Raw genomic sequence first — 53,389 nt, forward strand, 5'->3', positions numbered from 1 at the left:
CGCCTCCCTACCTCCCCTCGCTGTTGTCGGAGGAAGCCGCCAGGCTAAGCCTGGGTTGTGGACGGCGGTGACCGGGCCTCTCTGCAGCGTCCCGGTCTCATGGCAGGGAAGGCACGCCTCCTTGCAGTCGGGCGCGGCGGCTACGGCGCGAAGATTCTCCGAAGTTGCATCTCCGGCGGGTGGCTGCTGCGGTGGCATGGTCGGCAAGCTCATGGGCTTCGGTCCAGCGACTCCTGCTCGGCGAGTATGGGCATGGTGGCGGCCCCCCTTTCCTTCCTTCAGTCGTTCGGTCGGCTGCTCTGGCCGGCCCTTGGTGGTTGTTGCAGTTGCTGAGGCAAGGGGGCGCCAGTTCCAGCGGTTCTTCGTTCGGATCCAGCTCGTCTCTCGTCTTCCTCAGGGTCAGTCATCCCGCTGGCCTTGCCTGCGACAGCGAGGGGGGTGTGCGTGCTCTATGGTGGGCTCTGTGAGGCGATGGCGCGGTCGTTGTGCAGGGGTGTGTGTGCCAGCTTGTGTTGGTTGTGTGAGGGTGTTGGTCGAGTCTGCTCGAAGCGCAAGCTTGCCCGGCTATGGCCGGCCGGTAGTGGCGGCGCCTACTGGCGTCGTTTCCCTTGTTGAAGGTGCCATTGTGGATGAAGAAAATATGCCCTAGAGGCAATAATAAAGTTATTATTTATTTTCTTATTTCATGATAAATGTTTATTATTCATGCTAGAATTGTATTAACCGGAAACATAATACATGTGTGAATACATAGACAAACATAGTGTCACTAGTATGCCTCTACTTGACTAGCTCGTGAATCAAAGATGGTTAAGTTTCCTAGCCATGGATAAAAGAGTTGTCATTTGATTAACGTGATCACGTCATTAGGAGAATGATGTGATTGACATGACCCATTCCGTTAGCCTAGCACTTGATCGTTTAGTATGTTGCTATTGCTTTCTTCATGACTTATACATGTTCCTGTAACTATGAGATTATGCAACTCCCGTTTACCGGAGGAACACTTTGGGTGCTACCAAACGTCACAGCGTAACTGGGTGATTATAAAGGAGTACTACAGGTGTCTCCAAAGGTACATGTTGAGTTGGCGTATTTCGAGATTAGGTTTTGTCACTCCGATTGTCGGAGAGGTATCTCTGGGCCCTCTCGGTAATGCACATCACTACAAGCCTTGCAAGCAATGTGACCAATGAGTTGGTTACGGGATGATGCATTACGTAACGAGTAAAGAGACTTGCCGGTAACGAGATTGAACTAGGTATTGGATACCGACGATCAAATCTCGGGCAAGTAACATACCGATGACAAAGGGAACAACGTATGTTGTTATGCGGTTTGACCGATAAAGATCTTCGTAGAATATGTAGGAACCAATATGGGCATCCAGGTTCCGCTATTGGTTATTGACCGAGAATAGTTCTAGGTCATGTCTACATTGTTCTCGAACCCGTAGGGTCCGCACGCTTAAGGTTTCGATGACAGTTATATTATGAGTTTATGAGTTTTGATATACCGAAGGAGTTCGGAGTCCCGGATGAGATCGGGGACATGACGAGGAGTCTCGAAATGGTCGAGACGTAAAGATCGATATATTGGACGACTATATTCGGAGTTCGGAAAGGTTCCGAGTGATTCGGGTATTTTTCGGAGTACCGGAGAGTTACAGGAATTCGCCGGGGAGTATATGGGCCTTATTGGGCTTTAGGGGAAAGAGAGAGGAGAGGTAGGGCGCCCCCCAAGGCCTAGTCCGAATTGGACTAGGGGGAGGGGCTGCGCCCCCTCCTTCCTTCTCTTCTCTTCCCCCTTTCCTTGACTCCTACTCCTACTAGTTGGAAGGGGGGGGGGGGAATCCTACTCCCGGTGGGAGTAGGACTCCTCCTTGGTGCGCCTCCTCCTAGGCCGGCCACCCCCTCCCTTGCTCCTTTATATACGGGGGCAGGGGGCACCCCAGAACACACAAGTTGATCTACGGATCGTTCCTTAGCCGTGTGCGGTGCCCCCCTCCACCATATTCCACCTCGGTCATATGGTCGCGGAGTTTAGGCGAAGCCCTGCGCCGGTAGAACATCATCATCGTCACCACGCCGTCGTGCTGACGGAACTCATCCCCGAAGCTTTGCTGGATCGGAGCCCGGGGATCGTCATCGAGCTGAACGTGTGAACTCGGAGGTGCCGTACGTTCGGTACTTGGATCGGTCGGATCGTGAAGACGTACGACTACATCAACCGCGTTGTCATAATGCTTCCGCTTACGGTCTACGAGGGTACGTGGACAACACTCTCCCCTCTCGTTGCTATGCCATCACCATGATCTTGCGTGTGCGTAGGAATTTTTTTGAAATTACTACGTTCCCCAACAGTGGCATCTGAGCCAGGATTTATGCGTAGATGTCATATGCACGAGTAGAACACAAGTGAGTTGTGGGCGATACAAGTCATACTGCTTACCAGCATGTCATACTTTGGTTCGGCGGTATTGTGAGATGAAGCGGCCCGGACCGACATTACGCGTACGCTTACGCGAGACTGGTTTCACCGTTACGAGCACTCGTGCTTAAAGGTGGCTGGCGGGTGTCTGTCTCTCTCACTTTAGCTGAATCAAGTGTGGCTACGCCCGATCCTTGCGAAGGTTAAAACAGCACTAACTTGACGAACTATCGTTGTGGTTTTGATGCGTAGGTAAGAACGGTTCTTGCTAAGCGCGTAGCAGCCACGTAAAACTTGCAACAACAAAGTAGAGGACGTCTAACTTGTTTTTGCAGGGCATGTTATGATGTGATATGGTCAAGACGTGATGCTATATTGTATGAGATGATCATGTTTTGTAACCGAAGTTATCGGCAACTGGCAGGAGCCATATGGTTGTCGCTTTATTGTATGAAATGCAAACGCCCTTAATTGCTTTACTTTATCACTAAGCGGTAGCGATAGTCGTAGAAGCAATAGATGGTGTAAACGACAATGATGCTACAATGGAGATCAAGGTGTCGCGCCGGTGACAATGGTGATCACGACGGTGCTTCGGAGATGGAGATCACAAGCACAAGATGATGATGGCTATATCATATCACTTATATTGATTGCATCTGATGTTTATCCTTTATGCATCTTATCTTGCTTTGATTGACGGTAGCATTTTAAGATGATCTCTCACTAATTATCAAGAAGTGTTCTCCCTGAGTATGCACCGTTGCGAAAGTTCTTCGTGCTGAGACACCACGTGATGATCGGGTGTGATAGGCTCTACGTTCAAATACAACGGGTGCAAAACAGTGCACACGCGGAATACTCAGGTTAAACTTGATGAGACTAGCATATACAGATATGGCCTCGGAACACAGAGACCGAAAGGTCGAACGTCAATCATATAGTAGATATGATCAACATAGTGATGTTCACCGTTGAAACTACTCCATCTCACGTGACGATCGGACATGGTGTAGTTGATATGGATCACGTAATCACTTAGAGGATTAGAGAGATATCTATCTAAGTGGGAGTTCTTAAGTAATATGATTAATTGAACTTAAATTTATCATGAACTTAGTCCTGGTAGTATTTTGCAAATTATGTTGTAGATCAATAGCTTGCGTTGTTGCTTTCATATGTTTATTTTGATATGTTCCTAGAGAAAATTATGTTGAAAAATGTTAGTAGCAATGATGCGGATTGGATCCATGATTTGAGGTTTATCCTCATTGCTGCACAGAAGAATTATGTCCTTGATGCACCGCTAGGTGACAAACCTATTGCAGGAGCAGATGCAGACGTTATGAACGTTTGGCTAGCTCAATATGATGACTACTTGATAGTTTAGTGCATCATGCTTAACGGCTTAGAATCGGGACTTCAAAGACGTTTTGAACGTCATGGATCATATGAGATGTTTCAGGAATTGAAGTTAATATTTCAAGCAAATACCCGAGTTGAGAGATATGAAGTCTCCAACAAGTTCTATAGCTAAAAGATGGAGGAGAATCGCTCAACTAGTGAGTATGTGCTCAGATTGTCTGGGTACTTCAATCGCTTGAATCAAGTGGGAGTTAATCTTCCAGATAAGATAGTGATTGACAGAATTCTCTAGTCACCATAACTAAGTTACTAAAACTTCGTGATGAACTATAGTATGCAAGGGATGACGAAAACGATTCCCGAGCTCTTCGTGATGTTGAAATCGACGAAGGTAGAAATCAAGAAAAAGCATCAAGTGTTGATAATTGACAAGACCACAAGTTTCAAGAGAAGGGCAAAGGGAAAGAAAGGGAACTTTAAGAAGAATGACAAGCAAATTGTCACTCCCACGAAGAAGCCCAAAGCTGAACCAAAGCCTGAAACTGAGTGCTTACACTGTAAAGGAAATGGTCACTGGAAGCGGAAATGCCCTGAATATTTGGTGGATAAGAAGGATGGCAAAGTGAACAAGGGTATATTTGATATACAGGTTATTGATGTGTGCCTTACTAGTGTTTATAGTAGCTCCTGAGTATTTGATACTTGTTCGGTTTCTAAGATTAGTAACTCGAAATAGGAGTTACAGAATAAACAGAGACTAGTTGAAGGGGAAGTGACGATGAGTGTTGGAAGTAGTTCCAAGATTAATATGATCATCATCGCACACTCCCTATACTTTTGGGATTAGTGTTAAACCTAAATAAATGTTATTTGGCGTTTGCGTTGAGCATGAATATGATTTGATCATGTTTATTGGAATATGGTTATTTATTTAAAATCAGAGAATAATTGTTGTTCTGTTTACATGAATAAAACCTTCAATGGTCATACACCCAATGAAAATAGTTTGTTGGATCTCGATCGTAGTGATACACATATTCATAATATTGATGTCAAAAGATGCAAAGTTAATAATGATAGTGCAACTTATTTGTGGCACTGCCGTTTGGGTCATATCGGTGTAAAGCGCATGAAGAAACTCCATAAAGATGGATTTTCGGAATCACTTAGTTATGAATCATTTGATGCTTGCGAACCATGCCTTTTGGGCAAGATGACTAAAACTCCGTTCTTCGGAACAATGGAACGAGCTACTGACTTGTTGGAAATAATACATACCGATGTTTGTGATCCAATGAGTGTTGATGCTCGTGGCAAGTATCGTTATTTTCTGACCTTCGCAAGATGATTTGAGCAGATATGGATATATCTACTTGATGAAACATAAGTCTGAAATAATTGAAAGGTTCAAAGAATTTCAGAGTGAAGTGGAAAAATCATCGTAACAAGAAAATAAAGTTTCTGCGATCTGATCACGGAGACGAATATTTGAGTTACGAGTTTGGTCTTCAATCAAAACAATATGGAATAGTTTAACAGCTCACACCACCTGAAACACCACAACGTTATGGTGTGTCCGAACGTCGTAACCGCACTTTATTGGATATGGTGCGATCTATGATGTCTCTTATTGATTTACCATTATCGTTTTGGAGTTATGCATTAGAGACAGCTGCATTCACGTTAAAAGGGCACCATCTAAATCCGTTGAGACGACACCGTATGAACTATGGTTTAGCAGTAAACCTAAGCTGTCATTTCTTAAAGTTTGGAGTTGCAATGCTTATATGAAAAAGGTTTTCAACCTGATAAGCTCGAACCCAAATCGGAGAAGTGCGTCTTCATAGGATACCCAAAAGAGACTGTTGGGTACACCTTCTATCATAGATCTGAGGGCAAGATTTTGTTGCTAAATTCGGATCCTTTCTAGAGAAGGAGTTTCTCTCGAAAGAAGTGAGTGGAAGGAAAATAGAACTTGATGAGGTAACTTTACCTTCTCCCGAATTGGAAAATAGTTCATCACTGAAATCAGTTCCAGTGATTCCTACACCAATTAGTGAGGAAGCTAATGATGATGATCATTAAACTTCTGATCAAGTTGCTACCAAACCTCGTAGGTCTTCCAGAGTAAGATCCGCACCAGAGTGGTACGGTAATCCTATTCTAGAGGTCATGTTACTTGACCATGACGAACCTACGAACTATGAGGAAGCGATGATGAGCCCAGATTCCGCAAAATGGCTAGAGGCCATGAAATCTGAGATGGGATCCATGTATGAGAACAAAGTGTGGACTTTAGTGGACTTGCCCGATGATCGGCAAGCCATAGAAAATAAATGGATCTTCAAGAGGAAGACGGACGTTGATAGTAGTGTTACTATCTACAAAGCTAGACTTGTCGAAAAAGGTTTTTGACAAAGTTCAAGATGTTGAATACAATGAGATTTTCTCACTCGTATCGATGCTTAAAAGTCTGTCCGAATCATGTTAGCAATTGCCACATTTTATGAAATTTGGCAAATGGATGTCAAAACTGCATTCCTTAATGGATTTATTAAAGAAGAGTTGTATATGATACAACCATAAGGTTTTGTCAATCCTAAAGATGCTAACAAAATGTGCAAGCTCCAGCGATCCATCTATGGACTGGTGCAAGCATCTCCGAGTCGGAATATACTATTTGATAAGTTGATCAAAGCATATAGTTTTATACAGAGTTACGGTGAAGCCTGTATTTACAAGAAAGTGAGTGGGAGCACTACAACATTTCTGATAAGTATATGTGAATGACATATTGTTGATCGGAAATAATATAGAATTATTCTGCAAAGCATAAAGGAGTGTTTGAAAGGAGTTTTTTCAAAGAAAGACCTCGACAAAGCTACTTACATATTGAGCATCAAGATCTATTGAGATAGATCAAGACACTTGATAAGTTTTTTAATGAGTACATACCTTGACAAGATTTTGAAGTAGTTCAAAATGGAACAGTCAAAGAAAGAGTTCTTGCCTGTGTTGCAAAGGTATGAAATTGAGTAAGACTCAAATCCCGACCACAGCAGAAAATAGAAAAGAAAATGAAAGTCATTCCCTATGCCTCAGTCATAGGTTCTATAAAGTATGCTATGCTATGTACCAGACCTATTGTATACCTTGTTCTGTATTTGGTAAGGAAATACAATAGTGATCTAGGAGTAGATCACTGGACATTGGTCAAGAATATCCTTAGTAAGGACTAAGGAAATATTTCTCGATTATGGAGGTGATAAAAGAGCCCATCATAAAGAGTTACATTGGTGCAATCTTTTACACCGATCCAGATGACTCTAAGTCTCAATCTGGATACATATTGAAAGTGGGAGCAATTAGCTAGAGTAGCTCCGTGCAGAACATTGTAAACATAGAATAATTGCAAAATACATACGGCTCTGAATGTGACAGACCCATTGACTAATCTTCTCTCACGAGCAAAACATGATCACACCTTAGTACTCTTTGGGTGTTAATCACATAGCGATGTGAACTAGATTATTGACTCTAGTAAACCATTTGGGTGTTGGTCACATGACGATGTGAACAATGGGTGTTAATCATATACAGATATGAATATTGGTGTTAAATCACATGACAATGTGAACTAGATTATTGACTCTAGTGCAAGTGGGAGACTGAAGGAAATATGCCCTAGAGGCAATAATAAAGTTATTATTTATTTCCTTATTTCATGATAAATGTTTATTATTCATGCTAGAATTGTATTAACCGGAAACATAATACATGTGTGAATACATAGACAAACATAGTATCACTAGTATGCCTCTACTTGACTAGCTCGTGAATCAAAGATGGTTAAGTTTCCTAGCCATGGATAAAAGAGTTGTCATTTGATTAACGGGATCACATCATTAGGAGAATGATGTGATTGACATGACCCATTCTGTTAGCCTAGCACTTGATCGTTTAGTATGTTGCTATTGCTTTCTTCATGACTTATACATGTTCCTGTAACTATGAGATTATGCAACTCCCGTTTATCGGAGGAACACTTTGGGTGCTACCAAACGTCACAACGTGACGGGGTGATTATAAAGGAGTACTACAGGTGTCTCCGAAGGTACATGTTGAGTTGGCGTATTTCGAGATTAGGTTTTGTCACTCCGATTGTCGGAGAGGTATCTCTGGGCCCTCTCGGTAATGCACATCACTACAAGCCTTGCAAGCAGTGTGATAAATGAGTTGGTTACGGGATGATGCATTACGTAACGAGTAAAGAGACTTGCCGGTAACGAGATTGAACTAGGTATTGCATACCGACGATCAAATCTCGGGCAAGTAACATACCGATGACAAAGGGAACAACGTATGTTGTTATGCGGTTTGACCGATAAAGATCTTCGTAGAATATGTAGGAACCAATATGGGCATCCAGGTTCCGCTATTGGTTATTGACCGAGAATAGTTCTAGGTCATGTCTACATTGTTCTCGAACCCGTAGGGTCTGCATGCTTAAGGTTTCGATGACAGTTATATTATGAGTTTATGAGTTTTGATGTATCGAAGGAGTTCGGAGTCCCGGATGAGATCGGGGACATGACGAGGAGTCTCGAAATGGTCGAGACGTAAAGATCGATATATTGGACGACTATATTCGGAGTTTGGAAAGGTTCCGAGTGATTCGGATATTTTTCGGAGTACCGGAGAGTTACGGGAATTCGTCGGGGAGTATATGGGCCTTATTGGGCTTTAGGGGAAAGAGAGAGGAGAGGTTGGGCGCCCCCCAAGGCCTAGTCCGAATTGGACTAGGGGGAGGGGCTGCGCCCCCTCCTTCCTTCTCTTCTCTTCCCTCTTTCCTTGACTCCTACTCCTACTACTTGGAAGGGGGGGGGGGAGCCTACTCCCGGTGGGAGTAGGACTCCTCCTTGGTGCGCCTCCTCCTAGGCCGGCCACCCCCTCCCTTGCTCCTTTATATACGGGGGCAGGGGGCACCCTAGAACACACAAGTTGATCTACGGATCGTTCCTTAGCCGTGTGCGGTGCCCCCCTCCACCATATTCCACCTCGGTCATATCGTCACGGAGTTTAGGCGAAGCCCTGCGCCGGTAGAACATCATCATCGTCACCACGCCGTCGTGCTGACGGAACTCATCCCCGAAGCTTTGCTGGATCGGAGCCCGGGGATCGTCATCGAGCTGAACGTGTGCTGAACTCGGAGGTGCCGTACGTTCGGTACTTGGATCGGTCGGATCGTGAAGACGTATGACTACATCAACCGCGTTATCATAACGCTTCCGCTTACGGTCTACGAGGGTACGTGGACAACACTCTCCCCTCTCGTTGCTATGCCATCACCATGATCTTGCGTGTGCGTAGGAAATTTTTTGAAATTACTACGTTCCCCAACAGTGGACTCCTTCAACCTACTACAATCTCGGATTTGGTTCTTCGGGAAAAAGCCTAGACCCATCTGGGTCGGGCAACGACGTCGTCCGTACGGCGTTTTTCCCCTTTGGGCCGTTGCTTTGGAGATCGACGATCCTTTCTCGTGCTACCTTTGGGTTGGCCGTGCACGGTGTCACGGTTGGCTGGTGCTCAGCCGGTGATGCGAGTGGTTGGCGTTGTGACTCGTGCAACGACGAAGATGGTGATGTGCGGAGCTGGGTCGTGGCATGTCCTTCTGATGTCGGCGGTTCGATTCGTCTTTGGGTGAGTCTATGCTTGTTTCTCACTGTGATAGAGAAGTTGAAGCTGCATGCGGCGTGGGACCTGCGGCAATGATGACTCCATGAGGGTGGTTTCGGCAGACGGTGCTCTCCGCAGGTTGCACTGGACTAGGTCGGTGCGAGGCTTGCAACTTTCTCCTGTGAAGCTCATCAACAAAATCGGAGCTGTCGGTCCTCGACGCCTGCGGCCGATCGTTTGGCTTGGCTGTCGAGGTCCTCAGGTGTCGTTCGTTCGGAGGGTCATTGATGGGTCGTCAGCGAGGAAATCGGAGTCGCCTACTCGTGGAGAGGCTACGACGATGACATTGCTTGTAGCCTCGACGGTGTCCTCTCGTCGGCGGTGTGTGTGGTCTTGTCAGTGCTAGGTCGGCCGGAGTGCCTTATTCAATGTGCATGTTGTAGCGGTTTTCGCCCGGTTTTCCGTTAATTAACTGGGCAACTATTTTCTTCTTAATCAATGAAAATGAGAAATCTTTTGTCTTGTTTCAAAAAAATGATGCCAAAAAAAACTAAATGCTTAAAAGATATCTTCTTTCTATGGGAATACTTAAAAATACTACTCCATCCATTCCAAAATATAGCGCGAACGCGCTTTCCGGGGTTCAACTTTGACCATAAATCTAACCAACGAGACCAACTACAGCACGAACGGAAATTATACCAGTGAATTCGTATTCAAAAGAAGTTTTCAATTATATAATCTTTGCTCCCACTGCAGTTGGTCTCGTTGTTTAAATTTATGGTTAAAATTGAAGCGTGGAAACCGAGGATGCACTATAATTTGGAACGGAGGGACTATAATTTTATGATTTCCTAGTAGAATACATTTCTACTGCCTGCAACCAAATTTATATTTTTGTTCAAAATAAAATTATACTCTGATAAATTATGTGATTTGAATATATCCATATGAGACCATAATTTAAATTTACATGCAAAAAATGAGTACTACTAGTGTACTGGTACTAGATAACTGAAAGTTGCCACCTAGGTACAACTTGTCTTGCTCCGGACCTACCTACACACCAAGGCCCATGCCTCGCTTCTCCTCCACCACGTCAATGTCGTCACTCCGCCTCCGCCTCCCCCTCCGCCTGCACGCCCGCCACTCCTCCTCCGCCTCTCAACCCTCACACAGCCAGGGCTGGGATCCCCACGCCGCCTTCGCCGCCGCCACGGAGCGTGCGCGCTCTGGCAGCCTCACCCCGGCGGACGCACACCACCTGTTCGACGAATTGCTGCGGCAGGCCAATCCTGTCCAGGAGCGCCCCCTCAACAACTTTCTCGCCGCCCTCGCCCGCGCGCCGGCCCTCACGGTCGCCCTCTTCAGCCTCATATCCAAAGGCGCCCGCCGACGGGTGGCGCAGCCAAATGTCTTCACCTATGGCGTCCTTATGGACTGCTGCTGCCGTGCACACCGCCCGGATCTGGCACTAGCGTTCTTCGGCCGTTTCCTCAGGACGGGCCTGGAGGCAGACCAAGTCGTCTTCAACACCCTCCTCAAGGGCCTTTGCCATGCAAAGCAGGCAGATGAGGCCGTGAACGTGCTTCTTCACAGGATGCCTGACCTGGGCTGCACTCCCAATGTGGTGGCGTACAACACCGTCATCCATGGCTTCTTTAGGGAAGGCCAAGTAGGCAAGGCATGCGATATGTTCCATGGAATGGCACATAAGGGCGTTATGCCTAATGTGGTGACATATAACTCGGTTATTGATGCACTGTGCAAGGCCAGGGCCATGGACAAAGCAGAGACGGTCCTTAGTCAAATGGTAAATGATGGTGTCAGACCTAATAATGTCACATATAATAGCCTCATCCATGGATATTCCTCTTTGGGTAATTTGAAGGAGGCGGTTAGGGTATTCAAAGAGATGAGTCGGAGGTTTACACCAGATGTCGTTACCTGCACCTCACTCATGGCCTTCCTTTGCAAGAATGGAAAAAGCAAAGAAGCTGCAGAAATTTTTGATTCAATGGCCACCAAGGGCCTGAAACGTGACACCGTTTCATATGCTATTCTCCTTCATGGGTATGCCACTGAAGGATGCTTGGTTGACATGATTAATCTCTTCAATTCAATGGCAACAGACTGTATTCTACCTAACTGTCATATCTTCAATATACTGATTAATGCATATGCTAAATCTGGGAAGCTTGATAAGGCTATGCTTATCTTCAATGAAATGCAGAAACAAGGAGTGAGTCCAGATTTAACTAGATGGTTGATATGGGAGTACGACCGAATGCAATTGTTTATCATTCCCTAATCCGGGGTTTTTGTACACATGGGGATTTAGTGAAAGCAAAGGAATTGGTTACTGAAATGAGGAACAAAGCTATGCGTCCTCCTCATATTAAGTTCTTCCATTCAATAATGCAGAACCTATGCATGGAAGGAAGGGTAATAGAAGCACGGGATATCCTCGACTTGATGCTGCACATAGGTATGAGGCCTGATGTTCCCATCTTTAATTTACTAATCGGTGGATACTGCCTAGTCCGCGAGATGGAGGATGCAACAAAAATGTTTGATGATATGGTGTCATATGGTTTAGAACCTTGTAACAATACGTATGGTATACTTATTAATGGCTATTGCAAAAATAGAAGGATTGATGACGGGCTTATTCTATTCAAAGAGATGCTGCGCAAGGGACTTAAACCTACAACTTTTAATTATAACGTCATACTGGATGGATTATTTCTGGCTGGACGAACTGTTGCTGCAAAGGTGAAGTTTAATGAGATGGTTGAATCTGGAGTAAGTGTGTGCATTGATACATACTCTATAGTTCTTGGTGGACTTTGTAGAAATAATTGCACCGGTGAAGCAATCATGCTGTCCAAGAAATTAAGTACAATGAATGTCAAATTCAATATTGCAATTGTCAATATCTTGATTGGTGCATTCTTCAGGGTTCGGCGAAACCAAGAAGCTAAGGATTTGTTTGCTGCTATACCAGCCAATGGCTTGGTTCCTAATGCTGTTACCTACACCATAATGATGACAAATCTTATAAAAGAAGGTTCAGTGGAAGAAGCTGACACTCTCTTTTTATCAATGGAGAAGAGCGGGTGTACTGCCAACTCTTGTATGTTAAATCATATTATCAGAAGGTTACTGGAAAGAGGAGAGATAGTCAAGGCTGGAAATTATATGTCGAAAGTTGATGCAAAGAGCTACTCACTTGAAGCTAAAACTGTTTCGCTGCTGATCTCCCTCTTGCCAGGGAAAGGGAAATATAGAGAACACATAAAATTGCTCCCTATGAAGTATCAGTTTCTCGAAGAAGCAGCCACAGTTGAATAGTTTGATACATGATCTCTGAACTTAACTCCTAGAAGTTAAACTTGGATTGTTGCTTGCCATGGGTCCTTATGCTTGTACAACAAATGCATTTTCTGTTGGGAAATAGAAAGCCAGTCCTAAATTCTGTCACTTTTTGTTAAGTTCGTGATGCGCTGAAAACTTGCAATAACAACAATGGCAGTAGAAAACATAAAACGATTAATTATCTCTGTGTTTTTTGGTATCGTATGTTCGGGAAAGGTAGACCAAGTAGTCTAACTAAACTGATTGGATTGTTAAAAGCTAATGGCTTCGGATGAGGATTAAAAAAGGTATAGATAGGTTGGCGTGCTTCTTAAAAAGATAGAGATATGTCGGCGCATATGATAGTGAAAATCTTTTGTTGGATTGGCTACCAAGGACTATAGAGCTCTGGGCATCCATGTTATGCTGATAACAGGATATGAGAAAGGAACCTCTCAGGCAATATGCCATGAGATTGGTGCATTTTCACCTGATGATGATGTTAGCATAATGTGCATTACAGGGAACAAGTTTGTGGCACTTGCGGACAAGAAGGCACTGGTATGAAGGAACAGTGGCCTTCTGTTCTCTATGTCAGAGCCTAGGCCCAAGGAAGAGATTGGGAGACTGCTGAAAGAAGATGCTGAAGTTGTTGCTATGACTGGAGATGGTGTAAATGTTGTCCCTGCTCAAAAATTTGCTGACATTGGTATAGCAATATGTATTACCGGCACTGAGATATTTCTTACTCACACCATCTCAGACTGTTTTCAAAAACCATTTCTCCCAATTTGTTTTGAATCAGGAGAAGTGCCCCATTTTCTATGATGTCAAATGGAAAAGTTCCCATGGTACTCTACTCAGTAAGCCGCCTGTTCCTGAAAGAGATTACAACACATGTGTTTAGCAGGACTGCAGGAGTCGCGAAACTCCAAAAGAGAGTAGACATGCGGTTGCAGAGCTAACAGAAAACCATGAATCATCAGACATAACAGTGTCTAAAAACCAAATTTCATGCTCCAGAGCAGAGAAATGAGTACTTGAGTAGCTACCCTCCAAAAGGTAACATGTTAAATCAACGATCACCTTGCACTTAGTGGCTTCAAAAGTTCAAATACTTGTGCTTTGAAATTAATTCTATCTTTGGTTTCTCAGATGAAAAACTATTGATTTCTAAATTCTTTCGTCATTTATCTTTTAGCCTTTCTACTTCACAAACCTGTAAAAAAAATCTTGACCTTGTATGTTACTGCTTTTGAGCTAGCCTAATCCTACAGTTAAGTAAAACATCATTTATTTTGTTGTCTAGAGCATGAATTTAGAGATTTGAGAGTGATATTTGGAAAACTATTTTTTTCGGTTAGTTATTGTGAGCAGTATCTGAAATTTCCTATATTTTTATTTCTCAGGCTTATCACAATCTCAGTATTATAGTTTCTGCAGTTAGTGAAGGAAGATCTATTTCTAGTAACATGAAAGCTTCCATAAGGCTTGTGTTCCATTTCTCACTTGCTGTTTTGAGGCTGCTTGCATACATTCTAGTCGTTTCTTTGCCACTTGCTAAGCATAATTGCATCTGCATAATACTTTTTCTATATTGTACAATTCACATTCAGTTACTGGAAAACTTGTGCCCCTTGTGAGGATTCTGAGTGTCTTTGCTTCACTGCTTCAGATATATGATATCGTCAAATATTGGTAAATTTTTGGGTCCTTGGGGATGCCGGACTTCATCATTGTCAAGGCTTCTATCTGAAAATTGGACTACTGCGTCCAGGAGGATCCTACGGGCACTGACTGTGCTCTTGAGATCTAGAGTGCTGGCAACGGCATGGTTGGCCGCAGAGGAGCTCTACCTGATGAAATGCAGAGAGCAAGACTATGTCCAATTCAGAGATGTTGTGCATCAAATTGATTTTAAATGAATATGCGTGCTCAGGTCGAAGGTGAAGCTGGGATGGCACTATCTTTTGTCATGAAAAGATGTTAAGGCTGAAAAGGTGAATCCATTGACTATGTTTCATCATGCCCTGAAGGTCATAAGGATTTTGTCCAAGGTTGTTGCCTATAGGAAAATCAGGTAATCATGCTTGATCCGTTCAACCAATTGAGCAGCGATAGCAATCTGGCCCTCAAATCTTTACCGTGTTCTTTTCCTCTGTTCCTCGTAGACAGAATGTAAAGGTCCTGTGCTTCCTTTGAGCCTGATGTAATTCTGTATGCATGTATCATACCATTTTTTTAGAGAGTTAAGCTTGAAATATCTCACTCCAAAAAATTTATACTGCCGAAAGCTGGGAAATTTGGTCTTGTTGCTTAAACATGTTTCTGTACTGTGGTTACTTTGCATTTGCAGGGTCGTATCTTACAAGTGTCTGTCAGAACGGCTTACATTTCTGTGCTTCTTTAGATTTACTACTCTGACTTGGAAGCTGCAATTACAGGTACATCATCCTCTCTAAGATCCAGGATAACACGGGTACGGCTCATGCTGCCACGTTGCAACAAGGTGGCTAGGAGACGCTTGGTCGCACAGCAAATGAGCTCTACTCGGTTGACTATGCAGCACGATTTGGCAGTACCATGCGTGCCGCTATGTATCATCAGTATCTGTCCCAAGCGGAATGTCGCAAAGGGAATGCTGAACGGTAATCATCTTGTGAAATGCATCGTTGTTGGAGCTGAAAAGGTGGATCCATCGACCTTCTGAGGGCTATTAACATGTTCATGATGGAGTAGACACTAGATCCATTAGACATAAAGCTTCCTTTGAGTTGCAGACATGTGTTGGCTACTCAATTTACTCTCTGCACTAGTTTTACCCTATGAGCATTCTGCTAGCGCTTGTTTGGTTTCCTTCGTTATACATGCAAGCATGCTTGTTATCCCTCGAGATCATGTATTTTGTTGGGTAGTCCGTACTGGATCTCTATGCCGTAACTGGTGACGTTAAGATGAATGACTGTTCTATCCCAGACTTGTGTCATGGTAAATCAAGCGACATGTCGATCCTATGATTGTTTGTGTGTCTGATTAGTTCTTTGTTGTTGTTGTTGTTGAGAGCATAATCAGTCAGCGTGTTCTTCCCATAGTTAAATCTGTGCGATTTCTCATAGTTCTTTTTCTACTAGTATAAGTTATGGTTGCTGAGTTGGAAGCAGCATCACAGCAAGTTATTTCAGTGATTTTGTCTGCTTCATTTGCTTTCTAACACACAATGTTTTTTCAGATCCATTGGAAGCTGCATCGTGTGCGAAGTGACCGTGATGACTGTTGAGGCTAACATGCCAGGTTCTGCTCATGGTACCCTGTATGATGAAACTACACTCCTCTCCATCGAGTCGTTTTACCTTACTCATCTCTTTTGAAGAAAGTTTCACTGCAGATTCTTGCGATGGGATGAACCCACCAACCACCATACACTCACCAAGGACGAGCAGATGGCCTGTGTCAAGGTTGAGGAGTTTAGCATTTCCATGGTCTGAGAGTTCCAATGAAGTTAGTTTTCTTTTGGCTGGACGAACAAAGGAGTATCAAACCCATTATGCGTCGCGTAAGGAGCGATCGATGGTGTTGTCCACGCCGGCACAGGTACGACAAAAGAAAACTTGAGCTAGCGAACGGGTTGGGCAGGAGCGCCTCATTTTGATTGGAGAAAATAATCTTGTGTGTCCTGGCAAGATAACTCCCTCCTATTCTCCAGGAGGATTTGCCTTCCTCACGAAGGAAAACCTCACCTCTTCCCTTCCCTCACCGCAGCCACTACCTCCTCTTCTCCGCCGCCTCCCCGCCCCGCCCCGCCCCTCCCCTCATCTCTGTGCCATGGTGAAGCAACGCGGTGACTCTCCCCGAGCAGCACGCTCTCTGACTGGCTCGGACCCGACGCCTCCGCTCGCTGCTGCACCTACGGATCTGAGCTCACGCGTAGTGACGGTGGTAGGAAGGTGCGGCGCTGCTCGTTCCCAAGGCAATGACGGCAAGAGCTAGAAGGCGGGCGGCGCCTCGAGCTCTCGTCCTGAGGATGCCGCAGGAGGACGAGCACAACCCAGACGACGTGTCGACGTCCATGCGGTCGTCGGCGCCTACTCCGCCGCGGGAGGCCCCAGCACATGATCGTGCTACCCCCACCCGACGATGTCGTCTGCGTCGATCTGAAGCCCACACAGGATGGGAACAAGGTGGGGATGGAGATGTGGGTCATTTTCTTTGGATCTCACGCTGAAGATTTTGAAGCTTTCTGTCAGCATCGAGGATGTCCAGTGCAGAGAAGGATTTGTTTTCCCCAGCTGAGATCACGATATCATGCATCCTCTTTCCTATTTATTGCTCAGATCAGCACAATGCTTTAGTCCTTTGGTTATTGTTGTTGACCTGATGATAATACGCCATGCCTTGTTATTTGCCTCTTGTGTATTCTGACAGGAGAAAAGAGCTCATGGGACTTTCAAGATATAGAGAAATCAAATGTAGGTAACTATCTATCTATTTAGTGTATGATGTTATCTGAAAATTGTATCTTTATCACAGCCAATATCTGACTCTCTGTGCTTCTATTTGTATTCAGCATATCAAAAATAGTACGTAACTATTATCCGAGTGATGCTAACAGTTTGGGTCCGGCGCTGAACTCCTGCAGCTATAGCTCAGATATCCAATCTGTTTGCTTCATTTCACTCGACCTCTTGCCATGTTTGCAAGATTTTGTGGGAGTATTTTGTTTTGCTGGTGCACTCAGTATGTTTGTTCGAACGCCTGTGTACAAAGTATTTGGTAGTATGAAGAAGTTAGCACTCTCATATTTTCATACCCATTTTCCAGACGTGCAAAACTCCAGCCTATGCACTCTGACTCCATTTATTTGCACATTACAGATTGCTCAAAAGAAGCAGAGACAATACATTGATATACTCAATGCTACTTGCATTGTCATGTACTCCCTCCGTTCGGAATTACTCGTCCAAGAAATGAATGTATCTAGATGTATTTTAGTTGTAGATACATCCATTTTTGTGACAAGTAATTCCGATCTAGATGTATTTTAGTTGTAGATACATCCATATTTATTAGTTACCTGTAGCAAGCAATGGTAATTTCAGTTCAGTCTACCTGGACGCTTTTGGGTTCATGTTGTCAAGTTGATTGCTCCTGATCAACTTCTGAATGCTATTTGTCATCCTTATGTGAAAACAGTAAAGCTGATGCTGATCTAGAAAGTTTTTCTAATATTGATGATGTGGAGGTACCTTTATCCATCCATCTTTGAACTTGTTTGAGTTCTCATGGCAATTGGTGGCAAGGTATAGTGTTATATATTAACACGTATGTTATGACTGATGGATTTATTTATTCCTTTGTCATGCTCGTTTTACTACCTCTTCCGCCATCGCTCTGATAGGCCGATTTCCGCAGCGCCGCGACATAGTACAGAGGTTGTGCATCCAGTATCCCCTCGTTTTTCATGCTTAAATTAAATTGTATAAATGCTTAGGGGAGGACATTTATGTTTGAGAGAGAGGGATGGAAAAAGTGGGGATGGAGTAAGAGAAGAGGAAGGAACACGTATGATGCAGTTCGAGCACCGTCTTCTATGCTTCTGCTCACAGTCCCAACATCCTCATGGCAGGTCCAAATCGCTGAGGTATTTTTTCTGTCTCCGCTGAACCTGAATGAACCCTGTCTTCTACCACATCTCACCGCCACCCGGATTGATTTAATATTTGCCACACAGTATTACCTCATAGAAACTGCTATCCTTTCACTTGAATTGATGGTCTGATGGATATCATGTATGTGTCTGTTTGCTACATTTTTCAGATGCTTGTTCTCTTGGCTCACAGTATTTTCAGTGCTCCAGTTACTAAGATATTCTCATGTTCTTTTCAGGTTTGTGACCTGCCATAGAGGTAGTAGAATCAGATATAGTGCAAGAAGCCGATGATCTTGCCATGAGCTCTCGTAATGTACACCCATCACCCGAGGAAAGAGAGAAGGTTTGCTTCTGCACAAACTAACAAACTGTTTTCGCACGCGTGTATTATGAATTTTGTAGGGTGCATTTACAAAAGACAGGATTATTTTATCACCATGTCTTATCATTTATGGACATTTTGCTGTTGGGATCTTGATCTTAAAGGCCTGTATAATCATTCAATAGTTCCTTTGCACCATGACGTGGATCTTAGTGGATTTCTAACGTCCTAATTTTACCCTTCACTTGATATCCACGTGACTGTAGGTTTGTTGAACACTAGATGGGAATGTACTTGACAGGAGAAGTCCTTAATGCTACCGTGTTTTGGGTCCATCATCCAGCACTCCGCTTGCATGAGCTGGACGTTTTTTTTGGCCCGGTCTCAGATGCGCTGGAGACAGGGAACTTGGACCGTGCCCACGTACACCCCAAGTTCCTGGAACCAGCGAAACCTTCCACAAGTGGGCGTTTGGAGGTTCGGCGATGTTGCCCATCCATTCTCTGATTTGGTTTGGTGTGTTGGAGATGGAATTGTTTGACAGTCTTCAGTTTGTCAGAACAAAGGGTACCAGGTAACTAGAAGATGCATTAGCAAACTCTCTGATCTGGATCCGGGGACTAGATAAACTATGGAGAAGATGATGATAAGCTTTGTTCACAACCTTGTTGTTGGACTACATGTCTTACAATTTCTTCAGCCCTTAAATGATAGCTAGCTGACTTTTTTTTTTCTTCTTGTTGTAGCTTGACCAACATCAGAAGTATATGGGTCTGCAAACAAGTGATGAAATGCAAAAGTAAGACATGCTCGAGAAATTCATGTCTCGGGTAAGTGGCAACATGCTCATCGTCCTACTTTGTATGCATTGGCTGACTTCCCAACCTGGTGTATGTGACCGAGCTTTTCATTGCAACACCCAGAAATGGTGCCTTAGCTTTAACTGTCAAGCTAAAATCTATGTATTTGTCCCTTCAGATATATGGCACACATTTTATTTCAAAAGAAGAATTGATTGATTGAGGAGCTGCAAACTATCTCAGTTTGTATATGCTTTTAGCGTCAAAAATAATTTAGCCACATTTATGCTTTTTGCATAAGTGATCCCTGTCATGATAATGAATTTGCATAAGAATGCATATTTTCCGTGGAAAATTCTATTGGATGGGTAAATATCTTGGAAGATTTTCTTAAGATTCAGGAGCCCAAGAGCACCGTACTGTTTTCTCAAATTTGGAAATGAAGTATGCTGTGGGGAGTGGATGTACTATAAACTGATCTAAAGTAAAGAAAGAGCAACCTTTGGGTGACAATGAGATTCATGATGGAGACACCATGCAGATTGTCTTTCCTTTCCATTTGTTTGTTACTCTTGTCATCTAATGTAGAAAAATAGATTATACGCTTTTGTCCTGTATTACATGGAAGGTCGAGAAGCACACCTACATAAATGTTTGTTCGTTATGTCAATTAATGTATGGATGCCTACTGATCCTAAATTTATTTGGTTAAAATGTTTCCCTATGAAGTTTCTATACTATATAAGAAAGTTGGTCTAAAATATTTGAGGACATATACAGGTTACTCATATAGTTGCATAGCTTATGCAGTTACATTAGTCAGAACAAGTGTCTGTATCTATCTTATTTTTCAGGTAACTCGTATTGCATATAGATTGATTTCGTGCTTGCTCGTAGTCTAGATTTTATTTCATGTGTATGTATTCTTTTTTTAACAAGCGATATTCTGGATACAATATATCCATCTAGGTCTTATATTTGAGTTATGAGCAATTGTCTGATTATATTGTTCTTTTCACCCTCTGATTATATTTTCTTTTGACCCTCCATGCATAGATTTTACTTAATTTGTCAGGACCAGTGTTGTCCTGAAATTCATTCTGAGCTTTTTCATCTTGTTAGGTAATCACGCTGATTGCCTGAGATGTTGAAGTGTCATGCCTTTGTGTGCTATGTTGTCAATAAACTGCACACCTCCAAGATTTATCTATTATCTAATTTTCTCCCGTCAGAAAACAACAGAATCTTGCATTTCTTGAAGCTCTAAACAAATGCAGCCTGAGCTTCCATCATTTTCCTGTGTAGATCAAATGTGTTTGCTCAAGCTTTAGACTCTAAGTACCACAGAAGAAAAATACCAATAACTTGATAAGTTAACTCTACTTGCTATGCATGCCTTGTAACCATCAAGTTATGGTTAGTCTTGTGGTGAGTGCAGCCTGTTGTACACTTGGCTCAAGAGTTTTCAGTCAGAAATTTGTAAACACAATCCTTCAATCAATACATTGTTAGGCCTCTTTCATTGTAGTTACTCATCATGACATGATATTGTCTTATTCCATGCCCTCACTCCTTTTCTCTCTACCTTACAGTACTTTCATGTGCAGTACACATGACAACTTGAAGAAATACATCCACCAAGATGAAGATACCCTCCCAGTTGGAGACTGAACCAAGGGTTATGACAGTGGCTTCATGCTTTGAACCGACAAGAGGGTCAGCATCATGATGAACTGGTCATGGTTTAGCAACCACACAAACATCCAGGAAGGTGTATGTGCCTTCCACTTCAACCGCAAGGCAAGGTGCCACCTCTCTCACTGTGCATCGTCTCTATACGCACCACCGTCAACTACAGCTATCGCCTATACATATGATCCATAAATCGACTCTGCCTCTCTTTTGGAGGTCGCCCGTCTTTTGGAGGATGTTAGACTTTGATTTCAACCGATTGTCGTGCTCTGTGATCATTCCTCCACCTTCTAAGGCTGTCAGCTCTCCGATAACATAGACCTATTAGTGAATATTATATTTCTGCAGTTGTATTTCGTGTATTATATTTTTTTGAAGATGGTACTCATTTGCACTGCATACACACGTAGACAAATGCAGCAACAAGATTAGTGAGCACAGTCACGCAAAGGAGGCCCGCCCGGGGCGTGCCCCAGCCACTAGTGATGTGTTATTTATGCATGCTTTTGGCTAGAAACATGTGAACAATATATGGTCTATTAACCTTATGCTGTCAGGCAGTATATACTATATGGTACAGCTTTTATCTACCTACAGCGTTTTATTTTCTTTCGAACTGCACAGATGAAAAACACTGGATCATAGTTGTACTACAGATGCTTAGGCTGCTCTGGCGATGGAAGGGATGATGATTGTTGCAGCTAACATCCACATGTGAATGGACTCTGAGAGGTACGCTGCTCTGACCAACATCTATCGGCCTTCTTTCTATCAATTAGTGATGACAAATCAGTATCGTTCGATTCTCATAAATTATACTCCTTCCATATGGTATATATTTGATATTGTACATGTCCATATATTCATGTAAACTTGATCAAAGTTTACAAAGTTAAGGGTTTGAAAAATATCTCATATGCACTATAATGTGGAAAGGAGAGAGAAATAACTACATAATTAAGGATCTCACAGAGACTTCAAGAAAACAACAATTATACAAAGAGGTATTCAACGTGCTGTCGGGCCTGGATCGGTGGCCACGGTTGGTATCCTCAGCTCCGTCTCGAATGCAGTGTTACTGCTCACGTTGGTGGACTGTGCACTACCGTAAGCATTGTGATTATCGTCACCGCTGCTGCCACCGGTGTGGAAGCTAGGAGCGCGGCCCTCCTTGAGCTCCACACACTCCTGTAGCTGCGTCACCACGTCAGCCATGGTGGGCCGCTGTGCCGACCCCTGTGCGGTGCATTTGAGGGCAATCTCCGCCACCTTCCACACGCCGTTGATATCATAACCACCCTGCATTCGCGCGTCCACCACGCCCTCCATGTTGCCGCGTGCCAGCCGCTGCCTTGCCCATAGGACGATGCTTGTGGGCTCTGGGTCCGAAAGAATGGCTGGTTTCCCGGTGACCAGCTCCAGCAGCACCACTCCAAAGCTGTACACGTCGCTCTTGGTCGTTGGCTGCATCGTGGCCTGGTACTCTGGATCAACGTACCCGGGGGTAAAAGCGAGCGTGTTCGTGAAAAGAAGGGTGTTGTTGTGGTAGTCAAAGGCTTTCGTCAAGCCAAAATCGGCGATCTTGGCCTCTAGTCTGGCATTCAGCAGAATGTTGGTGGCCTTGACATCCCTGTGAATGAGAGGCGGGTTGCAACCCATGTGCAGATACTCCAACCCTACACATGAGAAGAACATCAACCTGTAAGTCAAATGCGTGTCCAATAGCAATAATGTGCCTTTGGTGAATAAAAATAGGCCATAACTATAGAAGAGCAGCAATAAGCTGCTCTGGATTTGAGCGTGCACCTTGTGCAGATTCAAGTGCGTTTTTAAGTCTCTGCCTCCATGGTAAACATCCTCCAGTACGTCCGCTTCCTACAAATACAATAACAGCATGTCTTCCGAATTAATGGAAAGTATCTCAGGTGAACCACTAGGGCGACTTGCGCATTCACTATATGTGTTGAAAGCCAAATCCTTTTTGTTAGCCGTAGTTGGCATTCATACCTGCAATGTGCTCTCGCAGGGTCCCTTGTGCCATGTACTCATACACAAGTGCCATATACTCCCCATCCTTGCAGTAACCAATCATCGAGACAAGATTCTTGTGATGAATCCGGGTCAAAATCTGAGCCTGCACAGGCACATAAAATTTCACATCGAAGTCACGCATTTCTGCCAAGGGTTGAAGGCACATGCTGTTAAAGGATTGGTCCACCGCACCTCTGCGAGGAACTCCTTGACACCTTGATTGGAGGAGTGAAACCGCAACTTCACCGCCACTTGAGTACCATCCTCCAGGAAGCCATCATAGACATAGCCGAACCCTCCTTGGCCAAGCACCCGATCAAAGCCATTAGTTATCCTCTCGAGTTCCTCGTACGTGAACCGGCGATTCTCAACTAGTCGCAGAGAATCATCATCGCCGCCATAGCTCGTCGACATCGCCTCTTCATTTTGTGGCTTTACCGTTGTCCTGTTTTTCATTGATCCTTCATGTATACACAAGAAATCGATGAATTAATAGACCAAATATTGGCATTGTTGTGTGCTAGGTCGATCATGCCGAAAAGGCCTCAGCCTCACTCTAACCTTTCTGCTGGTTTCGTCGTCTTAGAAAATACAAGACTAGTAGGGACACTGATACTATCACCACAAGTATAGGGACGGCAACATAGATGGCCAGTTTGCTCTTCCTTTTAGCAGCAAGCTGACATGAATTGCCGTCGGTGCACATATTTGGATTGTTGCCATGTCTAATAAATCGAGGACCAAGTTAATTAATGAAGTCCCCGCCAAAAAAAAATTTAACGAAGAAGCTTAGTGGAATTTATCAAGTATGTATATACTATGAACACCTTAGATCCAGGGAGCCATCTTGAATTCTTTTGAGAAGTCCAGAGGGAATTGAACCATTGAGTTGGTTGCCAGACAAATCTCTAGAATAAAACAATTTAGACACACTATATATGTACATAATAACTCGAAGCAATTCTGTCAAAGTTTGACAAGACCTTTCTATATGTTGCTTGTTGTAACTGTTAATCTTGTTAATTATTGGATATGTGTCATGTATTGTGTCTGAGTGTGTAACTAAGCGTGTGTGCTAATTAGCTAGGGCTAATTGTTGCCCAACTTACATGACTGTCAATGATGATAACTGTGAAAGGGCATCTGGAATTGAACCTGTCAAGTTATTGTTTGACAAATCCCTGCAAGATGTGGAAACAATATATTTAATTTCTTGGAGCTTGTGTTGCTGAGAACTGAGAAGTACAGACAGTGATTAGGCCAAATAAATCCAGAACTCTGACGTACAAGTATTGGAGAGCCTTTAGATGCGTGAAAGATGATGATATATCACTCTTTAGACCACTGGAGGACAGGTTTCTACAAAAAGCACATAATAGAAGGATCAGCTTCATTTTCCATAGCTGCAGATATACAGAAGGTAATTTTTTGATCTACTCTGACAACACTCATGTTTCCCAATTTTTTTCAAAACAGATAACTTTGTTATTGGTCTCAGGTAAAGTGTTATGACCTTAATCCTCCCATCACAAAATAATCAAAAAAATACATACTGTTTTTTTTCAATTGAAAGCTTCAAAATCTGAAGTAGAATAAAAGATAGAAAATTCAAGAGTGAACTTTACATGACATGTGTGTATGTGTGGAAAACTTACAAAAAATGTGAGCATTGGTGACAAAATTATATAAAAAGGAAACAAAATTACAAAAACATAAATATTATGAAGAACAAGCTAATTATAGGAAACCCAAAAATAATTTAAAAACAATGATAAAAAATACAAAAGTGTATGTTTATAATTTATTTCTGACTTCTCTTGAATTCCTCAAACTGGGGAATACTGATCTTGATTTTCCCCTTTCTAATGTAAAACATTACATGATTTCCAATATTTGAATATATATATATGAATTACTTACATGCTTGTGATCCTTGGAGGGTTGGCAGCGGCATAGCTGCAGTTCAACCCATCCCAGGCCATAGTCCGGGGAAAGCATGGGTCACCCATCCAGTTCTTTCGTACCCCGTACTTGGCCTTAATCACCATGGCGGCAGATGCTGAGCTCATGCATCCATGCATTCATTCATATCAGAGTCCTAGTAGCACATAGTGGATTGATGGATAGATCATAGATCGGATGAATTACCATCCTGAGAGTCGGTGCCAAGGTTGGTGGTGGGTATGACATAGTACACCTCAACGGCGTTCAGAATGGGCGGCAGCGTCGAGTTTGCGGTGGCGTTGATGGAGAAATTGTAGCCGCTATGCCGGCTGGGCTTGGTATCATAAATCGCGTTGCTGACGAGGTGCTCCGGCGTGAAGCCCGTCGGGTATGCGAGCTCATCATTCAGGTTGATGTAGAACTGGCGCAGCTCCCCGTTGCTGGCGTTGAGGAGCTGCAGCTCAGCGAAGTGCAAGATGGCAACGTACCCCGGCCGGGACGGGTGGTCGTCTCGGGGCTCCGCGTCTAGGGACTCCCAGCCGAACCAGATGTTCTTGGAGGTGTTCCGCGTCACAATCGCGGTCTGCATCACCTTCCATGGCACCTCGAAGAGGTCGTCGCCAACGCCGTACACTCTCTCGGTCGTCGAGATCTCTGCCCAAATCGTGGCGTCGAACCACGGGTACCACAGCCGGTCATGTGGATCATCGGGGTACCTTATGGTGCCCGTTTTGTTTACCGGGGCGGCGTTCAACCTGGCCAGCATGACCAGCCCCTGCTCGGCCATCGCCTGTGGGTAGAACGTCCTCTTCAAGGGCCTCAGGTCCAGACTGGAGATGAAGGGCGTCCCGCTGCCGGTATTCACCAGGCACACCTGCAGCAGGTCGTTTGGCACGACGATGATGGCCTCCACCGTCGCCGTGTTGCCCTGGTCTGCCCCCCACGTCGACATGTTCATCGTCTTCCAGAAGTTGACGCCGATGTGGAGGTCGAACGACGCGGGCGGCCTGTTGAGGCCGTCGTAGTTTCCATAGAGGAAGCCGGCGCGGATCAGGTACTTGAGGCCGGACACCAGGGACCGGAGCGTGTAGCAGTTGCGCACGCCATCAGGGAAGCTCCGAAGGTTGTGGCCGCGCCTGGAGAACCCGAGGTACTCGGCCGAGATGTTGTAGTTCATGCCAGCGTCGGTGAAGCCGGCGTCCAGATGTATGCCAGCGTCGTTGTGTCGTCCACATAGCTTGCCTCCTCAGCTAGCCCGCAGTCTATGCTGATGAAACCTGCCCGCCGCGCAGATATTTATGTGCTAGCTGAGAGCCTGAGACCGGGAGAAAGAGATAGATAGATAGAGAGAGAGAGAGAGAGAGAGATACGATGTAAGATACCTCTGCTGTCAGGCTGGGCGAGAGATTGGAGTACACCGGCGGCAAGGAAGAGAAGCAGCAGCCACCGCCGGGGTGCCATTGTTCTCCGTGTGCTGATTGCTTCACATGCATACAAACAGCTAATGGCGCAACATCATCATCCTAAATTCATGATATACATACCCTAACATTAATATATAAATGTCAATTTGACTCTACGAGCCAGTAACATCCAATGATCACATCATCAAATTGACATTAATGTTTATCCAAGTCATCACACACCTAATACACAACTTGCTTGGTGACATACTTCCAACGTAAGACTTACGAAATTTTACACAGTTGCCAATTGTCAAACAACCCATAATTTTGTAGAAGTTACGGAGAGATTGACGTGGCACTATTTCGTACGGTAAATATCATATAAAAAACCAATATAAGATGTACATTAATTGTTATGGTGTATCCTGACACAAATTTACACACATGAGTTAAAGTATTTTGGAAGAGAATTGTCGTTAAAGGTACGTTTGAAAACTGAATTTGGCTCTCTTGTCCGCACCAATATTTTAACCAAATATGATGATATGATGCATGGCATATGAAATAAAATAACATGGGAGAAGAGTGGTACAAAAATGTGTACCTTCTACTAGAAAGTCTTCCTGTTTTATGTTTTAACCAGTCAACATACCCTAACGATTGTCCATAAAGATAAACAATACCAAATTGTTCATGTTGCTAACAAGATAATGCAGGGAAGGTCACATGTACTGTCTAGATTAGCTGCTTGTTTGTCTCTTGCCGTGTTTGGTAAGCTGGCTTATTAATTACTTGAGGCCGGTCATTGTAACTTGCAATTCAACACGCATTATACTTGTAAATCAGTAACTAATTGACAGTTAATATAAATTATCAGCTAGATATGTGGCATCATCTATGTCTTGTTACGTAATATAAGCTTATCTCTACATGATTTACATATATGTCGACAAGTTGTTACAAAGAAAATTATATGCCGACAACAAATGGTTTGTAGATGGTCGTGGTGCGTTAGGCATGTGATAACTGTTCTTGACTCTTTTGGACCCCAATTGGCAAAATGAAGTGAAGAATGGTTAAGACTTCGATTTGTCACGAGCAAAGGAACCGGTAATAACTAGGATTGCCATCTCTTGTAGGGACGTTAAAATCGACTTCAAGAGGACCAAGTCCTGGTCAAATGCGATTCTAAAAAAAAAGGAGTACTGGTCACTGCACCTTTTATGCACTAGTTAGCAGGTGCTGCTATGGAAAATAAATATTATATTTAGAGATTTTATTGGGCTAAGCACATATGCGCGTGACCGTGAGACAAAGAGGGGAAAGTGATGTGCAACACAGGCGCCGATTTAATACTAAATATGATGATATGATGTATGGCATATGACAGAAAATGACATGGGAGAAGAGTGGTACAAAAATGTGTACCTTCTACTAGAAAGTCTTCCTGTTTTAACCAGTCAAGGTACCCTAACGATTGTCCATAAAGATAAACAATTCCAACTTGTTCATGTTGCCAAGAAAATAATGCGGGGGAAGATCACATCTACTGTCTAGCTTAGCTGCTTGTTGTTTGTCTCTTGCCGTGTTTTGTAAGCTAGCTTATTACTTGAGGCCGGTCATTGTAGCTTGCAATTCAACACGCATTATACTTGTAAATCAGTAACTAATTGAAAGTTGATATTTATTACTTCCTCCGTCCCATAATATAAGAGTGTTTTTTGACACTACACTAGTGTCAGAAAACGCCTTACATTATAGGACGGAGGGAGTAGCAGAGCCAGATAGGACGGTATGATCCATGTGACGTCATGGAATATGAACGTATCCATATATACATGATTTACATATATGTCGACAAGTTGTTCAAAAAATTTATATATGTCAGACAGCAAATGGTACTGATGGTCATGGTGCAGTTGGCGTGGGATAACTGTCCTTGACTTCTTTGCACTTCAATTGGCAAAATTAAGTGAAGAGTGGTTAAGACTTGGATATATCACGAGCAAAGGAACCAGTAATAATTAGGATTGCCATCTTTTGCAGGGAAATTAAGATCGACTTCACGAGGACCAAGTACTGGTCGTCAACTGCACTTTTATGCTCACTAGTTAGGAATCGTGTGCTGCTATGGAAAAATAAATATTTCTTTAGAGATTTTGTTGGGCTGAGCACCGCATGCGCGCGCCTGAGATGAAGGGGGGAAGGTGATGTTTAACACCTGTGACGATTTGATAGTAAAGATATATTGCTTGTCCTGCAGTCCTACTCGCTCATAGTAAAGATTACTCGCTCATAGATGTGCGTCACAATGAAACAATAGACGTTTTTATTTGGCATTATGATCAGGTCTTCCTTCTAGCAACCAGATCAAGAAACATCATGGCCCCTCCAATGGCCCATGTACATTGTGTGCTGAACATGAGGATGCCTCGCATATCTTCATCGAGTGCACTCTGCACGTTTCATGTGGGGATCCCTCCATCTTGGTGTTATGCAACACGCTCGTAGGTTTGTCTATTCCTGTTTCACTGCGCTGGCACGTTAGGAACAAACTTACTATCCAATGATTTACCGTGTTCTGTCGTCAGTCACTGTAAGTGTTTGGTGGCCGTGTGGGGCTTTATTTCTATTGCCTAGCAGGCGCCTTCTGTCTAAAGTAAAACAAAGACGGTGATACACTCATTCATCCGTCGTGTGAAAGTAGAAATATGGAACGAAGGGTGCTCCCTTGGGAAACAATGCACTACCCATGAGAAAGATCGATAAAGGAAAACAATGCAGTATTCCTAGACAAGGTGAGAGTATATGATCTCACCGAGACGAGATCAACCATGCAAAACACGGTTGGTTGGTTACGTCAGGTTAAGACTTAGAGGTGTACGCACAGATAATTAAGAGCAACTTGTCTCGGTTGCTTGTAAGATAATACATGTCAGTCGGCATCCTCGGTGTTTTCTGTTCTTTTCTTTTCCGGCAGAGTTTCTGTTCCGCGCATATAATTAAGAGTAGAAAGAGAGTGGATAATTGTCGGGAGTTTCTGTTCCGCGCATAGCTAGATAGAAGCAAACGCGCAGCTCGCACGTATTGGGCCGGCCAAATTAGTGACCAGGCTTATTTTTTATAGGGGAACCAGGCTTATTTTCTGCACTAATTTTACCTATAAAGCTTCGTTATACATGCATGCATGCCTGTTATCTCTCGAGGTCATGTATTTGGTTGGGTAGTCCGTACCCGATCTCTATGCCACAACTGGTGTCTGTTAAGATGAATGACTCGGTTCTATCCCAGACTTGTGTCATGGTAAATCAAGCGACATGTCGATCCCATGTTTCTTCCTGTGTCTGATTAGTTGTTCTGTTGTTGTTTTTGAGAGCAATGGTCGGACAGTATGTTCTTGCCAGGAGTTAAATCTGTGCGATTTTCTCAGTTCTTTTTCTACTAGTGTAAGTTATGATTGCTGAGTTGGAGGCAGCATCACAGCAAGTTATTTCAGTGATTTTGTCTGCTTCATTTGCTTTCTAACACAATTTTTTTCAGATCCATTGGAAGCTGCATTGCGGGAGAAGTGACGGTGATGACTGTTGAAGCTAACATGCCAGATTCTGCTCATGGTACCCGGTATGATGAAACTACGTACACTCCTCTCCATCGAGTTGTACATGTCCATATATTCCTGTAAACTTGGTCAAAGTTTACAAAGTTAAGAATTTGAAAAATATCTCATATCCACTATAATTTGGCAAGGAGAGAATAAATAACTACATGATGGAGAATCTCACAGAGACTTCAAGAAAACAACAATTATACAAAGAGGTATTCAACGTGCTGTCGGGCCTGGATCGGTGGCCAATGTTGGTATCCTCAGCTCCGTTTCGAATGCAGAATTGTTGCTCACGTTGGTGGCCTGCGCACTAGCGTAAGCATTGTAATTCTCGTCGCCGCTGCTGCCACCGGTGTGGAAGCTAGGAGGGCGGCCCTCCTCGAGCTCCACACACTCCTGTAGCTGCGCCACCACGTTGGCCATGGTGGGCCGCTGTGCTGACCCCTGTGCGGTGCATTTGAGTGCAATCTCCGCCACCTTCCACACGCCGTTGATATCATAACCACTCTGCATTCGCGCGTCCACCACGCCCTCCATGTTGCCGCGCGCCAGCCGCTGCCTTGCCCATTGGACGATGCTTGTGGGCTCTGGGTCCGATAGAATGGCTGGTTTCCCGGTGACCAGCTCCAGAAGCACCACTCCAAAGCTGTACACGTCGCTCTTGGTCGTTGGCTGCATCGTAGCCTGGTACTCTGGATCAACGTACCCGGGAGTAAAAGCGAGCGTGTTCGTGAAAAGATTGGTGTTGCTGTGGTAGTCAAAGGCTTTCGTCAAGCCAAAATCAGCGATCTTGGCCTCTAGCCTGGCATTCAGCAGAATGTTGGTGGCCTTGACATCCCTATGGATGAGAGGCGGGTTGCAACCCGTATGCAGATACTCCAACCCTACACATGGCAAGAACATCAACCTGTAAGTCAAATGCGCGCCCAATAGCAATAATGTGCCTCTGGTGAATACAAAATTAGGCCATAACTATTGAAGAGCAGCAATAAGCTGCTCTGGATTTGAGCGTGCACCTTGTGCAGATTCAAGCGCGTTTTTGAGTCTCTGCCTCCACGGTAAACATCCTCCATTGCGACCGCTTGCTATAAACACAATAATAGCGTGTTTGTCCAAATTAATAGAAAGTACCTCAGGTGAACCACTAGGGCGACTTGCGCATTCACTATATGAGTTGAAAGCCAAATCCTTTTTGTTAACCGTAGTTAGTATTCATACCTGCAATGTGCTCTCGTAGGGTCCCTTGTGCCATGTACTCGTACACAAGTGCCATATACTCCCCATCCTTGCAGTAACCAATCATCGAGACAAGATTCCTGTGATGAATCCGGGTTAAAATCTGAGCCTGCACAAGCACATTAAAATTCGTATCAAAACCACGCATTTCTGTCAAGAGTTGAAGGCGCATGCTGTTAAAGGATCTGGTCCGTCGCACCTCTGCGAGGAACTCCTTGACGCCTTGATTGGAGGAATGAGACCGCAACTTCACCGCCACTTGAGTACCATCCTCCAGGAAGCCATCATAGACACGGCCGAACCCTCCTTCGCCAAGGACCCGGTCAAAGGCATTGGTTATCCTCTCGAGTTCCTCGTACGTGAACCAGCGATTCTCAACTAGTCGCAGAGAATCATCATTGCCGCCGTAGCTCGTTGACACCGCCTCTTCATTTTGTGGCTTTACCGCCGTCCTTTTTTTCATTGATCCTTCATGTATACACAGGAAATTGATGAATTAATAGACCAAATATTGGCATTGTTGTGTGCTAGCTTGATCATGCCGAAAAGGCCTCACTCTAACCTTGCTGCTGGTTTCGCCGTCTTAGGAAGAACAAGACTAGTAGGGACACTGATACTATCAGCACGATGACAAGTATAGGGACGGAAACATAGATGGGCAGTTTGCTCTTCCTTTTAGCAGCAAGCTGACATGAATTGCGGTCGGTGCAAAGATTTGGATTGTTGCCATGTCTAATAAGTCGAGGACCAAGTTAATTAATGAAGTCACCGCCAAAAAAATTTAACGAAGAAGCTTAGTGGAATTTATCAAGTATGTATATACTATGAACACCTTAGAACCAGGAAGCCATCTTGAATTCTTTTGAGAAGTCCAGAGGGAATTGAACCATTGAGTTGGTTGCCAGACAAATCTCTAGAGGAAAACAAATTAGACACACTATATACGTACATAATAACTCGAAGCAATTCGGTCAAAGTTTGACAAGACTTTTCTATATGTTGCTTGTTGGAACTATTAATCTTGTTAATTATTGCATATGTGTCATCACAAAGTTCCTTTGTAAATAAGCGTGGTTGCTAATTAGTTAGGGCTAATTGTTGCCCAACTTACATGACTGTCAATGATGGTAACTGTGAAAGGGCATCTGGAATTGAACCTGTCAAGTTATTGTTTGACAAATCCCTGCAAGATAAGGAAACAATATATTTAATTTCTTGAAGCTTGTGTTGCTGAGAAGTACAGACGAGATTAAGCCAAATAAATCCAGAACTCGGAACGTACAAGTACTGGAGAGCCTTTAGATGTGCGAAAGATGATGATATATCACTATTTAGACCACTGGAGGACATGTTTCTACAAAAAGCACATACATAAAAGGATCAGCTTCATTTTCCATGGTTGTATACATAAGGTAATTTTTTGATCTCTCTGACCACACTCATCTTTGACCCTATTTTTTTAATTGGTCTCAGGATCTCAGCTAAAATGTTATAACATTAAACATCCCATCACAAAATAATGAGAAAACTAGAGGGAAACATATTTCAATTGAAAGCTTCAAATGTGAATACAATATATACAATTCAAGGGTGAACATAAAAAAATGTATATGTTGAAAACTTACTAAAAATGTGAGAATTGATGAACTAAAATAATATAAATATGAAATAAAATTACAAAAAAAATATACATATTATGAAGAACAAGACAATGATAGGAAACCCATGAATACTTTTAAAAAATTCATATAAATCACAAAAGGTGTATTATTTGTCTATAATTTATTTCTGACTTTTCTTGAATTCCCCAATCTATGGAATGCCATCTTGATTACCCATTTTCTCATTTGTAACATTACATGATTTCCAATATTTGAAAATATATACAAATAACTTACATGCTTGTGATCCTTGGAGGGTTGGCAGCGGCATAGCTGCAGGTCAACCCATCCCATGCCATAGTCTTGGGAAAGCATGGGTCACCTATCCAGTTCTTCCTCACCCCGTACTTGGCCTTGATCGCCATGACGGCGGATGCTACACGCATGCTTGCAGTAGTTAATCACATCGCACCAACCATTTCAGTAGCACAAGGTAGATATATAGATAGATAGATATGTCAAGATGTGCTTGATTAGATGTCAATATGTGCTTAATTAAATTGATTACCTTCCTGGGATTCTGTTCCAACGTTGGTGGTGGCGATGACGGAGAACAACTCGTAAGCGTTGATGATGGGCGGCAGCGTGGAATTGGCTGTGGCCTTGATGGTGACGATGTAGCCGCTGTCGCGCGGGTTGGTGAATTTATTGTAGACATAGGCTCTGTGGAGATAGCCTGGCGGCGTGTAGCCCGGGGCCCAGCTTTCGTCGTGGTTGACACTGATGTTGAACTGGCGCAAGGCATCCCCGCCGAGGAGCCCCAGTTCGACGAAGTGCAAGGCGGCGAGGTACCCCGGCCCCGGCGACTCATTGTTCAGCTCGGGCGCCACCTCCCAGCCGAACTTGATGCTACCGGAGGCGTTCAGCGGCTTGATCGCCGTCTGCAGCACCGCCATGGGTGCCTCGAACTCATCGCCGTCGATGTCGTTCACCCTCTCGGTCGTCGTCATCTCCGCCCACATCGTGGCGTCGGACCTAGGGTACCATAGCCTGTCGTATGGATCATCGGGGAACCTGATGATAGTTCCATTTATCGCGGCGAAGTTTCGCCTGCGTAGGAGGAACAGCCCCAGCTCCGCCACTGCCTGTGGGTAGAGCGACATCTTCAGCGGCCTCAGCTCCAGCCCAGAGATGAAGGGCGTCCCGCCGCCGGTGTTCACCAGGCACACCTGCACCAAGTCGTGTGGCACGACTACGATTGCCTCCACCGTCGCCCTATTGTCCTGGTCCAACCCCCACCACGACATGTTCACCGCCGTCCAGAAGTTGACGCCGATGTATAGGTCGAACGACGTTGGTCGCTTGTTAAGGCCGTCGTAGTTGCCATAGAGAAACGTGGCACGGAAGAGGTACTTGAGGCCCGACACCAGGGATCCTAATGTGTAGCAGTTGCGAACGCCATCGGGGAAACTCCGCAGGCTGCGGACGTTCCTGGACCGCCATGGCCGGAAGTTCTCAGCCGAGATGTTGTAAGGCGTGCCGGTGTCGGTGAATCCAGCGTCTGAGACGTACACCAGCTTTGTCTCGTCGTCGACGTAGCTCTCCTCTCCCTGTAGCCCACAGTCTATGTTGATGAAACCTGCACAATGAATATGCAATGTAAATGAGGCAGCATGATTAAGAGAGAGAAGCCAATAACAGAAGAGAGAGATACCTCTGCTGTCAAGCTGTGCGCGACCATGGAGTACGTTGCCGGCGAGGCAGAGAATCAGCAGCCACCACCGGGGCACCATTGTTCTACTGGCGCATTGATTGCGCATGCAAACTGCTAACAGAGAAGTGTAACGGTAATATATAGAACATCGCTAAGGAAGCAAAAATGCTACACCTACATAATGTGTTTACGTTCTTTTTTTTAGCATCAGTACAGACACAAGCGCATACACTCATCCCTATGAACGCACACACGCACACCCTACCCCTATGAGCACCTCCGAGAGACTGAGCCGGCATATCATCTTGAGATTTACGAAGCCACCGTAGTCGCCTTGTCGTCGACGGGACGTCTCCTCCCACTGAAAGCGCATCGCCGGAAATCCTGAAATAAATTCAGGAATAATGCGAGCACCAAGATTTAAACCCTGGTGGGTTGGGGATACCACTGTCCACCTAACCAACTCAACCACAGGTTGATTTGCAATGTGTTTACGTTCTGTACGTAAACTTCCTTTCTAACTAATCAAATCACCCCCCCTCCCCCCCCAAATTCTCAGGTGGGCCCACATCCCACTTATCACCAGTTAAAACGGGCTGGTTGTGTGCACCTTCGGGTAGGGACACTATTCATGGCTTTAGCTCCTATTATCTAAGATCATGTGGTTGTAAACGCAACACAATAACACCCCCTCCGGCTTCTTCTCCCCTGCACATCTTTGCCTACTTCTTTGCAGTCCTCCCACCCTTCTCTTCTCCATTGGCTCCTCCCATCCCCTTTGTTCCCTAGAACCTCAACATCTCCTATTCTGGTGTTTCTTCACTGTGACCTCCAATGCCGCTGGTGCAAATGAGCACATAGTTACCCATGCGATGTTCATAAGCCCCTAAAGATGATGGCGGCAACTGTCATTGAGGATAGCCACCCCTATTTCCATTGCCCCCACCCAATGTAGTTGGCGCTTCTCCTACTGACCACCATCCCTCCGAAGGACCCCACTGGAATGGCTGCACGCTAAGGCAAAGGCAAAACCATTCAATCCATAAGTATCTCCTAATAATACATAAAAGTTAATAAGGTCTGGTTCCATCTAATGACCGCGGAAGAATAACATTAATGTTTATCCATGTTGTCACACACCTATTACACAACTTGCATGGTGAGTGGTGACATATGTCCAACGTAAGGTTTACGGAATTTTACACGTTCGCCACTAGTCAACTCCATTCTTTTTAAAGCCATCGACACTAATACTATTTGGTATTGTAAATATTCTATCAGTGAAGCAATCCCCATTATATAAAAGTCAGGAAAACGTATAGGTTGTTGCAATATTGTCTGATGCTAATTTACTCACATGACTTAAAGTATTTTATTAATGGAGATTTGTTGTTAAAGTATGTTTGGAAACTTCGGTTCTCCTGCCCCTGCCAGTATTTTCACCAAATAAGAGGATATGCTGCATGTGATACTATATGACAGAAAGTAACACAATAAAGTCTTCCTGTTTCAACTAGTCAACTACTCCAACCATTTTCCATAAATTAACCAATACATAGTTGTCCCAGTTGCCAACAAAATAACCCAAAGAAGATCACATCTACTATCTAGCGTGCATAGAGTAATATTGTTCATTCACTTGTCATGTTCGGTAAGCTATAGCTTATTACTTGAGGCCGATCATTGTAGCTTGAAACTCGCATACGTTATATATGTAAGTCCGTAACTAACTCTCAGTTGATATTAATAGCAGTTAGCCAAGATGTCATGATCCATGTTACGCCACTTATAACACCAGGCAACTTATTCACACCTGATTTATATATTATGTCAACAGAAAATGGTACACCAATGGTCATGGTGCATTAGGTATGAGATTACTGTTCTTAACTTCTTTGGGCTCCAATTAGCCAAACTAATTAAGTGAAGAGTGGTTAAAATGTTCTTTTTAGTGGTTAAAGAGTTGAATGTGGAACGAGCAAAGGACAAGGGAAATAATTACGATTGACATTTTTTGCCAGGAAAATTAAGATCGACTTCACGATGACCAAGTACCGGTCAACTGCACTATACGCTCATTTTATGATCGAAGAGACCTGCATTGCACTTGATTGAAATTGAGAAATTTGGCATCAATGTACCTCACTTATAAAAAATATCGTTAGGCAGAAACTGTCATCCCAAAATATTTAAACATATACTGTATATACCAAATGATTTGGGGAACTCCGAGAATCTACCATCGGAGATTAGGATGTCCTGTGCCAAATGGATTCCCTTCACCACATACCCTTTTTTTGCGGGGTACCACATACCCTTCTGATTGTGTGTACTATCCGCAAGGTTTGCGTGTAGCCATTAAGAGTTGACCCGCATCCCAAACTACTTTCATGCATAACTGTGTGGAATATGTATACACCATATTACTATTATTTAAGCTTTTAGTTCGATGGTAAGAATCAAACAAGTAACACAAAAAAAACATACATGTTGGCACAATGTACCCAACCGTCTCAACGCATCAATTTGCATACGAGTAGTACTTTTGATAAACAACTAAGTAGACTTAAAACTCGCATTACATAGCACAATAATGCACTCAACTCGTTGATTTTCAAAGGGAAGTAGACAATAGCGGTAAACCCCACATTAATTATGGTCTTTACTACCTCCTTCAGAATTGAAATGAAGAATACTGTTTCCTCCATCACCTTCGTAGAATGCTATTATCAGCAGAACACACGGTATAGAGATACCTTTCGGAGGTTTATACCTAAGCCGAGATTTGAGATTCCTATGTCACAGCCTGCTCACCTTGACCTTTGCAATCACAGTTGCCTTGTAGAGAACAGCACACAGGGGATGATGAATATTCTCGTGGGAAATTACACCTCCCCTCAAATAAATGTAGATGTACTAGATGAGAAGCTCTATATCATTAAAACATTGAAGTATAGAGGTTTAAAATATTTACATGACTATAGAGTTGAGAGCGTAAAATGCTAATGAGGCTATTTAGCATCGACCGAACTGACGTGGTTGCTTATGGGTGTAGGTTAGCAGTTTAGTTTTGGGGTGGCAAACAAAATAAAGTGAGACAATCATATCTACGTGCGAAGAAACCTGGAAAGGGGGGCATTTGACGTATGCCTTTGAAAAACAGTGTATGCAGTAGAAAAATGGACTAATCGCATGCCAGCCTGTTAATCTATCTAAGGTGGCGTGATATATTAGATTTCAGAGCGAGACAAGATCAACCATGCATGACGCGGTTGATTATGTCAGGTTATGACTCAAGAGAGGGTTAGCACAAATAATTAGGAGCAACTTGTCTTGGTTGATTATGTCAGGTTACGACTTAGGAGGGGTGGACACAAATCATTAAGACCAACTTGTCTCGATCGGTTGTTGCAAGATAATACTGCTCCAAAGACTGGTCAACACGTTCCATGCGATTTGTTTAGTTGAGTGAAAATAGAGAGATGGAGGAATTGTCACTGCGGATTTTAACTATTTTAATGTTCGTCTACGTTCTTGTGTCTTCAACTTGGATCCTTCCGATTTACGCTACTCTTCATTGGGATCGGTTTCCGTTCTGGTGCGCTGGTCTTATGGGGTCTTAGCACGACAACTTCCTGACTGTCTACTACAATAAGTTTTGCCCGACTCCGATGAGGGAGGGGCGATGACGCGGCGCGCCTTGGGCTCGCTTCAGTGCTTGTAGTCATTGCTAGCTGTCTATGAATCTAGATGTAATTTTTATTATTTCTGGTGTTCGTTATATTGCCATGATTGGAGATGCATAGATTTGATGTTTTCCCGCAAAAAAATGGGAGAAGTCACTACGGATTTCATGATGATGAATAAGGATGTTTCGTTTCTAAATATTTTTAGTGTTTTTTTAAGTTTTTTGAGAAATTTTTATTTTTTAGTCAATCTCGCAAAGTTTTATTAAGCCGTCGAAATGTGTTTACCGGGCGGAAGAGAAGATCACCGTCTTTGTTCATGTGTCGCTCTCTCATTGCCGGCCCAACTGACGAGCTGTCGGGCCTAAGAGAAACAGGCTGCTGAACGGGCTGTACAAGTTCTGTTTCTGGGTCCCGGAGGCCCGCTGTGAACCAGCTGGACCAGCGGATCCCCTCTAAAACAAGGAAAGTGGGACAAGCGGATGCCGGCCAACGCCAAACGTTCCATGTTGAGCTATGGCGCCGGCGCCGGCGCCTGCGAAGACAAGGCCGCTGCCACGTCTCTACAACCCATGGCTCTGTGTTGACCGCTCCAGTGTCCACGGAGGCCCCCCACCATTCCCTGCTGTGATCATTCCGTCGTCCGGAAGCCTGCGAGACCTGCGCGCCCACCAGGTGTTCGACACAAGGCTCCTCGGACGACAGCATGCTCGCACCGGTGCAAGGCACAGCTCCAAGTTCCACCTCAACCATGGCACGTCTCATCGGCACCCAGCCCCGCCAAACGTCATCAGTTATCTCGGTTCCGGTGCGAGCCGAAGCCAAGACGGCACACTCACTAATTCAATGTTACACTTGCTATTCACATCCATGCCAAAAAACCAAAAACTGCAACATTGAGTCTGGGGCAGAGATGTGCAGCCCCAAAAGGGTTATCATCGGGATTAGTGATCTCCCACTGGGCCCATGACGTGGACGCCCTGTCCTGTCGTGAGCTCCGAATCTTGACTGATCATGATCCTTAAATGGGTGTGCTAGGACAGGGCAATGTAGGTATGCGGAACAGCTGAAGCTTGCACCAATGACATGTAGACGCTCCGGTAAATGGACTGTGAGTTGCAGCTCAGGCCATCTTTCTGTCTATGGGCGGCAGATTCAGGAAATAGGTTTGTTTTATGTTGATTCAGTTTGTCTTTAGCTATTCTATCATATCATGTTTTGCCTTACTTTCGTTGATACTCGTTGTCAAAATTTATGCATCAGAGATCTTCATCAAAGGCCTAACACTTTATTATTCTTTTCCCTGCGGAGAGGAGTACTACATAACCTTTCTGGTCAAGGTGTGTTTGTTCAGGGGCAGCAGAAACACCGCGATATGCTTCCTTCAGGAGTCCACCTCTAGATGCACCCTGAGTCTCTGAAGCCCTTGCTCTTGCAGTGCTTGGTGCATGGCTGATCGTCGCATTCGAGAGTAATATATGTCCCGCTTACAATCGAGTAATTCTTACCTTCAGATCCTGAACAAAAAAAAGGAGACAAGGAGTCAAGGACATGATGCACTCATGGAGCATCATCATCATAATATATGGAACAACACCAAGGAAACCACAGACTTCCTAAGTGGAGTATTTTTTGCAGACCCGAGGACCGCCCATAAGTCTTCTGCAAAAAATCCAGGAGAAGATAGACATTAATTGTGATGGTATTTCTTCACACAACACACACATTTGTTAAAAGTAATTTAAAATATACTTGTTGTTAAAGTACATTTGGAAACTTAATTTGTTTCACCTGTCATCACCTGTATTTTTACCAAATAAGATGACATGATACATATATATGATAGAAAATGACAAAGGACAAAGAGTGGTAAAGAAACTTGTACCTTGTACAAGAATGTCTTCATGTTTTAACCAGTCAATGCACCTTAATCATTGTCCATAAAATTAAGTAATACCAATTTGTTCCCAGTTGAGAACAAAATAAAATAAGGATGATAACATCTACTATCTAGGTTAGCTGCTTATTACCGTATGTCTCTTGCCGTGTATGGTAAGCTTACTTATTACTTTTTTTGTTTGTTAGTTGCTAATTATGCAGTACCGCACAATCGGTGACCATCTCACCTATTGGTGTGCTACGTAAGGGCACATCTTGCTTATTACTTGATGCCGGTCATTGTAGCTTTTTTTTGAGCAAAAACAGTGGGGAAGGCCCCCACTGTAACTCTCATTTTCATTTATAATATGGAACAATTACAGATGAATGTACATGGTGGAGGAAAAGAGGGAAAATAAAACAAAGTGTCCACAAATAATCTAGCCAACTTTGCATGCCCTCCTTCAATCCAGGTTTTGCTTTCTTTATGATCATGCTGAAGTGTTCCTTGAATATGGCTAGACAATATGCCATATTCTTGACCTTGTGATCAAAGATGATGCTATTTCTGTGCTTCCATAAACTCCAGCATCCAGCAATCAGACAATCTTTAAAACAACCAGAGGCATTCTGCTTCCTACCCTCCAGGAGCATTTCTATGAGGTTATAATCAGTGTCCCATTGGTAGCCAATGTTCATCCAGAAGTTTTGGCTGAAATCGCAGCTAAAAAGGAGGTGCATTAGATGTTCATTAGGTTCATCATCACATAACACACACTTACTTGTCTCAATGTAGAAATTCTTCCTGTTAAGTAGGTCTCTAGTATTTAATCTGTCTTGTAACAGAAGCCAGAAGAAGAATTTCTGTTTGGGAAGGGAACATGACTTCCATATCCATTGATAAGGTTTAGGAGCATCAGCAGGATTTCTCATGAGTTCAAGATATATTCTCTTATTAGAGTACTTAGTGCCACCCCAATAAAATTTCCATGTGTCTGGCATTTCCTGGTTAACTCTGCTATTGATCAGTTCTCTGAGATTGTTACTCTGTTGTACTGCAATGGAAGACATGGGCAAGTGAAACAAATCATAAAAGTCATTGTCCTCCATGTTGTTGGCAGATGCAAGGGTGATGTCAACATCTTTTGCATAAGAATATAGCTGAGGCATTGACTGGGATAGTGTATGAGAACACCATTTATCTGACCATCACTTTATTGTATTACCACTGCCAGCATAGCATATAGTCATATCTTTGAAGTCTTGCAAAATAGAACAACAGTCTCTCCACCAAAAAGATCCCACCTTGGTGGGGAAATTTGGTACCTCGTCATTGCCATAGTAATTGTTCCAGATAAGGTTAACCCAGGGAATATCGTGCTTGTGAAAAAATTTGAAAAGGAATTTTGTAAGCAGAGTTTTGTTTTGTATTCTCAGATCTCATACTCCCAGCCCCCCTGCTTTTTTTGGCAGACAAACGTTATCCCATTTGACAAGGCAGTTTCCTTTTTTATTGATGTCTTTGCCATACCAAAGAAATTTTCTACCAGATTTTTCAAAGTGGTCCAGTATGGTGAAAGGGACTCTGATGCAGCACATAGCAAATATTGGAAGAGCAGCAACTATGGACTTGAGATGATCAAGTCTCCCAGAATAAGACATCATGAAAGCAATGCCAGATAGTCTGTGATCAAGCCTAGATACCATGGGCATCAGATCAGCTACTTTAGGCCTGGTTGATCCCATTGGTAGACCAAGATATGTGAAAAGCATGGCTTCTTTTTTGCAGTTAAAGGAATTAGCCACTTTATCATCAGAGATATTGATTGGCACCATAGAGGATTATACCTGCAAATCTATTATACCTGCAAATCAATAACTAATTGACAGTTGATATTAATTAGCAGCTAGATAGGACGGCATGATTGGTATTGCTTCATGCAACATAAGTCAACTTATCCATACATGGTTTGTATATACTAGATGACTCGTTGCGCCAATGGCGCAAAGGCCGAGAGGGAGCCAAGTATTGTAAGAATATTTACACACCCAAGTCAAAGACCAAATGCGGCCAACACTCCTGCATCCTCTGCTTGGAAGCCGCCTCTTTTCTCACCGGATCTAACATAGATACATGATTCTTCAGGAGAAAATTTTAGAGAAAATATAAAGCATGGAACGCTTCATTGAGACCATACCACCATATCTTCATTTAGTTTCTTTGGAAATCTAAAGGTCTAAGAGGATGGTACATGTGAGAAGCTGTGAATCCACAACAAAAAACTAAACTAACTTCCAAACAAACATTTCAAGTTTGGAAGCCACAAAGAAGCAGCCCAGATCTCTCGTTGTAGTGCAGGTACATGTCCTTAATCCTGCATCCACAGCCCATAATTTTTCAACACCTAAATCCACGAAATCCAACCAAAGGAAATCATGGCAGAAACATGCGCCATGGCTTACGTCTCCGAGAAGGACTTCTTGGCATTCTTGTGCAAGTTGAACACAGCAATCCTCGCTACGAGCTGCAGAAGAACCACACAGGCACCTTCCTTCACCTTGCCCTTGGGGAGGAGGAGGGCAACACGCAGCGCCGCAACAAGGCTTGCTCCGAGTGTAATCATCATCATTCTTAGATACCTAAACAAACAACCAAAAAAGAACATGTTATGAGCAATCAAAAAAGAGGAATTACACGCACTAAATAATATTATTCATTTGACAATTAGTCCCAAACAAAGATAGGACACAACCGCTTCTCTAGGAGTGCCCATACGATTCGAGTTTAAATTTCAACACTATTTTTCCAACCCATATAGCACACAGTATTTATGTATGCGTCTCGGAAAGGAAAGAAGCTTAAATCCCAGTCTCAATACAGCCAAAACTACATCGAGATACATTTCTTCAACGAATCACAGAAGTGTAAAGCTAAGATTAAATTATAAAGACTATATCCCTCCTTCCCCACCAAAATGTGGCCACATTCAGGCTTTGACATCCCTTAACTAAATTTCAAACCATTTGAAGATCACAACCAAATATACTTTCTTAGAAACACCACCATGTAGAACACAGTAAGCATTCTAATACAAAGTTGTGCTCTTGCATTGATATGTCCAGGATTAGATCTCCTTAACCTTACTCCCTCCATTCCAAAATAGATGACTCAACTTTGTACTAACTTTAGTATAAAGTTGGGTCATCTATTTTAGAACGGAGGGAGTACTTTACAATGATACATCTCTGGGATATGAAACGGACAATCCTGCCGAACATAATCATCATGTTTGTGGAAAAGATAAAGGATTATAGCTAACTAATGCATGATGGTTATTAAACAATTAGCACCTGAATGCAAACCTAAGGGCCTCTGCCTAGCATGATAAGGAATAAAGATATTAAATGTTCAATCTGATTCTTTTGCTATAAATAATGCCTCAAAGTAATACTATAAGAAAGGAACAAAATAGGAAGAGACAGGGTACCATGCTCTCACCTACAATAATCTATGGGTTTTCTGTAGTACTGATCAAACCATCTTTAAATAGCAGTGCTGAACGCCAATTTTTGTTCGACACGCCAAGAGGAACCCAACAAATACACCTGCAAGCAATAAAAGATGGGTTAAAAGTTCACCCATCTAAGCAGGTATCCAACTAAAATCAGAAAAAAAAAGATATAGAATGGTCCAATTCCTTCAGGATATCGGCGAACCGAATTAGAGCAGATTGACAGGAGTATAAATACCTCGGAACTAAACATAGTAAAGTAAAAATAAAAATACTTTATCAGCACATTCTTTGTACCAAATAATTGCATAAGGTCATCGAACTACGCTGGTTTAAACAGGGCACATGGTTCAATGTCAGAAATGGGAGGGGATGCTCCTGGCTGCTAAAGCAGACATAATTACTAAAACAAAACATTAAGCATACTGCAATAACTAAGTTCTGTTTTCAATAGAATTCATGAGATTATTCCATTCTCAAGCAAGTGCACACATGCAGAACACCTTTTGAGTGAAGAAGCACAATGGAAGACATGATTGAGGCAAGATTATAAATAAAATAAAAGGACAACCAACAAAAATATTTGCGACAAATTATTCTAACAATATGGGTCATTAGTAAATTACCAGTATCATGTACCCCTTGGCTTCCTCTGCAAACGCCTGCTAAAGCAGAGTAGAGAGGTACCAGGTAGCTTGCTTTTTTGCAAGACACACAAGCAGGTGTGAAGCTGCACAAGAAGATACCTTAGAGAAGTCGTCAATGGAGCCAGTCGAAGCGAGCCAAAGAAGTGTGTGACCTTCCGGTGGCCATCATACGGGTCGGGGTACTCCTCACGACAGAGAATCCTCGTGGCGCCGTTATCGCGTGCTAGGCCTGGGGTGCAAAAAAGTTAGGGCGGCAAAAAAGAAGGGTGATGCTGCAGCGGACGACGAGACTGTCTCTCAATATTAATATGCCATCATATTTCATATTGGTAAAAAGGAGATTGAAATGTAGCAACCTGGCATAACTAATTATCTATACTAATTATTGTCGGATGATTGCATATAATCACTCATCATGAGTAACCGACAGACTGGATGATGGAGTGAGAGGAGAAATATATTTAATGAAATAGAGTAAGAGAGAGAAACTTGAAAGGAAAAAACTCAGCGCTTGCAAATGAAAAACATCATATAAAATGGATAATCACCAATCAGGCGATTTGTAAGATATAAGCTTGTTGTTGTGATTATCACAAATCTAGTTGATGGATGATTGGAATCAGCTATTTCACTGAATAAACAATGGTCATGGCAAAGTTTCACTGACGGGAATCAGCTACAATCACACAAATGTTTATGACTGGTCTTAACAAGTAGCAAGCTTCAGTCTTGCTCACAGGAATAAGGGATTTGTATATCTATGCGACTATGCCATGTGTATTGCACCCTTTATTTAGACAAGCATGCAAGGAAAATATATTAATGGCACAGTTTCAGTTTTGTGCCATGAAGAGAGGTTGTCAAGTGTGTTGTCCAGAACAGAGATGACCATATTATCAAGAATGTTGAGGTATGGAGAAAATACACTCTCTCGGGAACACAAGCAGGTTAGTATTTTTTTTTCTGCATTCTCTGGCAAATACAAATAGTTAATTGGGCGCGGAATATATCAAACTAAAAAATGAATTATTATTCCGTGATGGTAGGAAAAGCAAACTTCCCACACATCAATTCATACTGTGATATTATGGGCATATACTAAAGTATTTTGAGAAGCATAGAAACAGTTAATCTTGTTTGGTACCTTCCTTCTGTAGCGATCGCTTCAGGTACATAATGTTGATGTGCCATCTGGTGTCCAAAGTAGATATGAAAGCTAGTATATTGTATACATAAAAATTATGCCAAGGATTTCTCTATTTTGACCTTCTTTAAGTAGGTAAGTATTTTCCAGATAACAACTTCGCTTTATTACCTCAAAATTGATCAACTGGTGTGCCAATGAATAGAGCTATAGAATTCGATAGGGTCTGTACTCATGTATTCCCAGATCCTTGCAATTCGGACAATAAACATCCAGCGATAGGACTTCCTGTTCACGTCCTTTAGCAGTCCTTTAGCAGCAGGACTCCATCAATTAAATCCTGCTGATGGTAAAAAGAGAAAGTGATTACTACAGTCCATAGGGTAGTTGGAGATTAGCCACAAAGAAAATAAAAGGGCAGAAAGCTCTAAATAATCTGTTTCTTATTTCCACACTTACATCATGTTCAAATACAAAAAGGAAATAAGCCAGAATATTTATCCATTGCTCAGTGTCAAGAGAAAGCATGTCCCAGTTATAATTGTTTCTACTGGCAAATCGTCTAGTTTATTGATGCCTATGAATAACATATTAAATAAGGCAGCTCAACTCATGCCTAACGAAGATCCAAGTTTCAGTAAAGCAGAAGAATTGATGTTTTCCAAAAATTTCTTGCAGAAATTAGCACAAATCAAGGAAGATCACCAAGAAAAACAGCAAGCTAAAAATTAAAAGAGAGGAAGAAACAACACTGTAATAATGGTTTGAAAAGCTTGATTTGGTGTGAGCACAAACTGTGAGAAAAATCAAATGTGTATGTTTAGTTCGTGTGTCAATTTCACAAAAGAGCAGGACCTAAGTTACTGCTGCCCAGCATAGAGTAGCACTACCCTCAGTTGCAGCTTCAGTCCATATAAAATAGTCAGTCCACCAGCAACAGAGGCTATAAACCTCTTCTACTCTCACATAACTACTTCAGTCTGAACATACAGTAGAGTTCATAACTGAATCAAGGGGGAAAATGAGATGTTATTTTTTAAATGAGACGGCATTTTCTAATTTAACTTAACGTATTGTAAGTACACGAGTTCCTGACATGGCAGTCTCCCCAACAACAGTTTGAAGTTGAAGCGAAATTGCACAAATTTTGTTTTAGCTACCACACCCACCGCTTTTCAGCTTAGGTACCCTCAGAAAAAATCATAAACACATCACACTAATCAGTCTATATACATGACTTTACTCGATAATTAGAATCACCTCCTGCCTCATCATGTTAAATGTGTGTGCAGAATGTTTGTATTGGTAATGTGAGCTAGTCCTCATGATGCATGTGGCATTGCATCTTTGCAGGATAAGGATGCGTGTGGCATTGCATCTTTGCAGGATAAGAGCTTCACCTTTATCTTGAAGACACCTCCTGCCTCAGTACTGCTCCTCAAGGCTGCAGGTATGCACCCGGTTGATTAGCACCAAATTTTACATAATTTGAGGTTCCTGCACCAAATTGAAGATATATGGGGATAATTGGGCAAAAGGGAAATGCAGTAGCTAGGTTGATTTGCTAGTGTCTGTGGGGGCCTAGGTTGTTCAAATTCCATAATGATACCATGGTTGAGTTTTAAGCAGGTGCAGACAGTAGAGGGACTGATTATTGATTCATTATGCTATTATTAATAATTTTAATTATAAATGCATATACGAAAATGTTAGCGTACTGACAGGGAAAGTGGTCTGTGAATTGCTATCTGCACACCAATTTTGCACACATGGGAGATACTAACCCTTTATCTGTATCTGATGAATTGCATATGGACCTCTACAAAAACAATCCTTTGAGTTAACACTTATTTGAATTATTTGGGTACAATGCAATATGCATAACTTAACACATTAAATTTTCTGTTCAGCTAACACTGGGGTTTCTACTTGGCTCCAAGTTCATAGTATATAAGCCTCACCAAATTTGGTGTCCATTTCATTTTCCCTAACTCTCATTCTAGGCTTTCGTTACTCCATAAGGCATTGCATCACTGACAAGCAGGCCAAAAAAGCTACATAAAAAATAAGCAGGCAAAAAAACAGCTTGAACCGCATCCGCTACTCCGTTATATACATACAGTTTCTTTTTTGGCTTTACTTGGCACAACTTCATACTGTCTGTTGGATTGATAAGTCATTAGTTTCTCTGAAATAAACAAGTCATAAGTTAGTCACCAAAATTTCTACACATTTGGTTGATTCCTCAACTTTCTGTTTACTGTAGTTTATCTTAGGCTTTATAGCTGCTCAGTGAACTACATGGTTCCTTATCTCCATTTTATTAATTCTGATTCCCAGGCGTCGAAAAAGGCTCAAAGGAGCCACAGCGACCAAGTACGCACGATCGCCCAGGAGAAGTTGCCTGACTTGAACTGCAAAACCATCAAGTCCGCCATGAGAATCATAGCGGGCACTGCCGCTAACATGGGCATCGATGTTGACCTGCCGATCCTCGTGAAGAAGGACAAGATGGTCGAATTGATAGAAAAGGTAATATGTAGTCACCTGGCTGCTAGAGCATATAGAAGATAAGCATGGACGATGAAGAACTGATACCACGGACGCCTCCTGTACATCAGCAACTGCACAACCACATACAATGGCTCTGACTAACATAGAACACCAGTCCGCCATTGAGAAGATGAGCCCAGCCAGCGGATCACGAATCGACGGGCACATCAACCCCACCATCGACTTGATGGGAACACACCCATCTACAACAGAGACCAAAGGAAAAGCAAGAGCATGATTACTGAGTTGGAAAGAAAGTAAGAACAAAACACAAATCGAGAAAATAAAGTAGGAGATCATCACCACATATAAGACGCATCCGACGACGATTTCCCTGCCACCGCACCTCTTTTCCTCTCCCTCCTCTCCTCCTTCTCTCTCCGTCTTATCTTCTCTCTCTCCTGCAGACCAAATCGAGAGAGGAAGGGGATTAGAAGAAGGAACTCACGGGGGGAGATGCAACCAGAAGAGATGGGGAATGAGATGGCGCCTGATATCGCAGAGGTTGCGGCGAGGCGCGTCGGCTGGCGCGGCTACTGCTTCCCTCCTCCTGCCGAGTCCGGATCGAGGTCGCGCTCCTCGGCTCGAGCTCCTCCTGCCGAGGACGGATCGAGGGCGAAGGGCACCGGTGGAGCACGGGGCGCGGCTGCTGCTCCCCTCCTTATATTGAGTCCTACTCAAGGGCGAGCTCCTCCTGCTGAGGCCGGATCAAGGCCGACGGGCGCCGGCAGAGCAGGGCCGGCCGAGGCCGAGGCGGCGGCGGCAGGAGAAGAGGCGGACGAGGCCGAGGCGGCGACGGCGGCAGGAGAGGAGGCGGCTGCAGGGGCGCGGGCTAGGTCTGACTGCTTTTCCTCTTTTCTCTCGCTGCCGCTTCCCCTTTTATTTTCTGTCGTGCCTGCTAGCCCAGGTCGCCCGCTCGGTCGCTGCTCTCTCCGAGGCGCGCACCTGCGAGACCGACAGATGGGCCCGTCGCGGCTGAAGCGGAGGCGAGGCCGCTGGGTGCAAACGAGGACGGTAAAAAAATGCCCTGCCAACCCACGAACGCCCCTGGCAACCCACCATCGATCGCTCCTGTTTTCACCCGGACACAGAGACGCACACATCGTATCGCTGCTAGGCTGGCTCCCGCGCAGGCCTGGCCCACTCGTCAACTGCTCCTGGGCCGATCGCGGGGCGTACAGAAAAACGAGCGGTGGGATTTTCACCAGGGCGACGGAAATTACTGTTATGCCGCCAGCAAGGTGAAACGTGTGCGCAGGATGAATCTGAATCCGCGATGGCGCTGGATGGGCGGGTACTCTAGCAGCTTTTATATGTTAGATGTCAACAATAACCGGTACCGATGGTCATGCTGCTTTTGGCGTGGGATAACTGTTCTTGACTTGTTTGCTGTCCAATTGGCACAACTAAGTGAAGAGTGCTTAAGGCTTGGAGTTGTCAGGAGCAATGGAGAAGGATTAGGATTGACATCTTTTGCCTGGAAATTACGATCGAATTCGCGAGGACCAAGTACTGGTCAACTGCACTTTTTATGCTTACTAGTTAACGTGTGTTATTGTGGAAAAATAGATATTTTATTTAGAGATTTTGTTGGGCTGAGCACATATGCGCATGACCGCGAGATGAAGAGGGGAAAGGGATGTGTAACACCGGCGACAATCTTAGTAGTACTAAAGATTGCCGCTACTCCTGTAGAAGTCTTATTTGGCTTATGATCAATAGAAGTTTGGCATATGATCATATATCTTTTCCTTCTAGTGAGCAGATCCAGATAAATCATGGCCCCTCCAATGGTCTCTGTATATTGTGTGCCGAACATGAGGATGCCTCACATATTCTCTTCAACTACAATCGCGCGTTTCTTGCGGGGGTGGGTCAGATGCTCCCATCGTGTAACTGGAATACCTCCATCTTTGGCGAGTTTGTCGGTGTTTTGCAACAGTTATCGGGGTATTCAATCTTTAATGAGGACATATCTGTTAGAGATCTCCTGAGAACTGGTTCTCTCAGCATGGTATTCAATCTTCCTTTGTCCATTCAAGCTAGGGATGGGGTTAACAGCATGCCGGTTGAAACTGTATCCAGCGTCCCAAACAAGATGTTGTCTGGTGATTGGCGATGTACTTGGGGATCACCCAAGTTCCCCTCGAGGCAGTACTCCAACTTCTTCTTCAGTGAGATAAATGTACATGATGCGTTCAAATGGTTATGGAAAGCTAACTGCCCAATGAAACTAAAGGTTTTTGGTTTGCTTGTGCTTAAGCACCGGCATTATGACACTGGAAACAACTTCAGCGGCCTTCTGTGTTCTATTCATACCGAGGAGACTTGGGAACATCTGTTTTTAATTGCTCATTCAGCTCTCAGTGTTGGAGCCCTTTGGGTGTTTATTGTCCTGATTCTCGAGACATGCTTGCTATTTTGAAGGCTGGCAAGCTGGGTGTGGTCAAGACCCATGTTTATGGATGTTTTTCTGATGGGAACTTTGGAGCATTTGGAAGGATAGAAATAACAAACTATTTGGGGGGTATTCAACCGACTCATTTGTCTTGGGTTAATAGATTCAAATGTGATTTCTCTCTGCTCATTCATATATCGGTCCAAGTCTGTCCTAGTCCGGCGAACATGGTTGGAGTTCTTGTAAAGGTGTACCATTATTAATTCATTGTGTTAGTACCAGGCTCTCCCACTGTCTTCAAGGGACAAAAAGAAAAGCGGCTATCGGGGTAAAAACTCATGGGTTTGTTTGGTCTTGTTTCGCTGCGCAAAGTCAGGTGATATGGCATGTTAAGAGAAAACTCACCGTCGAATGACTTGGCATGTTCTACTAACATTAGAATGACATTCTCAAAATAGCCTTTCGCCCTGCTTTATGAATAAAGTAACAAAGCAATATTCTAAGTGCGTGTATCGGTTGTTGAAAGTATTTGGTGGCCGTGTGGAGCTTTATTTAGAAAGCCAAGCAGGCGCCTCCTGTCTAAAGGAAACCAAAGATGATGATACAATTGTTCATCTATCGTGTGAAAGTACAAACATGGAACGAAAGGTCCACCATGAGAAAACAATGCACTATGCCTGGACGAGGTGACAGTTTATGATCTCATCGAGACGAGATCAACCAACCATGCAAGACACGTTGGTTACGTCTGGTTAAGACTTAGGGCATGTACAATTATGCTATCTTCGGAGTGCCACGTAGGATAAATGATGATGTTGAGGAGAAATAACACATAAGAAAAGGCTTGTCTACTCTTATTCAAGAGAAGACTAAGCAGATGATCTCTTAGCACAGTTTGTCTCATCATGTTTTAAGGAATGACAAGTTATTGAAGACAAGGCTAAAATATAACCCATTGTAGACATACTTTTTTGTCATCTCTAAAATACATGCAAGACTTAAGATAAGACCGCCTTATCAACCATTGTACATGCCCTTAGAGGTGTACATACAAATATTTATGACCAGCTTGTCTCGGTTGCTTGTAAGATAATGCATGCGAGTCAGCATATTTCGTCTTTTTTTCCCCACTAAGTGAGAGCATAATTGTTCGGAGTTCCAGTTCGGCTCATAGCTTGATACTCCCTCCGTCCGTATCTAGACAAATCTAAGACAAAAACTTTGGGACGGAGGGAGTACGACTCAAGCAAACACACAGCTTGCATAGTTGCATGTATTGGGTCGGCCCAATTAGTGACCATGCTTATTTTCCAGACAAAATTTGGCCTGGTACATTTAATAGGAAGTATTTTGCACAAATGTTTCAAAATTGCTCCAGAAATATATATTTTTACAAATTTTAAAAATTCTCATGAATTTGAAAAACAATGTCCCACATTTTTTTAAAGCGTGAGTTTAAAAAAGTTCCAAGATGAAAAACCGATAGAGGTTTTAGTTTTAAGAAAGTTTTTAAAAAACTAGAATGAAACATTCTAAAAACTCGCTAAAACTAGAAAAACCTAGGTATATGGGCCGACCCAATAGTGCGCGCGGGGTGGGCTCGGGTGGGGGTGCGTGAACACGTTTGCTCGACCACCGCCACAGTACGAGCATAACGGATTGGCGAGAATTGTCACTGGCTAAGTGTTATTGAGAATAGATAATAGACTAGGCTGGAAGGTCCTAGCTCAAGAGATTCTTGCAAGGCGCGTGTTACCCCCTCCGTAAAGAAACATAAGATCATTTAGATCACAGAAGTAGTGATCTAAATGATCTTATATGTCTTTAGTGAGTGAGTAGTAGATAATATCTGAAGATGAAAAAACACACCATCCTTGTTAGGGTTTATCGTGCTCTGGCGGCGATTGCAATCTTTACCGTGAATTGACTAGTTTTCCTCATCGGGGATCTAGTGTCGTGGCTATAGGATGGTGCGGCGCAGTCCTCATCAGTGGCAGGGACAGGGACGGAAGACAATCTCGATTAGATGTTGAAGCACATGGACCTCCAACATGATGAACTTGATGATGTGGTCTTTTGGAGGGAAGATGTGGAAGATGGAGGCAAAAAAGCGTTGGCTGCCCGTCGGGAGCCTGCACACTAACAAGCTCTACAGGTGTACAATATGTCACATGAGCCGATGAGCATCAAAGCTCTACAGTATAACAAGCTCTATATGTCACAGTTCGTGCTTCAATTTGTTCCAATACGGATCAGCATCAAGGGCTTCGTTACTCCTTGAACTAGCTCCGATGAGCTTGAACTATGCTTCTTCCGACTTCTTCGTCTTGATGCTCGCGACGAAACATGAAACGCCAGCATCTGCACGTTATAGATGTGACGCCCGGGGAATTAAGCTACAGTGATCCTCTGCTAGTGATGCCACGTCACCTCAATTATAGTTGCTAATCTTGAGTTAGTTCAAAACCGGTCCAAAATTCAAAATTCAGATTAATGATAACGATAAAAGTTTTCAAACATTAAAAATAAAATGTTCGGTTTGTACTAAATATTACATAGATAATTATGGTGTAGAAGATACAGTTTTATAAAATGCATAAATATTTTAAATTGAATTAAAACAGAAGGGAAAAGAAAAAAAATAAATAAAAAAAACCCCACTGGCCCAACTGGGCCAAGCCCCCACCTGGCCCAGCCGGCCAGCCCCCCTGGCCCGGCCCAAACCCCCCCCCACTCCCTTATC

The 53,389-nt window shown here is 43.4% G+C and overlaps 1 protein-coding gene, 2 long non-coding RNA genes and 2 pseudogenes across 4 annotated transcripts; 1 reads left to right on the forward strand and 4 right to left on the reverse strand.

Moving 5' to 3' along the window:
• The first annotated feature begins 10,576 nt into the window (after window positions 1–10,576).
• LOC119342667 lies at window positions 10,577–12,857 on the forward strand (annotated as a pseudogene).
• A 9,342-nt stretch (window positions 12,858–22,199) lies between these two features.
• Window positions 22,200–26,728, reverse strand: LOC119342669 (annotated as a pseudogene).
• Window positions 26,729–30,464: 3,736 nt separating this feature from the next.
• LOC119342664 (probable LRR receptor-like protein kinase At1g51890) lies at window positions 30,465–34,925 on the reverse strand. The gene is made up of 11 exons (XM_037614110.1): window positions 34,829–34,925; window positions 33,683–34,753; window positions 33,412–33,550; window positions 32,796–32,867; window positions 32,625–32,696; window positions 32,346–32,426; window positions 32,076–32,245; window positions 31,713–31,981; window positions 31,496–31,622; window positions 31,294–31,362; window positions 30,465–31,161 (listed from the first exon to the last, which is right to left on the reverse strand). The coding sequence occupies exons 1-11, from the start codon at window positions 34,905–34,907 to the stop codon at window positions 30,494–30,496; spliced, it is 2,817 nt and encodes a 938-aa protein (XP_037470007.1). The 5' UTR covers window positions 34,908–34,925; the 3' UTR covers window positions 30,465–30,493.
• An 8,054-nt stretch (window positions 34,926–42,979) lies between these two features.
• On the reverse strand, window positions 42,980–44,639 carry LOC119342666. The gene is made up of 3 exons (XR_005165654.1): window positions 44,531–44,639; window positions 43,892–43,998; window positions 42,980–43,032 (listed from the first exon to the last, which is right to left on the reverse strand). It is a non-coding gene; the product is annotated as an uncharacterized LOC119342666 (long non-coding RNA).
• Window positions 44,640–44,671: 32 nt separating this feature from the next.
• Window positions 44,672–49,016, reverse strand: LOC119342668. Of its 2 annotated transcripts, none has more exons than XR_005165656.1 (6): window positions 48,552–49,016; window positions 48,243–48,451; window positions 47,096–47,192; window positions 45,867–46,035; window positions 45,696–45,767; window positions 44,672–44,780 (listed from the first exon to the last, which is right to left on the reverse strand). It is a non-coding gene; the product is annotated as an uncharacterized LOC119342668 (long non-coding RNA). The 2 variants fall into 2 exon arrangements; XR_005165655.1 differs by having other exon boundaries at window positions 45,867–46,038.
• Between the last annotated feature and the right edge of the window lie 4,373 nt (window positions 49,017–53,389).

This window comes from Triticum dicoccoides, unplaced genomic scaffold (genome assembly GCF_002162155.2).
Source record: "Triticum dicoccoides isolate Atlit2015 ecotype Zavitan unplaced genomic scaffold, WEW_v2.0 scaffold1005, whole genome shotgun sequence".
In the NCBI taxonomy this organism is placed as follows: domain Eukaryota; kingdom Viridiplantae; phylum Streptophyta; class Magnoliopsida; order Poales; family Poaceae; genus Triticum; species Triticum dicoccoides.

What these genes read in the sequence shown, in the direction of transcription:
- LOC119342664 (XM_037614110.1), bottom strand. Translation starts at nt 34,907, where the DNA reads ATGGTGCCCCGGTGGTGGCTGCTGATTCTCTGCCTCGCCGGCAACGTA. An exon ending in TGGAACAGAATCCCAGGAAG is followed by an intron (nt 33,551 to 33,682) that starts GTAATCAATTTA and finishes GCATGCGTGTAG; the next exon opens with CATCCGCCGTCATGGCGATC. An exon ending in CTAAAGGCTCTCCAGTACTT is followed by an intron (nt 32,697 to 32,795) that starts GTACGTTCCGAG and finishes CTTATCTTGCAG; the next exon opens with GGATTTGTCAAACAATAACT.